Source organism: Rhipicephalus sanguineus, chromosome 4, assembly GCF_013339695.2.
Source record: "Rhipicephalus sanguineus isolate Rsan-2018 chromosome 4, BIME_Rsan_1.4, whole genome shotgun sequence".
Lineage (NCBI taxonomy): Eukaryota > Metazoa > Arthropoda > Arachnida > Ixodida > Ixodidae > Rhipicephalus > Rhipicephalus sanguineus.
This window is the reverse complement of record NC_051179.1, coordinates 170347309-170419082: the sequence shown is the minus strand read 5'-3', so window position 1 is coordinate 170419082 and position 71774 is coordinate 170347309. Positions and strand designations below refer to the sequence as shown.

General features: G+C 48.3%; 3 protein-coding genes across 4 annotated transcripts; all 3 read left to right on the top strand.

Annotated features, from left to right (window-relative positions):
* Nucleotides 1–19446: 19446 nt before the first annotated feature.
* LOC119391835 (ubiquitin-conjugating enzyme E2 Z) lies at nt 19447–26584 on the top strand. Its single transcript, XM_037659483.1, has 3 exons — nt 19447–19511; nt 22217–23015; nt 26564–26584. The coding sequence occupies exons 1-3, from the start codon at nt 19447–19449 to the stop codon at nt 26582–26584; spliced, it is 885 nt and encodes a 294-aa protein (XP_037515411.1).
* Nucleotides 26585–26628: 44 nt separating this feature from the next.
* On the top strand, nt 26629–33216 carry LOC119391833 (dnaJ homolog subfamily B member 8). Its single transcript, XM_049415416.1, has 3 exons — nt 26629–26855; nt 32005–32178; nt 33205–33216. Exons 1-3 carry the CDS (start codon nt 26676–26678, stop codon nt 33214–33216), a joined length of 366 nt encoding a protein of 121 aa, XP_049271373.1. The 5' UTR covers nt 26629–26675.
* Nucleotides 33217–34215: 999 nt separating this feature from the next.
* LOC125758417 (uncharacterized) lies at nt 34216–35590 on the top strand. 2 transcript variants are annotated; one of them, XM_049415504.1, is made up of 2 exons: nt 34216–34433; nt 35155–35590. In XM_049415504.1, the coding sequence occupies exons 1-2, from the start codon at nt 34220–34222 to the stop codon at nt 35460–35462; spliced, it is 522 nt and encodes a 173-aa protein (XP_049271461.1). In that variant the 5' UTR covers nt 34216–34219; the 3' UTR covers nt 35463–35590. The 2 variants fall into 2 exon arrangements, with proteins under 2 accessions (XP_049271461.1, XP_049271460.1); XM_049415503.1 differs by having other exon boundaries at nt 35112–35590.
* Nucleotides 35591–71774: the final 36184 nt, after the last annotated feature.

The following is a 71774-nucleotide window of genomic DNA, read 5'->3' as shown; positions in this document are numbered from 1 at the left end:
ATAGATAGATAGATAGATACGTAGATAGAAACGGCCAAAGTGCCTGAGGTTCGCTAAGAAATGCTTCGCATTTAAAACAAGTGAGCGGCATCTTAAGTTTGTGCTTTTGTGAACGTTGTGGGATCAAGCATTGAGGGCGTGGCACATAATGGTTGGCTCCGTTGACATGCACGGTGCCGCTCAATCCTCGAAGCGACAGGATTCAGTCTTTTAAAGTAGAATCCACAGTACATAATCGAGGGTTTTTACAATGCCTTATAAAGGAAAGAAGAAAGAAGGTTAACCGTTGCGACACCGGAGTTAACATTGCAAGAGGTGCTTGACCCATAGTGTTTCATACAATAACCTAGAGAGGAAAAAAATGTCGCCCGCATCTTCCCACTGGGGGAACTCGAGTAAATGCGTCGCAGAGTGGTGGGGGTATCGCGTGAATGTTGCGTAATTGGGTATGGTTTGGGAATGCTTAATTGTTACACGATGCGCGCACAAAGTACGAATTGAACGGCTCCAGCGTGCACGAAGTTCCGGCCGGGTCCGCAGCTCGCTTCAAACGCTTGCGTTCAGCGTCGTATGCTCGTCTCTTCGCAGCCTTGTCCTCTGCGTTGCTTGCTGTTGTTGGCGCCGACGACGGTGAGGGTGGGGTAACGTTGCCTTCAATGAGTGGTGGGACGCTGATTGAAGGTACTGTTGCTTCCATCGCATCTACTCGAGTCAAGCAAAGCGTCAAGTCAAGCGAAAGCCAAGTAAAGACGCCCTTGACTGAGTTCCGCACGCGCGCTCCGCCGCTTATATTCACACCGCCCGCGTTCGAGGGAGAGGAGGGAGGGAGGGGGGAGCGAGGGAGGAAGAGGAGCGGCTTGCTGCCGGCACGAGACGAGGCGAGCATGCACAGGGGGGGTGTGGACGGCGCCGACGACGCCGCAGGTGCGACTAAGAAATGCTCCGCATTTAAAAGGCGCTGCGATCGTTCAACCACCATGGTAATGATGGGAAGTACAGGCCTCGGATTGGATGGTGTTAGCTAGCGAACTGTCGACGGATCTTCTCCTACAGTTTCAGTTTCAGTTTCGAGTCGTGGGTAGCGGGCTTCATTGCAAAGCACTCAAGCCGTGCCTTTGTTGTTCAGAGAGACTGAAGACCGCTAGATCTCTGGGTTTGCTGCGACGTTGCAGCTTTACAGGCTGTATTTGACAGTTTTAGAAAAACGTCGTGCACTCACCGCTGCGGATAGATGTAGCGTCCCATGTCAGTGCAGCAAATTGCATCAGTTCACATATGTTTGATAAGCTCGTCTTGACAAAACTCGTTCAAATTGGCTGCAAAACGACGGCGAAGCTAAGTAGACGCACTGTCACGCTCCTCTGACTCGACTTCACAACAAAACGAGATATGTGTTGCGGGCAGGCCGCTTGGACAGACGCACCTGGCATCGCAGCAGACGATACGTTGTTTCTAACTCAATACAATGCTGTTATTTCCATAAATTGATAATCCGTACTTTCGAAGGAAAAACAAGCGTGTTTGTTTCACGTGTTGCAAAAAATATTTCATTATATAGCGATGCCAAATCTGGAACACAATTGCAGAGCAGTGCATACCTTGGTGGTTGAATATGCCCAGGTTTCACTTCCATTTTACGGTCACGCAAACTTTCTGCAATAAATTTACGTACAAAATAATGAAGCAAGTTTTAATTGGAAATAACTTCATATCACTTTGTTTTACACTCGCAAACGAGCGCCGCGAATTTCAGGAACGAAAGCCATCCGAAGCAGATCCGAAGCCTGTACTTCCCATCATTCCTGTGGTGGCACAAGCGCCGCTGAAGGAGCCCGCGTAGACGCTAGCGCCACATTCCCCTCTAGGTATTATAGTAAGAAACTCTATGGCTTGACCTTTTGCATAGTTGAACAATTCGTTTTGCTGTAATGTATGTTTGCCAAGTAACGCCAGACTCCCTTAATACTTTGGAAGGTTGTCAAATTACTCTGACTCAGGTCTTCATCGATAACATCGATAAAGAATTTCGCGAACTGGGACAAGTTTCTGGCGCAACTAGACTACAGGGATGATTACTTAGTTAAGTTTTCCATGCCTCTATTAGATTGCGAAACGCGTGTGTTCGATTATATTTTCCACACAATCTAGAATCATGCCCGGGCATTTCGGTTTCTTCATTGCGAGTCTTCTTTTCTTCGAGCGATTGTAAATAAAGAATTCGACCAGCCACGCAATAGTGGTGCGAATACTGAGGAAAGATCGGAAGTGCTGTCCTTCCCGTCCTCCTTTTCCTCCTCGTCACCCTCACTTCCTTTTCCCATCTCTTGCTATAGTATACGATACATGACTATGCTATACTGTACCATATTTCTCTCCTGCCTTCTTTGCTCCTCGCTTTCACATCACGCCTTCTGACCAGCGCTTCCCTTTTCCACCCCTTGCTATACTATACTATACGCGATTATGCTATGCTTTACCACCTGCCTCTCCTCGCTTCTTTCCTCCTCCTCTTCACATTGTTCACCCTCACTTCTTTTTCTTACCCCCTTGCTATACTATAATATGCTTCTTTCTTGGCTTTGCGTGCCCTGGCCAAGCTAGGCTGGGGTCTCCCCGTCTTAAAGGGGTCATGAAGCACCCTTTGGGTTTGTTGAAAAAGCACATCCTGCGGAAAGCTGACACGGCTATGAACTGCTTTGCCAAATATTACAGTCGTGCGCGCCGCGTAAAGGCCACAAGCGGAGCGCGAAGTTGCCGTTTCCCCAGGCACCCTCTTATCAAACAGAGGCCGGTTCTCACTCTCGTCGGTGGGCGGGGCGTCTGCACGTTGACGTCGCGGATCTGCCAGTTTACGTCGCAAGAGACACAGCATGCCTATTGGCCAATAGCCGACATAAATCAAGAGCGGTGTTTCGATCAGATGCGCTTGTGCCCGTTGACACTGTGTATAATACTTGGTGTGGTTAAATAAACAGGCTGAAATATGGAAAAACTTCGTTGCGAGTTTTCGAAAAGATGACTCACTTCCGGTAGAAGCCAACTGTCGTCTACTGAACTCGGTGCGCTCGCGCTCGTTCAAGCTTAACTTAACTTTGGCCGCACGACCTTTTCGGTATCGCAGTTTCTTGTGCCTCGCTTGTTTCGATTAGTCTTGTACGTCATAACTGGCCTCAAACCTTACAAAACTTGTGTGTGGCATTGAGTTCTAACGACACGCATCTCTTGCTGACTTGATCAGTGCGTGCACAGATCGAGTTGCAAGCAGGTTCTTTAATTAACAGACTGGAGAGCGGCCCCTCGTGAACCATGAGGTTTGGATTATATAGCTGAGGGTTTTAACACTATTATTTTGTTGACAGAGAATTCACACGATCCTTTGACCATTGGATAATACACTTCACGTCGAAGATATCCCGAATATAGCTGAGGGTTTTAACACTATTATTTTGTTGACAGAGAATTCACACGATCCTTTGACCATTGGATAATACACTTCACGTCGAAGATATCCCGAAGATGGATTCAGCGGTAAGGTACGAAATAATACAACCTGAATTCCACTGTCAACTCACTGAGAATACTTTTGCTTCCAGTCGTCTTCAAAGAACAACCATCGGCCTGTGTTTAAGCTACATAATTTGTGGGGCGTCATGCAGACCGAAGTGAACACCTTCGGCTCCGAATTCTTCGGTTCGTCGTGTCGTGCCGTTATAAAAATGATAAAGGTGTGCCCTCTTCAGTGCTTCTCCATATATCGACAATGCTTCGCTCGCCCGAAATTCGTGGATACCAGCGTGACAAAGGTATCTTTAGTTGGCCGAACGTATCTGCATTTCATGGGCATATGCTCTGGGGCAATTTTAGTCATTTCTGCCGCGAGCTGCACACGTCCAGTGGCAGCAGCGTGTTCTGAGCTGTTGTAAGACTGCCTGTATTTGCATTGTAGGGGTCTGGGCCAGCCGCCGCGCTGAACCCCTCAGGGACGAGGACGAGGCGCTGAGCACGGCCGCTCGACCTCCCCGTGCACTAAGCAACACGTCTTTATCATTCCAAGACTCGGCCGCGACTCACTGTCAACGGCCACTGAGCGCGAGCTGCGAGCGTGTCCGTGTTCATCGTTCTCTTCTACTGTCGGCGCGCTCACGGCTGCCGTTCCCATAGCATATAAAAGTTTCACATGCAGACGCCACAATTACAAGGATATTGTAACGCGACTACATTAGGTGCATTTAAAGCGCGCCTACTGTCGCGAGCTCCACGCCGGTGCAACAGCGCCTTCTGAGCAGCTGAACGATAATCTATTTCCGGAATGAGCACTTATTTGCAATTCGCGCTTTAGCGTGGCATACAGTGGTTCTCTATAACTGATATTTTGTATTTAGTTGCTTTCGTATACTCGTAGACTACCTACTATCTTACTAATTAACCGTTATTGTTAAGCATCACACCACCGCGTTAAAGCGAATGCCAAAAAGCGTGCCCCGATGTCAAGCTAATCTATACGAAAACTAATAAACTCTCCAGTCACTTGGCTAAAGTTAAACTTTAAAAGCTATAAAACTGACCCGACGTTTCGGGACCGATTCGGTCCCTTCCTCAGGGGTGACTCAGAGAGTTTAATATTTTTCGTATGAATTTTTCACCCAGCCAGACATATCTCTGTCGCATATGTTCACAAGCTAATCTAGTAACGTTGGTCAAGCACAACATCCATAAATTTACCAGTGACATTTCTCCCGCCAAATAAAAAAGTTAATGCACTTGCACTTCACCCTTGTGAACGTCCATGTGTACTTGGCATTCCCCGTGCACAGATGACGCAGAACGAATTAAAAAAAATATGTATTACAGTCCTCCTCAATGAAACAGCTGTTCTCAGAAAATATTGGTTCGCTTGAATTGCTGGTATACTATGTTCACAGCAGTAGAAAGGTTGACTTGTTCACGATTCAGAATGTTACATACATAACACAGAAACATGAGGACTATAGCAAATAGGTACAAAACTGGAAAAACTCGATCATATGTGCACTCCCTCGTCCACCTGCACATTATGTTGAAGTTCACTTATGCAACAGGCACCTTCAATTATGCTACGATTAATGAAATATCACCCAACCAACGTTACAACACAGTGATGACTTGTTGCCTAACTGCCTGTCGCCTATTTCTCTTCCACAATGTGTTCTAATGTGTATATCATCTGTTCTACTTGTTTGTAATAAAACACAGACCATTACATTGAGCGAGCAGTGTTTCACCAATTTGTATTGCATGCAGAAGTTCATTTCTTCCATTTGCAGGCACGACAAATAGTCATACCTCAACTGATATAAGAAACAGTGTTTGTACTATTTTATTGGAATCAAAACAGAAGCAGTCCTCATACGTCAGTGTAAGCATATGTATATTTCCATTTTTGTGCACAGAGCCTGCACCCAATACTGAACACATGGAACAGCATATAAGTACAGCCCAAGCACTACAGTAGAACCCCGCTGATACGTTTTTGAAGGGACCGTAGGAAATAAACGTAAGAGACGGGAAACGTAAGAGCCGAAAAACAGGAAAAACGCCAAAATATTTAGTGGTACAGAATTTTATTTCAGTGCTTACGAGCAGCACGAAAATTGGCGCGCTCAGCCGCGATCTAGTCGATGGATAGAAACGCGGAGCTGGGGACGGCCTCATCCACAGAAATGTAATCAACGTATGTGATTTTTTTAACACCAGCAGCTGTAGGCATGAAAGAACTAAGCACACGCAATCGCGACCAGCGCGGCGAGTCCGACCGCGAACCGCGCGCACGACCATGCGAGCTCCAACCAGCTCGAACTCCTCCCGTCCTCCGACAAATAACGATCATGATCAGTCTACGCCTACGCGATGGCAGACGTGAATGCCAATCTCGAAGGCCTTGCTTTCGCAAGCAATTACGTCATAGACGCCATGTTTGTGCAATATATATCTCAAAGGCTATGCTTTTGTCAATAGTAAATGCCAATCTCGAAGGCCTTGCTTTCGCGAGCATCTACGTCATAGACGCCATCTTTGCAATATGAATCTCGAAGGCCACGCTTTTGTGTGCATCAATTGAAGGATCTTGTTGCTTGCGCCTCTCTCTCATGCGGCTAATATTACGGTCAAACCAGGCCAAGCTGCGTGAAAATGCACCATGGCCGCTCTCTTCGGTAGTCACTCGGTCGGCTCCGAGAGCACTTCGCGACGTATCATACGGGAACGGTCCGACAGTTACGACGTAACAGCGGGGTTCCCAATACATTGTATCCTATGGGAGCTATGCCGGGACCGGCGCAAAACGACGTAACAGACGGGAAAACGCAGCAGTGAGGAACGTAACAGCGGGGTTCTACTGTATATATAATTTACAGCAGTAATGCAACATAAAAGTAGTGTGTAAAACCTCCTCATGATGCATATTGATCATGTGCACTTCACAGTGCCAGTATCTAAGCACAATCCAAATAAATGGGATGCACAAGGAACTTGGTGTCAGCCTACACATGAAGGCAACTAAATTAGTAGAAAAAGGCTAGCTTTACTCTTCAGAAATATGCAGCCATGCAGATAGTCATGTTCTAGTATTTTTATTGCATTAGTTTGCACTATGGCATCAAAACATGTCGCACATGATCATACAGTTGAGTTTCCTGCAGAAAAGTGTAAAATTGATTGTAGATCCACTTACCACGATTTATAAAACCATTCAGCAATGCCCACAAAATGACAACATGGCCTTCATATATTGAAGCACATATTTGCTCACAGATATATGAAAACTAACGTAAATTTCTGGAATTATGCTTGGGAACTTGTCGGCGTTATCACATGACTACAATGTACCAATACTTCTATTATGCATAATTAGTACATCTATGTTTACAATATATTCATGCCAGCTAGTGCCACCTGCAACTTAATGTTCTTCATATTTAATTGCTCACTTCATGGCTGATGCATAATTACCATATTGAAAATTAAGCCCAGCCTTATGGCTTCAAGGTGAACATGAAATTAGACAATAATGCGCCCAAAATTAAAAATTTCCTATAAATAGTGGCTGATCGCTTGGCACATTCGATCCTAGGACTTGATATGCCATGAGGTTGAATAAAATTTGACCACACACTTATAGAGACTGTAAAGCAGTCAGGACTTAAGTTCATAGTAAAAGAATGCGGGAAAACAAAACCACAACACACGTAGAAATGAAGGGGACAGGACGACGCAGTACTAACAACTGAAGTTTAACACATGCTTGACTTTTTTACACGAAAGTGTTTTATGCCAGGGTTCACCAAGGCTTCAGTGGCGTATTTCCGTTACGGAAATGACGTCGAAAAAATTTACACGATCAGATGTCAAAGAGGGGTGTGTCAACGGGCATCGAACCCACGACCGCTCGGTCCACAACAACAGATGCCGGGCACGCTATCCACTGCGCCACGATCTTTTTTTTTCTTTATTTCCGGTTTTACATCACACAAACGGGGACAACACAATTATGTTACAAGACACCACAAACATGTAGGCACACATCTACCGTCAACCACTGGATAACCAACATTATGATTTAAAATTTATTGAAAATACCTCAAGGACCCTGTATACAGGGTTTTACATGAGGGGTCCTTCATAGTAAGCAGGGGTTCTACCCTAGCCAACCATGAAGGAACACATCCTTTTGTTTTTTCCACCCACTGCGCCACGGTCACAGACTCTAGAGTCTTTACCAACGCGCCTTTTATATCTACCGCTCTCCCGGTCGGCGGGGCAGCGTTGCCCTCTGGGAGCGGTAAAGTAATTCGTCATTACTGTGGCCTCCGCGATTAACATCTGCAACGCTTTACACATCCGTCCCGTTCGGCGCGTTTTCAGTAGAAGTTCAATTTTGTCAATGCCTTAACACATCGCGAGGTGGCGACCTTAGCGCAAGCGTTGTAAGAGCGTCGGCCTCGCTCATAGTATCACGCTAATCGAAACCAAAAATAGCTCTGCGACGCGCGCCTGCCTCACCTGGCTGTAACACCCACTGGTAACACCGCGTTCCCCGCTCACGCGCTCGCCCCGAGAAAAATCGCGGCCGGGCTACCGTAGGCGGCACGACGCGCATTGCGTTTCCCTCTAGTCCAGCCGTGGTGTTCAATCACATTTTAACATGCCGCGGGATCGCGACCAAGTTCTGCGTCCAATATGCGACGCTCTTCTGGGTATCACACCTCGTTCTCTGATTAGGTTTTCACCGTTAACTACTACAGATACCACAAGGGTTTGTTTAATCATTTAACATGGACGTTAGTCGTCGGGATGGAGATGTACCACCAAACATCAAAGTGGGTGCATACACGTTAAACGGTGCCATTAGCTGCCAGACATCAATATAGATTGTGCAAACTCTCTTATATCAATGTACAGTAAACATTCAGTTACATCTGTAAGGGCACGCTTTACTTTCGTGTTATTCTGATTCCTATGACGGAACGATCAACCATGTTTTTTTTAGACACGTTTTTACTCTTTCTGCGACTGCGTGATTCTTTAATTTTGTAGTTTTTTCATACTGTGTGTGTATATCTTTCGGCGGTTTGCATTAAACTTCAGTTGCTAGTAGCGCATCATCCTGTGCCTTTCATTTTCATTTCTCTGTGCTGTGGGGGTTTTTTCCGCACTTTCTTTAAATAAGAATAGACGTCAACTCGTCCGACTGTCCATTTTAGGATAAAGTTTGCTGAATAAAGCCGGTTCCACTAAGTGTCGTTTTGAACAATGCGAAATTTTCAAATGCACATGCCACTAAAAAGGTTGCACGCAGTATCATGCATAACACTCTGCATCAATCCCAGTATTTGCCCAAATGCTGTAAGATGTAAGAAATGTTCGAGATAGTGTACAATGAGGCACAGTGGAATGTTCCCACAATACACTGTCTCGAACACCAAGCAGTGGGCGACCAACTCTTGCTGCTTTGCCAAAAATGTCTTCCTGAAAATGATACAAAAAAGAAGCTCATTAAGCATTCTGTGTCCATAAAAATGAATTTCTCGCCAAAGACTCGTACTTCAGTATACTTATTGCAGGCCTTTTAACAAAACATGAAACAAATGCAAAATTGTGAGGCTGCTAAGTAGTTCCTTGTCAACTTTTCAAGTACACAGGGCGAAAAAAGCGTTACTCTTATCCTGTGTACCACCATTCGGGTAGATTTCGATGTCAGTCAGGTTAGCATTATAGTGTAAAGGGATGTGAATGTTAGTGAGGTTCACTTCGTATTTAAACACGTTGGACACTAGATTCTTGATCAACCACAGCTGCTCTGTTTAGGACTGAATATTGGGCAACTTGGCATTGATTCATGGCAAAAATTAACAGCATACTTGTAATCTGGACAAAAGAAGACCTAGACACAATGCCAGCGTTTTCACCTTGTCAGAAATTGTGTCACCAGTGAGAATACTGTGCACAGATAATAAACACTATGGCAACATAATTCAAAACGAAATAACGAGAGGGAAGAAACAAGGTGATTCAACAAGGTGGTTCAACAGGTAATCAATGTGATTAAAATAGCCTTGCATAACTAATACATCTTCTAAAGGCTATAAATATGCATATGTAACCTTGGCAAGTACCAGTGCTGATATGTAACTAATGAAGTGACAATACCATAAAATGCATGTTCTTCACAATGCACACTATCACTTAGCGGATGTCTGTCACATCATGTGGCCATAATTATGTTTCATCATATGGTCATAATTATGTGGCGACTATGCCACATGTCAACGCGCACAAATGGACATCGAGACGGAGGATCAAGACAAGCAAATCAAGCATGAAAACAGCATAAACAGAAAACAAATTTGGCCTCAATGCACATTTTATTACATAACAGCGTGATAATAGCGGCGTTTTTTGCTTTCGTGTATATTCCTTGAAAACACTCTGCTTTATTTACGCTTTATCGCAAGGAAGGAAATTATGCTGTACAAACATTTTTTTTCAAGGCGCACTCGCGCATCGATTAGCTGGCCGTGCGAAGCATGTTCACAGCAGTTTCTAAACGCGCATTACACATCGTCGCTATGTGAGCTTAATGACTGTTCTTTCATTGCACTTTTCACTCTACGCAATGTACAAGAGGATACCTTCATCTGCCCGAGCGACGATAAGGACGCGCGAACAGAGGAAACATTAGTATTACTTACCATTGTGTTCCCGATGGTACCGCGAACGCAGCGTGCCCATCATCTGCTTGGTAATATACACAGCGGCAGGCTCGCTTGAGTCGCCGGGACAGTGTCACACCATACCCCACCCGCAGTAAGGCATATTGCACTGTCGTCAAACCTCGCATTTCACGTCCAGCAACAAAGAGCAGGCGCAAAACGCGCACACACGGCCGACACAACTGGGCAGTTCAGAAGCGGCGTTCACAAGGCCAAGGTTCTCGCGTTTCTTTCTATTTTGCTTTTCTTCCCCTTCGCGCGCGCATACGTCGCGACGCTTTTTCAAACTTCGCTTGTATTCCGACGCGTCTGATTGTCTGATTTCCTCGCTCTCGCCCACGGGCAGGCGGGCTGCAGCCGTCCGAAGGTCGAAGGGCATTTTATCTCGTTTCCTCCCGTTCACACCGGCCGCTTAAAAAGAATCGCGTTTTAGATGCGAAGCAGCTCTTTGACTAGCCTGTGTAACGCTGTCCCTCCGTCCGCACAGACGCGAGGCAACGCGCTTCCCTCGGCGCAGGTGTTGGAGCGGTGCCAAGTAGGTCACGCCGCAGCTGGGCGTTGACGTCACGCATCCCTCGCACGCTTCCCTCGCAGGTGCGCGCGTACGTCACTCTCTCCCTCACCCGCCGGAGCGCCGCAGCTGCCGGCTGCAACGCCCGCTCGCCTCCCGTGTCTTCGTTTCGAACAAACGTTTACACCAGTAAACGCTACACCGAGTTTCGCTTCAAACGAATCTTCCAGCGCTCACCGCAACACCCGCGTTAGCGCCGTTCAACCCGTGACGCCACCCGTGCGCAACGCTGGTGCTTCGCATCCCATCAGCGTTGCCTTCGGGGAGATGGTTGTGGACGACGAAGTGATTCTTTCATAGAACGCTTGTAACTGTATCTCGATTTTTTCGATTTGTTTTCCTACCAATCCTGGGAGCTGCCGCTCCCTTCATGCAAGAATGGATGAAGAAGCCTCCAAGGACCTTCCTGGCGCGCAACCGTCACGTCCGGCAGCGTCAAGAAAACGGGGGAATGCCTCAAGCGGCACAGACAGCGAGGCAACGCAGTTCTACTCAGACAGCTTCGACTCATCAGACGACGACTTCACGGTTGTCATAAGCCGAAATGCAAAAAGAAGACTGCTGCGGACATCATCGTCGGCAAGTGTATCCACCGTGAAGACTACACCACAGCGCTGGCCGCACACTATGCTCTTCATGGCCATAGACCCTGCGGCCAATTTACGACTGCTAAACAGGCAAGTGCTCTCTGCATTTCTCGAGGGGCTTGTGCCAAATGAGGTTAAAGATGTGAGGATCAACCCACGGAAGAATGTCCTGGCAGTAGATGTTCTGCACCGTAGCGCGCTGCAAAGCCTACGGAACGTGACGGAGATTGACAATGTCAAAGTGAGATCAGTGATCCCCACAGGCTGTAACGGCAGTGGGGATCACTGATCTCACTTTGTCTCACTTTGATGATGTCGACGTTTCCATCCCAACTGACGACTTTCCAATTTTGATAAAGCCAACTACAGAAGGTGCCCTCATCACGCACATCGCAAGGCTCGGCCACTCACGTTGCTTGAAGCTTGTGTTTGAGGGCGACAGCCTTCCGTCACACGTCAAAGTTGGCATCGTTCGCCACAAAGTCCGTCCATACATACCGAAGCCCCTTCAATGCTACAAATGTTACAAGATAGGACATGTAAAAGGTGTCTGTACCAACAATGTTGTGTGCCCGCGGTGTGCTGAACCCCATTCAGAAGACGTCTGCCAGGCAACTGTGTTAAAGTGCCCCAACTGCCCTGGTGCTCACGAAGCGTCATCTAAGGATTGCCCGCGAGTGCGGAACGAGCGTGCGGTACTCAAACGTATGGTGCGCGACAATTCAACACACAGAGAGGCTGCTGCTAATGTCAGGCGACGACGGCGTCGTCACAGATCACGAAACGTCGCGTCTGCCGATGGAGACTCGCCATCTACCGTCAAAGCAACTGGCCACCGATCGCCAAACTTTGCAAAGACGGATACAATGAAAACAAAGGCAGGGTCAACACTCGCACCTGGTGAAGAGTGGCCCTCACTTTCACGAGCGCAACCTGATTCAGAGTCACATCGGATCCCGCCACCCTCGATGTCTTCACGAGCCAATGATGCAAAGACGACTGAAGATCGACAAGTCATAGTCATGTTGCAGTCACTTATGAGCGCTATGCGCCTTCTTTTGAGCAACATCAAGACCCCGTCTGCGCAGAGCGCGCTGCAGGTGCTGGACACTTTGAGTCCGGTGCTTGCAGCTCTAGGGTAAAACCATGGCCCGCGAGATGCTATCGTTCCGTGCGGAGGTCAAGAATTCATCCGTCTTTCAGTGGAACGCAAGAGGGCTTAAGCCTCGCATGTCCGACTTTAGACAGTATGTATTCACCAACAAGTTCCCCATCGTTGTGATTTGCGAGCCCAACCTGTCAGCTCCTATAAGACTATCCGGATATGAATGCTTTATGTCCTCCACCCACGGCGAGTGCAGCAAGGTTATTATGTTTATATGCCGCGATTTGACTTACGTTCATCACCCAGTACCACCTGACGAAGAAAACCAATACGTTTGTCTAACAGTGAAGAAGAACAAGATCACGTTCACAATTCTGAGAGCCTACATATCTCCATCAGCTCGTCTAAATTACGAGCGCTTATGCGGAATTTTGAGATCGACTCCCCAGCCGTGGGTGATAACTGGCGACTTCAATGCCCACCATTACCTATGGGGAAGCACCAAGGTGAACACTAGAGGGAGACAATTGGTGTCCCTTGCCTCTGAATACGAACTTTGCCTCTCGAATGATGGAAGTCCTACTTATCTGCGCGGACCAGCGTACAGTAGTTGCCTGGACCTTACTTTCGTTTCACGTTCGTTCGCCAGAAGAGTTCACTGGTTTTCGGATTTGGAAACGCGGGGTAGCGACCACATCCCAACATATCTGAAGATTGAAGGCCTGACTAGCTCCAAGTGCTCTAGAGCCATCAAGTGCACCGACTGGCCGAAGTACAAGTCAATCTTGGATGACTGTTGTGACGGCTCACCCTACAACCTAGTGGACGCAATGAAGAGTGCCCTACAGACTACCACGCGCTCGCTTTCGATGACTTCAGCGCGCACCGATTTTGACATTGAACTCGAGAAGCTTCGAGCAATTCGCCGTCGTGCGGAACGAAGATATAGACGCACAAAGTCAAATTATGATTTGAGATTGGCTAGACGCACACAAAAGAAAATACAGCGTCACATGAACAAGCTGGCTTCGCGCCGATGGGTATCTTTTTGTGAGTCCCTGGATCCACGAAAGCCTTTGTCGCTTATATGGCGAACTGTTCGTGGTCTGCATACAACCCTTGGTCAGCGCCACCCGTTTAAATCTGTGGCACTACATCTACAGTGTACGGAATTGGACGTCGCAGAATCCTTCTGTAGAAGGATTGCCGGCGAGGCAAATCCCGCAGAAACGGAGATGGGAATGCCCGACTGCCCACTAGCTTCACGTGATCCCCGCATGGAGTGTCCGTTTTCTATGGAAGAACTAAACGCTGCGCTGGCTTTGTGCAGGCGTTCTTCAGCATCGGGACCTGACGGCATAACCTACCGTGCTCTTTGTCACCTAGGGCATCAAGCTCGGAAGGTACTATTGCTGACATACGACTCCTGGCAGACTGGTATGGTTCCACAGGAATGGAAATCAAGTCGCCTGATTCCACTCCTCAAAGCTGGCAAGTCGCCTTTGGACATTACCTCCTACCGCCCGATTGCGCTAGCTAGTTGTGTGGGAAAGGTAATGGAAAGGATGATCCTGACGCGACTAGAATGGTACTTAGAATACTACGATATCTACCCAGATGCCATGGCTGGGTTTACACGCGGTCGCTCGTCAATAGACAATGTGGTTGACTTGGTGACATACGTCCAACACCAGAAGGCCTGCAAACGATTAGCTGCTGCTGTTTCTAGACGTTAAAGGGGCTTACGACAATGTCACCCACGAAGCCATCCTAAGCGCGTTAGAAGCAGTAGGACTTGGTGGCAAGATCTATATGTGGGTGCACAGCTACTTGCAAAAGCGATCATTTCACGTGCAGACAGAGAATGGACCGACACCCGATTATTATGGCAGCCGTGGTGTCCCTCAAGGAGGAGTGCTAAGCCCGACCTTGTTCAACCTGACGCTCATTAAACTAGTCGACAACCAGCCAAGCAGCGTACGACTTTCCATTTATGCTGACGACATCTGTATATGGACGTCAGCTGTGACGCGGCTTCAAGTTCGCGCTCGACTTCAGAAGGCAGCTACAGTGACATCTCGCTACCTGCGTAATCAAGGACTCGAAATCGCAAGTGAAAAGTGTGCAGTCGTGGCATTCACCAGAAAGCCAATGTCCGCTTACGGCATATCAATTAACGGCCAATGTGTGTCATCCAGCAGGAGCCACAGATTCTTGGGAGTCATAATCGACAGAGACCTGTCTTGGACTCCTGACGTAAACTATGTGAAAAAGCGGCTGAACGCTATCTGTCACTTGTTCAGGTTCCTCGCAGGAAAAACTTGGGGAGTATCCATACATTCTATGTTACAGCTGTACCGGGTATTATTTATCGGGTTCCTGCGATACAGCCTACCTGCAATAGCCAATACCTGCAAAACTAACCTTCGTACGATACAAGGCATTCAAGCTCAGGCTCTTAGGATATGCATTGGTTTACCACGCTGCACTTCAGCGGCTGAAACCATTGCCATTGCTCAGGACTACTCGATCACGACGCACATCACCGTTGAGACCATGCGCACTTACCTCAGGCAATATGCCAGGAATCCTTCCCACCACCTGGCAAGCCTCGCTGCGGAAAGGCCCCGTACGACATTTAGTGCAACTGTCTACGCCCATCGCGCATCGTTCACATCGGGGTATGCGCCTGCGGAGAAGCCGGTGTTTCCTCCGTGGTGCATGTACCTTCCACAAGTACGCCTAACAATTCCAGGGCTGCAGAAGAAATCAGCTTTATCCACCCCAGCACTAAAACAACTGAGCCTACTTTTCCTGCACGAAACCTACAGTAACCACGTACACATCTACACCGATGGGTCGTCCACGGCGTCCAGTTCCGGCGGTGCGGTGGTACGGCGTCCAGTTCCGGCGGTGCGGCGGTACGACTCAAAATATCCCATGTAACTACATCTACGGCGGCAGAACTTACGGCTCTGCGTTGTGCCCTAGAGTACATCGATTCGGAGAAATCGAGCAAATGGGCTGTTTTCTCCGACTCGAAACCGGCGTTACAGTGCCTGCGGTCACCTCTCCGACGCGGATGCCATGAACAGCTTACGTACGAAACTCTCAAGATTCATCACCGCCTCAAAGAAAAAGGCCACGAGGTTGACTTTCAGTGGCTACCTGGTCATTGCGGGATCAGTGGCAATGTTTCCGCAGACAATGCTGCTCGCACATCCCATCAAGAAGAGACCTCCATTCCGATTCCTCTTTCCAGGACAGACGCTGCGAGGCAGCTTCGTCACCTGGCACGTAGTCTCTGTTTGGCGGAATGGAACATGCCAAGTGTACGACGTACGAGACTCCACCATATAAACCCTACGCTGGAACTCCGACCTCCATCCGGACTTCGTCGACGTGAAGCTTCACTTCTTTGTCGGCTTTGGTTGGGAGTTGCCTTCACGAAGGCATACACAACGTTAATTGGAGTCACCGACAGTGCGGCATGCGAGGTCTGCAGTACTGAGGAAGACATTGATCATCTGCTATGCCGCTGCCCTCGATTTACCTCCAAAAGACGAACTCTTTCTGATGCGATGCGACGATTGGACGATCGGCCGCTCTCCGTGCAGATGCTTCTGGAGCACCGTCCCCATCGCTCGTCGGCCCACAAGGCAGTTAAAGCACTTTTGTGCTTTTTAAGGACTACGGGCCTGTGTGAACGCTTGTGAGCGCTTGTGACTATTTTTAGAGTGCCACCGCCACATACGTGTCAGTGCATTTATTGATCATTTCCTTTTTTCTTTTTTTCGCTCCCCCCTCTCTCTCTGTCTCTCCCATCTTTCCACTCCCCTTCCCTTTCCCCCAGCGTAGGGTAGCCAACCGGACTGCTGTCTGGTTAACCTCCTTGCCTTCTCCTTTTCGTATTCCTTCCTTCCTTCGTTCGGGGAGATGGTCCAATTTTTCTTTGCCATCTGAGTTGAGTGGGTAAATATTGCGAGCGCTATATCTTCGGTCCTTGTTTAGCTTTTCGAAAAAATCTTTCGGCTATACATTTCTCGGAAGAGGCCGACTCATTCCAGGGTGTTTTTCACGCCAAGCCCGAGGAGTGGTTCATGACCCCTTTAATGCCGCGTTTTCAGCTTGTGCACTATCACAGTGACGTCACGTCTTCGGTAAGGGAAATGACGAGCGACGAGCTTTGGAAAGTGAAAACACAAGAAAGGCAGGTAACGATAATTGCTGGGGGACAAAATAAAAAGAAACAGCTTCCCCGAAGGGCACCATTGTTTTTGGAGAGGGGAGTCAACTGTCATACTTATCTTCTTTGTGGCCCCTCCCCGTCTTATCCCTCTCCCACCACAGAAAACGAGAAACAGCGCGACCAACAAGGCAACAGTAGAGATACGAAATACGCCCCAGTCCCAGCGCTCAGTCCGTCTCTGTCCTGTTCTACTGTTGTTCACGCTGATTCTCGTTTTGTACGACATGCTCCAACCGGACCAAATAAGCACTCTAGTGCAGTTCATTCCCTCTCCTCCTGCCGCATAAACGCGCTTATTCAGAACCAGAATGTTGGACATGCATTGATGAAATCTGTTTAGTGGAACGGCGCACCAACGTCTGTCACTGCAATTAAAAGCTCGTTCAGAGCTGTGGCTAGAAAAGCTGGTGCGACTACTTGCGGTCGGCGTCAAAACGGCTACTCAAGGCCGCCGATGTTCATACCTGTGTGCATAGGTCGGCAAAAAAGTTGGAGCACACTCAGACTCACCCAACAAATATATTCTGCTCTGAGGGCTCACTCGGACTCAGGCACACCAAAATTTTTTTCAACTGGACTCACTCGGACTCAGACTCACTAAACATTTTCTCAGCAGGACTCACTCGGACTCAATCTCACCAACATTGTACTCAGCCGGACTCACTCAGACTCAGACTCACTAAGAGTTTCCTCACCAGACTCACTCAACTCACGAAAATATTCCTTACCCCGACTCACTCACTCAGACTCACGAGTCGATCTGAATCTGAGTGAGTCTGAGTGAGTCGACTCGTGAGTGAGTTTGCCGACCTATGCCTGTGTGCGACCTATACCAAGTCGCCACACAGGTTTCACGTCTTCTCACGTTGTCGTTGCGCGGTAAAAATAAGCTGCCGTCCTGGTACTGCGCGTCCGATTCGTTCGGAGGAGTTGTGACTGCAGTCGCACGAATGAAAAAATTGCGGCAGCTTCTCTCATCTGGGGCCAAGCCTGAAGGAAGAACTGAGCTGGGCGGCCTGCCTTGTTTCTCTTTATTTTGCTCCTGCTTTCAGTCCTCTCTTTCTTTCTTTCTACTTCTCGCTGTTATTTCTACGTTTCTCTCTGTCTCTGTTCGTTTCTATTTCATTCTTTCTCTTCAGTCTATTTCAGTTCTATCTCTTTCTCGCTCTTTCTCTCTTTTCTCACTTTCTTTCCTTTATTTCGCCCTCACACTCTATTTCTCACCTCCTCTTCCTATATTGTTCTCTCTCCCTCTTCCCATTTGCGACTAGTCTCCTTGCGACTATAGTGGTTGCTAGTGTGAACGAGCCTAACGTTACGCGTGTTGCGAAGGCGCATGCAACAGCTTTCACTGCAGATACTGGGGATCTGGGGATACACGGTAAGACCCAATAATTAACTGAATATTTGGTGCGCTAGGGTGAGTGCCCCCAGGGCACGCATCCTTGAATCCTTGAGTTGAAAATTAAACGCGCAAGGAGACGGGGCTTTTACATACAGCTGGTGGGAATGATGCGTCCGTGGGCAGACTGTACTTAAAGTTTTGTATAACTGGTTGTGTGAAGCCAGTAATCTAAAACGTTGAATATGCATTCCCCTGATTTCCGGAAAATTTTTTCAATGTTGCCAAATTGGAAGACGACAAGCGTTGCGCTGCGGTATGCATAGATTGCACGCGATAAGTTCGTAAGGTTTTTGGAATCTGGCATCCATGGCGTAGAGTATATGAATTTCCCTGCTAGAAGGGCGCTGGGATTCTCGGGTAGCTAAAAAGCTAAAGTTTTATTGCGATAGCAATTATATGGACATTATCGTCGCCGTCGCCCTCTTGTTCCGTATAATGTCCAAATTGACAACACCCCGCGCATCCTATGTTCACCGCGCAGGTAAAAGCGCGCGTGCGCAGGCGACTGAACGCGGCGTAAGCAGCGATCAGACGAGCCGGCCTAGCTCCGTCGCTCGGACGGCGCATGCAGACGCTTCCAAACATTCGCTTTATTTTTGGTTTTCTTTTGTTTTTAGTTGCTTAATTTCTGGTTCTTAGTTATGTTTATTTGTAGACACATTATGGTAGGTTATTTCTGTATATTCCTTATGTTCCATATCACGGGAGCCTGTTATGGCGGACGGACAAACGACGCGCGTACCCCCCCCCCCCCTACCCAATCTCCGTTGCTAATGGCGTACCTTCTAATGTTCAGGCAATGAAAGAGGCTCCTATTGCAATGATTAGCGTACTACATATGTACCGTGACAGGAGAAGACCGTTACTTATGATGAATGACAAAGAATAACACAGGAATTACATAAGAATGCTCATTTCTTGCTTGAGTGACTGACTACTGCACATGTTCATTAGACTGCATACAATTATAATTTGAGACACCACAACCCGGCTCTCGAAGTAGCCTCAACCTCATACTTCTCCCTCTTTCCCTCTCAGAAGTACTTCGTAATGTGAACGAGTCGCTGAAGGCCGTCGCAGATTCTTTCCTACCAATGGATCTATGTCGTTTTGGGCATGTCACTTTTCTCATTGCGGATAGCTTTTTTTGGAAGCCTTGCACCTTGTTCAATACAGTATTTATACAATTGTTCGCCGTTTTCCACGGTTGGAGCGCATGTAAAAAGAAACAAGCCGCAAGTGAACCGTCGCACTCTTGCGCATGTTGTGCGACAAGGCGTAGATGGCGAAGGTGGTATTTGTCGGCTCCATGGACAGTCACGGTCTCGACAGCACCCTAGCGTTTGTGTAAGTTACATTGACGCAATTTATGAGTATTTAGGTTATAAACGTCTCATGCGCTTGCGTGTACAGGTTCAATAAACTTTCCTTTGTGACAAACCAGTTACGATGAGCGGCAACATCTTCTCAACCGAAGCAATGCATGTGATAATTGAGGATGTGTGCAATTGCATCTTCCAAATGAAAAGTTGATGCGTTCTGAACTTCCGATACCGCACTTCATGTCGTTGGCACGAGAACCTTGGCCTTTTGCTTCGCTAAGTGTAATTAATATACGTTATTTAGGTAAGGGTGAATATTCATAAATCCAACGGCTTAAGTAATGCGCATGCGTCGTACGCTATCCTCTTGCAGGCCCCCGTTAAGTGACGGAAATAGCTGGCGACCGCAAGGAAGGCTATTTTAATGTACACTATTCTAAAACTGCCAAAGACAACGATCAAAAAGTTCATGAACTGGCACAATCTTCTCGCATTGCTAAGGTATACAGGATAGTGATTCATCTCACCCTTCCATGTGTCTGTTAAGATTACGAAACATCTGTGATCAATGTCATTTCCACACAACCTAGAATCATGACCGCCCACTTAGCTTCTGCGAAACTTTTCTTTTCGAGCGTTTGTTAAGATGGCGCACGGTCCTTTATGGACTTGACTAAGAGGACTCGAAAGCGAGAGCCACCTTCTAATTTTCTTCTGAGACGATTGTTCTGATCCCCGCCACCCCACGAAAGCGTTCTACGCCCAACGTGGTTTCGGAGTGCCTCCATGATCGGCTTATCTTCGACCCGCGACGATATCATGCGATGACGTCGTTATGTGACGTCATGATCACGCCACAAGTTTTGGTGGCCTGTGACTTCATCAATTGACGATGATTTCTTGTGTCACTCGCGTTGACGTCAATGCCACCGACGGTCACCTTTCGCATTTTATGAGGCACCTGAGGCTTTCGCCTTAGTGATAAACGTGAGTTAGACGGCGCTTGTTTGATGTCCCTCTTTTAGTTTTGGATCCGTTGTTTGTGAGCTCTGACTGGAGAGTATGCACCTGTTACTACAACCGAAACCCTCGACCTTACTCCGAAGCGTCATCAGGTTTCTCCCAGGGTCGGCGGGCATTCGATAGTGACATGCGTTATTGATGAATAAGCTGAAATGGTACGGCCTGTAACAATTCGTCGTAAAAAAAAATAAACAATAGAAAGAATCGGCATGATCAAATACTGTCAGGCATTCGACCGCAATCCAATGGGCAGCCGAAAATGCCCCCTTTATGAAGTATACTCGAAGAATAGTATCCCCATTTGGGGCATCTGTTTGTCACATAATTAACAGTCATCGCTCTTAATCTCGCGTGCATTTTCTTTCCTTAACGCCCTGCTCCTAGATTGAGCTCTATAAGCGTGACGTAACATGCTTGATTAAGGAAAGTGGCGAGCGAAGAGTTTTCAAGAAGGCAAGCACGAAAAAGTCCGATGACGATATTGGGGGACAAAAAAAAATGCAGGTGAAACAGACCGTTGGAAGGTTAAGACTGTTTTCCAGTGGGGGGTCAAATGTCATACTGATATTCCTTTTCAATCTCCCCTCCTACACGCCCTACACATCTCCTCCCGCCCGTTCAACACGCTTATTCAGAAGCGCAAACTCACACCTGCCCTGAGGAGATCAGATTAGCTAAACTTTGTACCGAAGGCTATCACCGCAACTAAACCAACCATCCATTCACGCCTGCGACTTGGACCGGTCGCGCGACCCTTTGCGACTGGCGACTAAAAAGCGACTAAAGGCTGTCGATGTCCATACCTGAGGGCGACCTAGAGGCACCTTGAAGGGGAGTTTTCCAGTGTGACTGCAGTGCTACACCGCACAGCCTAGAGGATAAACAAAGCAATATAGAGCCGGGCCCAGACAAGATGTGAACGCAATGCGCGCGTCTCCCCATGGCATGAATGGCCGCACAGTGGCTGGACCTGGCGAAAAGGGGGAAGGGGGGGGAGGGGTTTGTGCCCCTAGCGGCCAATGTCATCGACCTTGGGACGTCCACTGAATGCTACGTAGCTCCCTCTGGTCTGTGAACGCGATGCCTATATACCCGTCGTGACACAGAATTGACGGTGTCTCGCATTGCCATTGCCCGGTAATATAAGCTGGCGTCCTGTTACTGCGCATATGATGGCTTCACAGGTTTGCGGCGGAAGTCGCCCGACAGAAAAATCGAGCCGTGGGCAACTGCTTTGCGACCAAAGCGGCCGTTTGCGACAACATGCAACCAGTCGCTTTGCGCCTAGCTTTGTCGCGCGACCGTTGCTAGTCGCAGGTGGGAACGAGCCTTAACTCTATGCGCGTTTTGCGCTTTGAGAAGACGCATGATGATTGTCTGTTAGTGCTCATTGTTTCTCCCATGTGAATCGACCGCCTGTATCCGCTAAACAATAATTAATTTAGTTTCCTTAATTACTGCTGTAATTTTTCCATATTTTCCATATTCGTTTTCAATTTCACTAATTTTTCTCTTTACCGCACAATTCGTGGCTTATCCCGCGTAGTGGGCTGAGCCAAAACAGCACGCGCCACCCGACCAGCTAGGCTCAAGGGCGTTCTGGGCGCTCCGCCTTCGGACGGAGACAGCGGGCTGAAGCCATTGGCGGGGGCTTCTGAAGATTTGCCATTCTCCTTAAATTTGCCGGTCTCCTTCGCCCATCCCCAGAAATCCCTCGAAGAAAAAGATGATGACTACCAACTGGGACCCGATGAATTTCGTTCACGACGAGCCGACCTCGCAGTGCCTACTCAGGGTCAAGAAGGACATCGCGGAATTCAACGCGGAGCCACCGGCGAGGCTCTTCATCTCGCCCGTGGAAGCCGACGTCACCCAAGTGCACGTTCTCATGCTCGGAGCGCCCGATTCGCCGTACGAAGGTGGGTTCTTCCAGTTCTTCCTCAAGTTTCCGTCGAACTACCCGCTGAGCCCACCCCGCGCACGATTCATGAACACGGACGAAGGCAGGGTCCGGTTCCACATACACCTCTACAACTGCGGCAAGGTGTGCGTGACCACCCTGGGCACGGCGGGAGCAGTGTGCGATTGGAGTCCCGCCCAGTCGCTGTCGAGCACGCTCGTCTCCATCCAGTCGCTGCTGAGCAACAAGCCGTTCTTCGACGCGTTCAGGAAGGAAACGAAAGAAGGCGACAGCGACCGGTACAACCTCTACCTCGTGCACGAGACGATCCGGGTGGCCGTGTGCGACCAAGTGGACGCTGCCCTCAGGGAGGACGCCAAGTGCCCGCCGTCCTTCAGGAAGATCATACTCGAGTCGTTCCTCGAGTCTTACAGCAAGTACGAAGAACTCGTCAAGGCCCGGCTCCATCAGACGGGCACGCAACTCTGGGAGGCGTTCTGCAACGTGTACAGAACTGCGGAGTACGAGACACTCCTGACACGACTGCAGAGTCTCAAGGACAAGGTGGAAAAGAAGAACGAGGCCGACGCTGCTGCTGCCGCTGCGGCTGCCGCTGCGGCTGCTGCTGCTGCTGCTGCTGCTGAGGCTACTGCTGAGGCTACTGCTGCTGCCGAAAACCAAGCCCAGAAGTGATCCAGGCCAGTCAACAATCCTCGAACAGACCGGCACTGCGTTGATAACCGAAAAGAAAGAAATCTTATGAAAGATAGGCTGGCAGTAACGTATTCTAAATAACAAAATTCTAGCACGGCCGACGCAGTCTTGTGTAATGCCTCGATTTCATATTGTACGCTTACGGTCTGAGCACGCGATATGTGTTAGTATTAATACTCACTGGAGTTTTACGTACCAAAAGCACGATACCATTCATGACTATGGGCCACGGGGTATCGGGGAACTCCTGATGGGTTTTGACCCACCTGGTGTTCTGCAACGTGCACCTAAATCTGAGTACACGGGTGTTATTTCATATCGCCCCCATCGAAATGCGGCCGCTGTAGCGGGGAATCGAACCCGCGACCTTGAGCTCAGCAGCGCAACACAGCCTAAGCTTCCACGACGGGTTGCAAAATGCTTTGCGTATTTCGTTGGTTGCTCCTCATTCACTCGGCGCAACCCACCCCGGCCAAGAATCGGACGGTGCCTTATTTAGGAGACGTTAAATCGTTGCATGGGTCCGTAAATTATTCCTCGACGTTTTGCAACGAAGCTTGCTTTGCGAATCGTTGCCGAGCGTTGTTTTGATGAAAGTGGCAGCGGTGATGCTTGACCGAACAGATCAAACCTGCATATATGGAGCTCACACACAAAAAAAGAAAACAACTGAAGTTAGTTCGATATATCGTATGATTCGATAGATAACTTTTAAGAAATTTACCTTATTTTTGATGAGCAAGTTGCCTTCAAGGCACTGCTTCAGGATAATGCAAGGAAGGCGGCTTCACGTCAATACGGGGAGATAATGTTTTTTAGCTTTTTTTTATTCGCGGTTTGTAGTAGGTGATGCACTTTATATGAAGGGACATCTTTCGCGTGAGAAAATACACTATAGATTTAATCAGCATACTTCATAAAAGGCCTTCACAGCGGGCATATATCAGAGCGGACAATAGTTTGGGATGTTCTTTTGTTCCTTCGCGAAGCGAACTGTGGCCACGAACGATGGGCCGAAGAGCGTGCGCGACGACAAAGAATCATGGGACAAAGCACGTCACGGCAAGCGGTGGTTCTCTTCGCGCTGCGCCCTCCTCATAATACTGCCCTCTCTCCCAAAAGCTTGAAGATAAGCCAGCTTCTTGGGGCATTTAGTACTGCCCGATGTTCGATATATGGAGTGTTCTGGCTATTTTTGTTCGATGTAGCCGTAGGTTTTTCTATGCATTAACGTTAAAGCATTCTCGTGTTCTAAAATAGTTCCGTATAATGGATAATTCGATTTAACCGAGCTCGATAGAGTTGGGTTCGACTGCATAAGATAGATGCTTAGAACTTTCTAAGAATGTGAAAGCCCACTTGGGCATTCTGTTAACCCGCTGTTGAACGTTCCACTGATGTGCTGTAGTTTTTGACGAACGTCAAGTCAGCAACTGCTAATAGAGACACGTGTATTGATTCGGCATTCACAACCGGGATTGTGCAAAAGCGATACATGCTACTTCACCGATCATAAGGTAATGAGTGTGTGAGTGTGGATACCGAGCGCCCGTTTAATGTTGCTGGGGATGGTGTGTGCACTTGTGCTGTGAATCAAGTGGACATTGCTATGTCGTTGGTAGTGGATGAGGAAGAGATGTACAGTGGCGATTGAAGTGCGCACTGAGAGAGTTGGATCACATGGAGTGTCAATAAAAGACGCAATTAAGTGCTACAGTTGGCGTGGTCTGAGTTGACTGCAACTTAATAAAGAGAAAGTAGTTTGAGAGCTTACACACTGTAATGTACAGTCGCGCTCAATATGACTTGCAACACGGGAGCGTGTGGCCTCACGAGTTTAAAGATTTCGCATTCCTTCCACTAGCCCTTATTTTTACAACTAAACGCTCTTCTCTCACTGGGGGATGTTCCCAAATAAGAAAATAATATTAATTACAGAAATGGAGCAATTTGAAGCCGTGCGCAATCATTAAACTCGTGAGGCCACGCGCTCCCGTGTTGCAAGTCATATTGAGCGCGACTGTACGTGATCTGAGTACAGCATCATTTCCACACGACTCGGCACAAGGTAACGTAAACGATACTTGAATGTTCTACAAACATCAATATAACAGTTCATAAATGTCAGCAGAATGTACATGATCGTCCATGCGAAGTTCTTCGAAAGTCCAACATAAAGTTTAACTAAACTTAAATGTAAGGTCTGACAGAATACTGCCACAAAGTTGCAGAGGACATCAGCACTAAGTTGCACGTAAACTTCAACAGCCCGTCATCCGAGCGTTCATCGTTAAATTAAGCACATCGGCAGAAAGTTCAACAAACGGTCAACAGGAGGTCCAAGTTGCCTTTCGCCTTCACATTCTTATGAAGTGTTCAGCATCGCCCGATATTTTTGTTTTTTTTTTACACACGTGAACGCCGAAATGACGAAGCTGACAAAGCAGACGCGCAGATCTCGCGCTCACATGTTTTTCTTTAAAATTTTTTTTCGAAAGCCCAAGGACGAAGTGAACAAAATACGCGCGTAGATGATGATGATGATGATGATGATGTGCCTCTACACATGGCTCATACCCACACTGGAGGATTGGCCAAGAATTGTAGATATGAAGATTTAAAGTTATAACTACTGAGTTAACACAAAAGACAAGCAATCATAAAAAAGAACTAGTGCAACAATTATTTCTACATTCAGCCCAGACTTCTCATCCTAGACGGCGCGCTCGCTTCTTTTTCTGGACCATTTGTTTTGTATCTCTCATGGGCCTTGAAACATTGACGTTTGATGATTTCGCCTTGAAATTTCTGTCTACGCCACTGGCTAGATATTTCAAATGAGTTCTGGGGAATCCCGCAAGGTGGCGGAAGAGTTACAAAAGAGACAATTGACTACCACCTGATTGTTCCGAAGCCACAAGGATATTCATGCGGAAACGATGGTAACCACAGGAAAATTCGTATGGATTTCGTATGGATCTGTAACTACAGTGGCTTCGGTTACGATCAGGGGGTTGCCATTTAGCCCTTTCATGTCACCGGCTCAAGGCGGAGTGTGCGCTGCGGACGCGGACGCCTTTGATGCATACGCGGAGACAAAGGAACGGGTGCACGCCGGGACAACGGCCCCGAGGCAGACAAGGGACGCAACTGAGTCCGAGCCAAGGATGGGCCAGAGACTGGCGTTTATTTGTGATAATGGGTTTTATGCAATGGTGATGCGCCTCCTGAGGGCGAGGAAGCTGATTTAGAAAGCGAACCCAAGAACCACAACACAGTTGCGTCTAGCTGTTCATTTTAGGGGCGTATCGTACGCTGTGCATAAATTTTCACAGTGAACGTGAGGATGGGGATCCGTTTTATATATGTAAATTTAATTGAAGGGACCTCATGCTTTTCTTTTTATCACGGCGCTCCATTCTTGGACTCATTCCCTACAGTGGACATGTGGCAGTTTCTGAGATCATCATCACCGTCATCCGCGGCGCGGCGGTGTGATCAAGCGGAGGTCGGCGTAGGCGGGCGGGCGATGCAACACTGATCACCGGCGGCATGGCTTCGTCGTCGGCGCCGGCAGACTACTACGAGCTTCTGGGCGTGAGCCGCAGCGCGGGTCCCGAGGACATCCGGCAGGCGTACCGGAGACGGGCTCTGCGCTGGCACCCGGACAAGAATCCTGGTCGCAGCGAGGTCGCCGAGAGACGCTTCAAACGCCTACACGAGGCGTACACGGTGAGCACAGTGAAACCGCTCGCCGCTAAGATACGATCATGAATGACGTCCTCCTTCTGTCGGGAGTGTCGACAAATAATTACGAAGCATGCGCGAGCCACTTCCACGGGCTCGCATAACTCTTGCGGGTTCATGAGAAAGCGAAACATAACAGCTGAAGCAAAAAAAAATCGTTCTGGTTCGGGATCTGAACCCAGTACCAACGCATTTCCGGGACATTCGCTCTGCTATCTGAGCTAAACAATTAAAGGCTAGTAGATCGCTACGCGAAGAATAATTAATGGACAACTGGAAGTACAACGACGCAAATTATGGCAAATTCAGTTTTGCGGATTCCGCGACTTGGAGCGAAGTTTAAATAATTGAAGAGGGAAGGAAACCTTTCTTCAATTATGAAGCGTTATTTCCGAGAAACCAGAATTCTTGTTGAGTTGTGCTGCAAAATTTGTGGGCAAGAACGTTTTCCGTTTTCTACATACATATATGCTTTATCTAAAGCGACCCTTTCAAATCTCGTAACGATTAAAGTTTCTTCTGTTCCCCGAGTTCTTTTTTTCTCTATTATTTTTCATTATAATGCAGCCGTCACTTACTGACAGCCTCCTGCGACCATAATTAAAACTCTCGTCAGTTTTGAACCGCTTCGTTTCTGTAAGAATAAACTCTATAGCATATGTAACCAATTTCTGTATCATGAAGTGGTATTAACAAACCTCAAACTTTAAACTTTGTGCTGGACTGTCTTGCACCGACACAAACGGTGGAGGTTGAATTGAATTTTAAATCTATTTGATCTAAAGTTTATGTATCAATTAGAAGCGGGGACTAGAGCCACGGGGTGCATGACAAAGGTCAGTGCACCTGGAAGTACACAAGGTGTGAATAGGGCCGCATAAGTTTTCGTCAATATTTTTTAAGGCAGTAGAATTCCCGTTACCCTTTCTTTAATGCAGTGGACCCCGTCTATCCTTGTGAATTAGAAATCTCGTACCGTATGCTCTTTCATCTGGAAGACCTGTAGCAGAGGACGTGTCCATTTTGTCAGGAATATGTGCCACACCATTTCTTGTAACCTCAACATGCGAGATGAGATTCATTTACAACTGGAACTGGCAACGTAGAACACGCGAGCACACCAGAGCGGAGCAAGCTTAGTAGTATACTGTCTGATGAACTCTCAACCATTGACTGGCTTAATATTGCTCTAATGAGTTGTTCCCGGCAAGAATTTCCGAGCCAGTCTTTAAAGATCAGCAGGAGTATTTCGTAAAGTGCATGTATCTGCGAGAGCCTGAGGTTTCAGAAAACAGGACTCTCCGAGCACATAAGACGAAATGACCTCCACCAGCGCCTCCTCTATTTTTCTGTGCCTGGGCGAAGGAGCGGAGCGCAATGGGAACCGACCGTCGGCGTTAGTGCGGCTTTTAGCCGCCGGGCGCCGCCACCGAAGTAGAGCTGCCGACGCGTCGTCGCTCGCGGAAACGAATGCCGTGGCTGCATTCTAAGCTGCTACATGGTTCAATTTTCGGCTGTATTCGCGTTGTTCAAAGTATAATGAAAACTTGTAAACTTAAATCATGAAACGCTTGTCGTTCTGGACAACCAGCCCATTGCGAAGGCATGTGTCTTTCGCGGCTATTTGATCGAGACGCTCGCGCGTCGTCTGCTAGCCCGATAGCGCGCGCATGCCAGTGATGCGCGGAAAATTGTTTTGTCACCGTTACGTTCGCTTGACTGAGAGTCGGTTTTTGACTGTCTGACAGTCGATTTTCGAAAGCAGCATTTGCTAAGAGCTAATACTGAAAGCATGGGCGCTTAAAGTTCCCCGATGGCTGCTACCGTGTGCTGGTGTAGTACACTATACGCAAGCCTGGAGTTCCTGTACTAAATAGCATGAAATATCACTAGAATGCTTCCAGGGATATACGTGATCGCCCGTTCCCTTCGTAAAGCGTTTGAGAATTACATTTGTTGGCACCGGGAGAAAGCAACAGCTGGTGCCATAAAAAGAGGAACTATGCCAAGTGATTCCACATTTTCAGAGCTTCAACCCGTTAAATCATGGTGGTACAAAAAACAAACAAAAACAGCTACATATGCCGCGCGCTTCCTGCAACACTGACCGATGTGTGTGAACAGACGCTGTCGTTCAAGTATAAAGTCGTAGTGCCGACTCTCAACTTGAGCGAATGTGAAAGGCGTGAAAAATGGCGCGGCCTGTTGTCAGTTGCTTGAGCAAGTCGTTTGTATTTGTCGACGGATTGTTATAGCCTCAGTGTCTGGCTCCTCAGGTATCTTTCTTTTTTCTTCAATTTGCCCTTTTCGGAAGTGAGCAAAGTATATAGAAGCCGAATGGCTGTCGACCTGGACGCTTTTGTCGCATGGGGCAGCCTGCTCAGCCTTGTGCACTCATCTATTGTGACACTGTACATAATGATTGTCGGTTATTTCGCCGGTAGCGCATGTGGTGTCCATGGGCTCCGATTCTTCAGCTTTTGGACCTAATGTTAGCGCTGCATACACATGGCGGCGATCGCGAGGCAGCGTTGCTACTGGTCTGGTACTACATCCATTGGTTGACTGTTCGGACGCAACACGGTCACGTGTAGGGATACTTGGCATGCTTGGTTCAGTTGTTACCTTGGGCTGTAAACGTGAAGGGTAGTCTGCAAAAGTGACGCTACTGCATCATTCTTAAGCCGCCGCTTCTTATATTATATGAAATCTTCGCGTCGTAAACGACGGCTGCATAATCTAGTGTAGTTTGAAGATGTATTAGGAGACCAATTATCCCGCCTAAAACTGTGAGCCACCTCTACCGAACACCAGCGGCAGCTGGAATTTCATGGAACGACAGCCGAACAATGTATTAAGGCGAAAGCCTTAGATGCCTCGTCAAACGCGAAAATTGACCGTCGGCGGCATCAGCACGAGTGATTCCAAAAGTAATTACGTGATGACGTCATCACATGACGTCATAGGTAATAAAATTGTGTGACATTATCGTGACGTCACATCACGTGACGTCGTCATATTACATCTTCGCTTGGTCAAAATGGGCCGATCATAGAGGCAGTGCATGCCTCCGCTGATGTGCAGAACGCTTGCACTGCCTCCGATCCTTGAGGCTGTAAGAAAACAACGTTAGGCGCAGAAATACCTTGGAGGAAGGCAGGGAATGTTCAATACATTGACTGGAAGAAGAAGAAGATGGCTTTCGCCTTTCAGTCGTCTTAGATGAATGCATAAGGGACCCTGTGAGGTTTTTTTTCTTTATCAATAGATGGAAATAAAAAGACAATCGTGATTTCTTCCATTCCATTTGCAGAGTGGAACACAACAGTATGACATACTAAGGCATTGGGGCGGTTGCAGTAGCCCGAAATAGAAAATAAAACGCGAATACTATCAAACTCGAGTGCAAGTATCGAACCGGCAGCACGGCCGGACAATCTGCCTGCGGAATACATACAGAAGAGATGGAAAGACGCGAACATTCGGAATCTGCATTCTTTGCTGTTTCGCATCAATTTTCAAGTGGTTATAGCCTCGATGACGGATGAGAACACGACGTCATCCATGACACAATAAAATACCACCTAGCATATTTTTATTGCCACGACGGTTAGAGCGTAATGAAAACAGCGCGCCGCTATGTTCGCGTCTCTTTCCATCCCCCTGTGGCTGTGAAAGCCTGCAAAAAGCACAAATGCAATTTAACTCGTACGCAAACACGAATTCGTGAGCTTCGTGATACGCGAGCGCGTTCAGCGCCAGCTTCCCGTAGTCTACTTGCACAGCGCCACCACGCGGCAGCGACGAGCGGACGCAGAGCGCGCGCTCGACGGCCCGAGGAGAGCGTTCGCCCAGGCACTGAAAAATAGAGGAGGCGCTGCCTCCACCTAACGAGGATTACATTTCCCTTCTTCAACAAGAAACTAAACGGACCACAAGCTCTTACTTTAAGACCGCTTTTGTTACGCACACTGCACCCAGTCACGCACAACAACACGTGCACTCTCTGCAAAGGCAGAGCAGATTTAGAACACTTACTCCGGCGGTGCCAATCGTTACGGGACAGACAGAGGGGAGATGGGACTCGGCTCTACGCAGTCCCGACTTGAACCATCAGCTCTGGGCCGTCCGGAGAGCCCACGACGTGGCGGTCTGGCTAGGCCTGTCCGTCCCGACGTTGGAGCGGCCCGCGGCGCGAAAGTCGTGCTTCTCAGTACCTCAATAAAGTGTTGCATCCATCCATCCATTGCACTTTTTCTTACGGCGAAACCACGCATGTCTTTTTTGCAGCTTTCTCGCTGCACTCGGGTATATATTACACTGTTTTTCCGTTTTCACTAACCTATCACTTCTTCACTGCCCCATTAACATGCGTTGTCTGTCGTTTGTATGACAGACGATTCCGGACGCATTCGCATGATGAGACAAGTGGGGCCGTCGCCACAATATTAAGGTGCGGAGCCCTAAGCGCCTCCTCAGGCCATGACCTTGAAAAACGCGGCGTGCGGTGCAAAAACCCACGTGACCTTAACAAATATCAGAAAAAGATCAGGGTTCGAGAATAGAAGCATGGCATTGTGCGTGGCAGTCTTACCACAGGGCCACGCCAGTGCTTGAAACCGCTTTGGAAAAATACCCCACACAGTCGTTATGTCGAGTGAGGAGCGACGTCAGCAGACGTGCTATTGCGAGGCAGAAGCGTGGAATAGCACCGGGCGTCGCGCTACGGGAATCGCGTAACGAGTGAGTAGTTCAAAACTGTCCACCCATTACAAAGGGCTCAGCAACAATTCACCATCATCATCAGGTACACCATCAACCAAGTGTGCAGCTACGTGGGCACGCGTATCGTCTTGTAGACGCTTAGCGGGTATTTCGATAAAGTCCGCACACATTTGAAAAAGACGTATAAATACAAAAGTGCTCACATGAAGCGTTCAAAGGGTCGAGTACATGCGAAAGAGATGTACGTACTTGCTCGTCACGGTTCAATTGTCTCACGTGAGTGCAGCCAGGTTTTCGCCTTTTGTGCTAGTGTTAGACCTGCCGAATTTTCAGCGAGTGTCACGCCATTTCATCTCCTCCCGCGTACCTATCGCACATGTTTCTCTAGCAAACAATTGGCCGGGTGCAGGTTCTGAGCAGCACCGTGGATCGCGCGGCGTACGACCGCGCGCACCCAGCCAGGCTGCCAACCGTGCGCCAGAGGCTGGCGCAGCGATTCAGGGCCAATGGCTCGAGGCAGCTGTTCACCCTGTCTCTGCGACACGCCGAGGAAGTGCTCCAGGAACTGATAGACAAAATCAGGGTGAGCCGTCGGCTATTACAGCAGCTCGCTTGCCGAAAGCATCGAAAGTGCCCTATCGGCCGACAGCTTCCCGACTCTTGGTCATCGTCGCTGTACATCTATGTTCTAGTCGCTTAAACACCAGCAAAAAAAAAAAAAGTGAACCTTGCACTACTGGCGCAAGGCTAGAACCAACTATGGAGCTGGGCGGCCTTGCTCGTTTCTCTTTATTTTTCTCTTTCTTTATCCTCCTTCGCGTGAGAAAAATTTTGTTTTGTTTTTTTCAAAGCGGTGTTCGTGTAAGGTAAAGTGTCCGGTAAAATAGCCACACCGGATGGATTTCGCCTTTGAGTCGTCTTAGCCGAGTGCAGAAGGGACCCTGTGAATTTTTCATTACGTTTCAGGACGGTGGCACTTACTGGATATGCTGCACACTTCCAAGTTCGTTCGGCATAGTTTTACATAGTCTCTGCGTATTTGACATTTACACGTAACGCGTTTTGACGTAGCGTTGTCGTCATTATGGCGTAGCGGGTTCCGGTGGTCGCTTGAGTGACAGGCAACGTGGATGCGGCGCGGAAGCCCTCGGCCGATTCGACCAGTCGGAGAAAAATAATAATGCCTAGTGTTTTACGTCCCAAAAAGCGCGATATGATTATGAGGCACGCCGTGGTGGAGGGCCTCGGAAATTTTGACCATCTGGGGTTCTTTAACGTGCACCTAAATTCAAGTCCACAGGCCTCTCGCATTTCACCTCCACCGAAACGCGACCGCCGCTGCCGGGATCGAACCCGCGACTTTTGGGTCAAACCTAAGACTCAGATTTTTTTACTCTGTATACCATTCTAAAACCGGCATTGATCGACAAAGATATATAAAGTTGCCTACCTACAGTGTCGTCGAGACGCAACCATGCACTGAAAGTCCGCGAGTATTCTTTCAGAGTTGACGTTTTCAGGTATTCTTTTTTTTTGCACGAACCAGAAGAGAATGGAATGCTCTAGCGCCTGACATTGTGAACATTTTGGACAATGATGTCTTCTACAGCGCTTTGTGTGATCAATTTGTACATAATTTGTACTGTAACCCCCCTGCTGTAATGCCCACTGGGGCGATGCAGGTATGTAATAAGTAATAAATAAATAATAGCAGCCGAGCACCGTAAACTACAGTACCATGGCGGCGGCAAGAGAACGCTGTGAGTAGGGTGGCTTGAGCGGACATTACGTTACATCGATGCGAGGGCGCGTTTCACATCACCACCACAGGCAGACTTACGCTCATGCGCCACTTTGTTTCTTCAGTGATGGTGCTGCCAGACGCGCTCACCGCACACCTTACCGATCAAGTCATAAGGTGACGGAGCGTTACACTAGCGCCACCTCTTAGCCGCGGCCAACAAACAGGCGTCGATGCTGCGCTATTTCCCCGGTCTCTACCCTCCTCCTCCGCCTTTCTCCTAGCGCTTCTGTTGAACCTTCCTCCGCATTCCTCATCTCCCACTCTTCTCTGTCACTGTCATAGGCGTCCGCTCTCTTTCGTCTTCTATAATGCATTCAGGTTGTTTGCTCGGTTACGCTGCTAACGCCGACGACAACGCAAACGACGCCAAGAAACAGGTAGAGCGAGCGCTCGAGAGCTGCACACTAAAACAAAGTGGCCCATAATTACGTTATAACGCTCCTTTGTTCCACACACAGCCGGTAATCAGATGTAGCTGCCGTTTTTTCTTCAACAGGGCTCGTTGCTGAGCTAGTTCGTTCACTTCTTGAGGAAAATAGGTATGGCGCTGAAGGCACGAACGACAAACACAGGCGCCATACCTATTTTCGCTCTACTTCCTTTGAAATTGCGTTTGTTCCACTGCAACCGGGACATATCTATCGCGCCTTCTCTTCTATTTCATGCAACGTCATCGCAGAGACCACCGAGCGACGACTTGGGCGCACAGGCGTCCAAGGAAAAGTCTGTGGTGGGCGAAGATTTGTCCGCTGACCAAATTCCCGCCGGCCGCGCTCGTGGCAGGGACTTCCAGGAGCAGGGCATGGAAGACGGCGGCGTCATGTCTCGTAGTGAGGACAGGCGGACGGCCTGGCTGCGGTCCTCGGCTACCAGCAGCCGGGAAGCTCCGGTGCAAGCTTCTTTGCCGCAAAGCTCCAGCTCATCGTCCAGCAAGGACAACGTCCTTCTGTGGGAGAGTGTCTCCTCGTCTCTGGACAGCCTAGCTGGCTCCCGGAAGACTTTGCGGAGATTTAGGAGCATCGCACCAGTCCACGGTGAGCGAATGAAAAACAACAACAAATTAATGCTATAGTATATGCGCAGGGGCAAATAGTTGGAAACCTCATTAGGAACTTTGGCCGTGATAACTAGAGCTACCGCACGTGCTTGCCAGTAGCAGCACACGGCCCTTGTCACGCAGGACATTCAATATTAGGCAGTTTTAGAATAGCGTACGCAAAGCTTTGTGTGAGCTTTTTGTGCAACTACGCATGCGCCGTACGCTAACCGCTTGCAGGCTCCCGTTAGGTGACGGAAGTAGCGGGCCGCAAACGCAAACTTAGCGTACGCTATTCTAAAACTGCCTATTAAACGTACTGGGGCTTCACGACTCCATGTAAACGCACGGTGGAGTCTTCCACGATGCGTTGACCAGCGTATCGTGGAAAATGCACTGGTAGGTGTAACTGTAGAGAAAGCAGCGCAATAAGACAAGGACAAATATGAAGCTCAGTACACCGGGTACCGCTCGTCCAGCGGAGTGTCTTTCTTCCTTGCCCCTGTCTTTTTGCACCCCGCTGTCCACGGTAAACTGCGAACAAACTTCCCAAATCGTAGCCTTGCTCAGTGGCAAATATAACTTTCACACATTTGCGAGCTGCAAATACATTTCCTGCAGCCAGGGTGATCGCACAATCACTTTTATTTTCAAACTGACGTTTTAACGCTTCCAGTGGCCGGCCATCACATTGATTTGACCACGTTGGCATCCGGCAGCGAATCTCGACTCAGGCCGCAGGCGACCCGCCAGCGCAGGGAGGCCTGCTCAGCCGTTGTCCGAGGTCCGTGTTCCGCGCAGCCGAAGCTGTCTCGGAGCCAGCCGAGGCCGCGGCCCCAGAAGGAGCCGAAGCCGAAGGCGGCCGATGGCGAAGCCTCGGGAGGCCGACGGCCCGTGCCGCAGGGTTGCCACAGAGAGAAGCCGGCCGCCGTCTCACGGGGCGACTGCTCGTCGACCGACAAATGTCAGCGAGAGTGCGCAGGCGCGCCCAGCGCGTCCACGAGCTCCGGATTCATGGTGTCCGTGAAGACCGCAATGGCGAGGACAGGCGTGGGCGTGGCCAAGCTGTGCCGGTTCCTGTGAGGCAATATGCACGCACCGCCCGCTGACATTTTTCGTTTCATTTTCAAATTGCCCCGCAGCCATTACATTCGCTTAAATAAATCTCACGTTTGCAATAGTCTCTGCATAGATCCGACCCGAAAGCTCTTAGTTGCTGGTGCGGTAGCTTGCCGTCAATCGCAGTGCTCGGATTATTGGGGTTAGAAAATCAGATAACGATTATTCGTTATCGTTATCAGCAACGCAACTATTGGCCGTGAGATCGAGCAGAGTCGGCACCTAGCGGCGAGTGGACGAAACCCCGTGATGTGGATGGCCCCTTGCGTCGTCTGCTAGCCACACCGTGTTAGCATGTGTGTCTACGTCATGCACGTCCTCCGATTACAGCTTATTCGCTGTGCTAGCACGGTATCAAATGCTTGTACGTGTGCCTACACGATATACATAAGCATTTCGCCTGACGAGACTTTCATGCGCTCTAATAAGTGAGTGCATGCACGTGGCGGTATGGCGCTAAACCTAACCGTCGTACCGTTCATTCGCCAAAATCATTTCAATGTGGGTACCACTTTGTCGTTCAAGCACGTCACATAGTGCACTTGGCGTCGTCCTAGACAAAAAAGGTACTAAATGTCGAGGTGTGAATTAAGAATTTTAGCGACACGATCACGTGAAGTGTTGGCGATTTGGAAATCTTTGCGATACCGCAGAGCATGAACTAGCGTCTGCAGAGGATGGTTAGCGGTACAAAAGACCCGAAGCCACGCATTTTTACAGCAGTGCGCGTTTATACATGCAAACAGAAAAGCAGAGTGCACAAAGTTATACTTAACCTGATTACGCATAAATACAGGCTCTCTTTTTTGTAGCCGCTAGATCAAAAATAAATACTTCATTGGCTCAGTCACGCAACACCATTTATATTGTCGTATCGGGAAAACACAATTGAAGCACGTGCAAATAAAGCAAGAAAGAACATCGCGCACAGTGCAAAACACGAGTGTGACCGAAGGTTAGCACCCCATTGAATGGCAGATTGCGCTTCTCTCACACGTAATAGGAACGTTAGGCCGGTTTCGTGCATTCATGTGGCAATGGAGGGCGTATACATCACGATTAGGCTGCAGTTAACACGCTTTATTCGCCGAAAATTGACTCAAACCACCTACGGCGAAGCGCCGCTGTGTACATTTGTATACGCGCCGCCGACCGCCTATCCACACAAACGTGGCGACGGTGCTACCACCTGTAGCCCGATCTCGCGGCGAATACTGCAAAACAACGGGCACTACCCCGATGTTCTGTCACCTCAGCCCTGCAACAGCCGATGCTGTCACACGCGCTTGCACAGTTAGAGGTCGTATCACATCACCTAGTTATTTGCCGTTCTCCACGCCCCTTCGTTTAGCGCCCGTTGTGTTACATTTATTTCGTCATTGCTTTCTTCGTCTACGCACTGCTTACCTTGCCTTTAAAAGCCAGTCCTTCATCGTCACCGTCTTGCTTTACTCACTTCTGGTGTTTCAGGCATCATTAGCTTATTTAGAACCTTTAGAACTTCTGCACACTCTTTGGTTTAGTGTGTTAAACGCTGTATTCATCACGTGCTTTGTTTACCAATGTTTGGGGGGAGGGAGTGCAGACCCTGTGAAGCTCGGTAGATTGTTCTTTGTTTGCACCCACCAAACGTCATTGATACTGGAAAGAACTTATGGTGGTGTCGTGTAGAGCACCACCGGGGTTCGAGCACTGGGAGCTTCATGCAGGCTGCCGCGTCCTCACTCGTCCCGCGCCCGTGTACTGTTCGCACTGCTGCGCGCGAGAACTCGGCCCGTCACCGCGAAGGGACCGCGAGCCGTCGCGCGCAGCGAGGGAGACCCTAGGCGACACTCTCCAAATTAGTGATTTATTACGGGGGATTTTAATACAAGAGAACAATATTACGTTACAACCAATCGCACGTAAGATAGTTACACAGGACACCAATCAGCTAATACAATTGTTACCAAATGTGGCCGCTAATGGCACACCCACAAAACGAACAAAGAAAGAAAGAACCAGGTTTGGAGAGCCGACCTACCCTTCGGCCAGCGCTCCCGCGATCTCGCACCCCAGAGCAGAAGAAAACAGAACAGACATAGCAACACTTAGAAGGAACATACGGTGCACGATCGCGAGGCGCTGCCTCGGGACTTCGAGACCGCGGAGGGTAGCGCGCGCCCGCTGAGGCCGGAGCCCCGACAAAACGACGTAACCGCCGGCCGGCGGCGAAGAACAAAGAACAAAGGATCGCCGCCGGCCGGAGCGGCCGAAACGCGTACGCACTCTTCGAGGTCCCCAAGTGGTCTCTCCCGAACCTGGTCGTGCGCCCGCCGCTTCTAGGCGAGCGCGAGCAAGGTCCAAATCCCGCCAAAATTGGGCCAATCGGCCACCGTGTTTAACCTTCGAGGGCGGGGTGGCAGCAAAGTGACGGCGATTTATGGCCAGCTGCCTCCCGTCCGGTCGAGAGGGAGAGACACGAGAATTCTCCAAGGGAAGATGGCTTCGAGCCACTGGCGCGGACGCCTGAATTCCCACAAACTATGGGTTCATTGATTCACTGTACTAAGAAACTTGCTGCCTCGATGTCTTCAGCAGTTCAAATAAAATATGTGTGCGCTACTCGTTTGTTTATGTGATATATTACACCGTAGTTATAGCCCAGCACCTAGGCTAGCAAATGAGGCTACCAACCAGGCTATAGTCTTTAGCATATCTAATTTAAAGTCTGCTCTCTCTCGCTCTATTTCATGGATTGAAACCGTTGTAGTAGGTCAGTGGATGTGACATTTTAGTATCCAGCACTAAGTCACGGTTTCAATCAATCCCTCTGCTGCCGCATCTCTGTAAAAACGGACTGTAAAAAAGTAAATAAAAAAGAAAAACTCCTGTGCTATGCTTTGGGTGCAGGTCAATGAACCCTGGATAGAGAAAATTAATACGCAGACATCCACTACGGCTTCCATCACCTAGCACAGTGCTATTTCTGGCCATTAAACTCACAAAATTTATCTTATTTTTATTGCAGAAGCACGGGACTGCCCTGGTCACGCTGTGATCGTATTCTCGGAGGGCCACTTTCGGGCATACTTTCCGCGAGATTTCACGTGACTAGGAGCGGACGCGTCGCTGTCTGTGGGGAACATATCGTTCCTGGCGCGTCCTGCGCCTAGATTACTGTCGATCACAGAAGCCGATGAATCCGGCGCTAGTCACACAGAACCTTCCAGAAGTATGCCCGAAAGTGATGATCGAACAAAATACGGGCCCTCGATTATCCGTCGCGCGCGAATGAACGGAAGCCGAGAAGCGTGCTTCTCCTCAATAAGATGCGTACTGCAAAAAAGCGATCTTTACATTGGACTTAAGTTTCACCTAGAATGAACAGGCCAGTTGTTATTATTAAAGTGTACGTGATTGGTTGTTATTTATGGGAGATAACTTATCGCGGTAGGCGATTAAATCAGGTTGAAATAAAAAGATTGCACGATGAAAGGAGAATCCGGACATTGCGGTGTACATCCATAGCGCAAGTGTTCTCTTTCTGATCTCAAAGGAAAATACATTTTTCAGCGAAGCTTGCATTTACTGACCTGTGAAGCTGGTGTAGGCGGCGGTGTTCCAAAAAACCCACCGCAGCAGAAAAAACACCTTACGCGCTACCTCAAAAAACCCTCCTCACCCACAGCTGGTGCGCGCCAAATAAATAACTAAATAACCTATCTTTCCGGAGCTAGAGTTTGAACCCCGGTAGTCCTGGTCCGAAAGCGAGTGCCTTGACCACTAGACCACGCGCCCATGCTTGCCCAATGTGAACTGAACAGAAGCTTACGAATGTGTTTTACCGATGTTGCAAGAAACAATTAGGAAGCAGTAGACTTGCTGTGGGCGTTTAACTGAAATATTTTGTATTGGCGGATGAAATGTAATCTGAAGCAAAACGGAAAGGCGAGCTAGTTGGTACTGATTCATAATGGTGTAATAGTAGCGCAAAAAAAAGACGAGGACAAGAAAGTGAACACCACAGGCGCTTGTGGTGTTCACTTTCTTGTCCTCGTCTTTTTTTGCGCTACTATTACACCATTATGAAATGTAATCTGCCGGACAACGTGTAAGGTAGATATTAGGAATTGCACGTTCCAGGAAAATCGAATTCTTAAACCGTGTTTCCATGATGGCGTGATGGTCCTTTCGTTGAGCCGTTCTACAGGCTGACGAACGCTGGCAAGAACATGAAAGACGCCACGCCAATTGCGCCCGAAAACAGCTTTCCGGGGACGGCCACTACCTATTTTCTTTGCTGTGACCGCGGCACACAGAGAGGTGGCGGCGTAGTTCTACGCTATTTCCAACGATATCCCATCATCATCTGTACACGTTCAGACTAATCTAGAAATGGTATGGGCTGTGATAACGCTTAATCACCAGAAAGTCGTAATTGGACTATGCTACCGCCCACCCTCGCCCTCGCCTACATTCAGTAGCGAACTTCAATATGCTATTAACATTGTTACTTCACGTTTTGCTACACCTACGCAGCTCTTAAAAGGCGATTTCAATTTTCCCAGCATAACTTGGAACTACTCCCATTCCCATTTAATATTTGCACTGTCATCTCAAGCTAGCGAATTCTTAAATATTTGCTCGTTATTTTCTTTACGGCAAATGTGTACACAAGCAATCAGAATAGCAGCTCACGCTGCAAAGACATTAGACTTAATCCTAACAAATAGCCCCGATACATTGCCGCCCATAACGTACCTTTCGGGCCTTCGCGATCATTTGCTTGTCCATTTTTCCATTAATTTTTTAGCCCACCTGAAAACAAAGAAAAGGAAAAAAAATGATTCGTGACTACAAGAGGGGTAATCTTCAGGCGATCAACAATGAACTTTCTGCCTTCACCGATCTTTCTCTCGACGGTTTCGACGATAGCAGTGTCCAACCTAATTGGAATATGTTTTCAGATAAATCACTCGACCACTGAACATTTGAGCTGAACATCTTGCATCGTATCGTAACCAACAACTAAAATGTTCTCTGGTAGAACAATCATATCAGGCGTTTATCAAACAGAAAAAAAATGTTTGTTTCGCACCGCAAAGCTTTCGGGCGTTGTACACAATGGCGTCTGCGTTATACATTCAAATCCTTCGAGAAAAAAAACAATTCATTTACACGTGCTACCCTCTATGTTAACCACAAATGTTAAAAAAGTTCTGGCGCACTATTTATCCCTCAACCGATGACACTATCATCCTGATCGATTCTTCTGGTGACCCTATTTCTTCAGATATTTCCGCCACAGTTTTAACCGCACATTTGCTGAGAGCTTAGTCACATCTGTTGTTCATACGCTTACCGCCATACTTTTGCAACTATGCCGCTGTGTTCTTATGCTAATTGATGAACTCGGCCTTCATTCAGCTCCCGGTTGCGATAATATTAGTACAAAGTTTCTAAAAAACCACTTCAACCTATGCTGCGTCAATCCTAACCAAACTTTTCCAACAATCTCCTGACCAGTTCGTTCTTCCAAATGACTGGAAAATTGGGAAGGTTATTCCACTTCACAAGTCTGGAAGCAAAACATCTCCTCTTAACTATCGTCTTATTTCTTTATTCAGTACATGTCGCAAAACGTTTGAGCATATTATATTTACAAACCTTATTAGTTTTCTTGAATTTAACTTTCTTCTCTTCAGCACAACACGGTTTTACAAAATATTACTCATGTGAAACTCAGCTAATATCCTTTACTCATGCACTACATCAAGTTGTGGACGGATCTTCAATAATCGATTGCATGTTCTGAGATTTTTCTAAGGCTTACGACAGGGTGTGTTATAAACTGCTACTGCTTAGACTAAACAGGCTTAATACTGACAGCAATTTACTGAAATGAATTTAGTGTTTTCTTCTAAACCGCTCACGATTTGTTTCCTGTAATATGGCTTTAACTTTTGCTTTACGGAAGTGTATTCAGGCGTTCCTGAAGGCTCAGTCCTTCGGCTTTAGTATTCTTAATCTACATTAATGATCTTCATTCCGTTGTAAACTCTAATATTCTCCGATTTGCGGACGACAGCGTTATTTTTAGAGAGACAACCAATGCTTATGATACTTCCTCACTTTAGTCTGATCTTGGCGCAATCGCAAATTGGTGTAATGAATGGTTGATGCAACTAAATACTACTAAGAAGTGCAAAGTCATGCGTGTTTCCGGAAAATCTACCTGCCTACCGCCATACCGCATAGATAACATTTATTTAGAATCATTAACGTCATATAAATATCTAGGCGTTTACATTACTGCAAACCTAAACTGGTCTACTCATATCGAACACTTAATTAACAAAGCTGATCGCATGTTACGTTATCTACGTCGAATGTTTTATCACGTTCCTTCTGAGATAACTGATATTTATTCTCCAACCAAAGTTACGAAAACACGTAAAAGCCCGACGTTTCGGAACCAGCTTGGTTCCTTCCTCAGGGGGGACTGCGGCGGCTTGGCAGCGGCCTCTTTAAGGCACTCTTGCGGCGGTTAACGACCCCACGCATTACCGCGGAGCGTAGCCCATGCGCATACACTGGGGGCAGAGTTCCGAGGGAACGGTTGATATTTTGAGTGGTCCTCTGTATGTGCCACGACTCCAGTAGCAACCTCCTCCTCCACTTGGTTTCACTTTCCAGGATGGCCGTTCCGTCGAAGTCTATTTTGTGGTCAAACGTCTCGGCGTGCTCGGCGACGGCGCTGCGTTCTTTGTTGAGTTTACGGACGTCGTTGACGTGTTGCCTAATTCGCATAACTAGGGACGTTCAGCGCAATAAGGCTCCCATTGCGGTTCCACTGTTTTGCCTAGAACGATTTTCAGGCAAAACCATGGAACCGCAATGGGAGCCTCCATCTCTGTCACAATGGCAAACCTGACCATGGAACATATAGAAGGGAAAGCACTTGACTCCTTCTCGCCGCGACCCAAGCTCTTTCTTCGCTACGTGGACGATTGCTTTTGTGTCGTGAAGACATCTGAAATTGAAAACTTCAGGCTGCACCTGAATTCCATTCACCCAGCCATACAGTTCACGGTCGAGTGTGAACGCGACCGCACCCTCCCCTTTCTCGACGTCCAGGTGGCAAGAAGGGGCAGTGACTTGGAGTTCTCCGTTTACAGGAAGTCGACGCACACTGGCCGATACCTTCAATACGATTCGTCCCATCCCTCCACATACAAGGCCTCCGTTGTGTCCTCATTACTTCAGAGAGCCAAAAAGATATGTTCCACTGACACGGAACGCCGGAAAGAAGAGGCCCGCGTAATTGCGGACCTCAGAAAGAACGGTTATCCGAGAAATTTCATTCGGTCCGTCGCCCGCCGCGCAGAGCAAAAGAGGTTACGCGACTCCCAGCCAGCATTGACGAACAGCTCTCCAAAACGCGTCTCGGTCCCATACGTCCAGGGAGCCAGCGAGGCGTTGGCCCGGATTTTTAGAAAAGAAGGTGTACACATCGCGCACGTGCCTTCATGCACGCTGGGCCGCTTCCTTCCCCGCCCGAAAGACCGACCAACAAAGGACAGGGCTCCCGGCGTCGTTTACAAAATACCGTGCGCCGATTGCCCCTCGTCGTACATCGGCGAGACCAAAAACTTCCCCGAGCGAATTAGGCAACACGTCAACGACGTCCGTAAACTCAACAAAGAACGCAGCGCCGTCGCCGAGCACGCCGAGACGTTTGACCACAAAATAGACTTCGACGGAACGGCCATCCTAGAAAGTGAAACCAAGTGGAGGAGGAGGTTGCTACTGGAGTCGTGGCACATACAGAGGACCACTCAAAATATCAACCGTTCCCTCGGAACTCTCCCCCCAGTGTATGCGCATGGGCTACGCTCCGCGGTAATGCGTGGGGTCGTTAACCGCCGCAAGAGTGCCTTAAAGAGGCCGCTGCCAAGCCGCCGCAGTCCCCCCTGAGGAAGGAACCAAGCTGGTTCCGAAACGTCGGGCTTTTACGTGTTTTCGTAACTTTGGTTGGAGAATAAATATCAGTTATCTCAGTTTACTCACCCAACCAGAGAGACTTCTGTCTAATGTTTACCTTCAACACGTTCCTTCTTGCCTGAAACTCCTGCTGTACAAAACACTAATTCGATCTAAATTGGAATATGCTACACCGGTGCGGGACCCTACCCATGAAAACCTAATTACTGCTCTGGAGATGGTCCAGAACAACTCCGCGCGTTTCGTTCACGCTAATTACAGCCGCACTGCTAGTATAACTTCAATGAAATCAGACCTTTCCCTGTCATCATTGTCAATGCGCAGAAAAGTGTCCGACTATCAACGGCAATAGTTCGTAGCGCGCACTGCGGCGGCAACTTGCACGCTTGGACGAAACCAACGGGTTCAAATCGCAGAGCTCGTGCTCAACAACATGGCAGCGGATACGATGCATCGCCTCTGGCGGGCTCGCGCAGTTCGTGCGCATATACACTCACCAATAACTTGATTGTTGACAAGCAAATAGCGCGCCACCGAATGATTACCACGAGACAGCGCTGTAGGCATCTCTACAAGGTTGAGCTTTTCTTCCTATGCCTGCCTCGGAGCACTGTCTTCATCGCTGGTCTTTCAACGTATAGGCGTATGCCAGCAGATCCAGGGTTCTGCGTCGACTTCTACAAAAGCCATACGAGCTGCGTGGTGGACGAATGGAGACTAGTGGGCTGCGACTAGAGCACTGCACGGGCCGGATTTTACGGCCCGGGCCCGGCCCGGGCCCGCTTTTTGAAGCCCGAGCCCAGCCCGGGCCCGTGGTTCCAAGCGCGGGCCCGGCCCGGGCCCGGGCGTACATGACCGAACCCAGCCCGAGCCCGGCCCGGGCCCGTGGCCCGGGCGTTCATTGCTAAACTAATCCAGGGCGCGCTTGTTCATGACCAGGTCCGACCCGGGCCCGCTAGAGGATATTAGTTGTTGATGATGATTATTAATGATGCCGTGCGCTTTGTAGCGGGCGATCGGACGGAAAATTCGGTGTGTACATGGACCGAAATGTTGCTTTGCCCGCGGTGGTAGCTCAGCGGTTAAGCTGTTTCGCTGTTAAGTCCTATGACACGGGTGCGATTCTCGCGGCCACGGCGGCCGCAATTTGATGGGGGCGAAATGCAAGAACACCCGTGTATATACTTACCTTAAGGTGCACCTTTGAGAACTCGAAGTGGTCGAAATTGATCCGGTGCAACTGCGGCGTGCCTCACAATCATATCGTAGTTTTGGCACGTAATACCAAGTGTTGGACCTCTAAGCCTTCCAACTGCGGCGTGGTTAACATCGAGCCAAAAACACGTCTTGCAAGATGAACCGCTTTAATGGAACTAGAAAAAAAAAGAAAAGAAGAGGGCAAGCCAGCGCTGCCACGTGAGCACGCGTCAGCTCGTGAGGAGCATCCATATTGATGATGTTTGGTCTTCTGTAGACGAATGACGAAGAAAAGGAAGTCACGACAGTCTCCCGCGCCGATAGATGACGTTAATTGGCTTCCAACGGGTAAAGTAGCTGTACGGGCCGCTTCACAACAGAGCCGTCGGGCAAGCATAAAGAGCAGGTCCTGACAATGCTGTCGCGTCCGCTGATCAGTTCCTCTATGCGGGCCAAACTCCACAGTTGCCTTGGAAGCTGTTTATCCCCGAGTAGAACTACGTTGCCTTTCTTCAAAGAGTCATTTCTTTTGGCTTGGTTGGATGTAAAGTTCCTGAGTTCATTAAGGTACTCTTTATACCAACGAGACCAAAATTCTTGCAAATCATCTTCTAGGTTGCTCCAAAGTTTCTTCAGTGCATCGTTGGTAGACTCGGTGTTGATTTTCAGTTCGTAATGTGGTAGCGTTGTCAGTCTCCTTCCAACGAGAAAATCTGCTGCAGATAGGGGGTACGGTTCATCCACGTCGTTGAACACGTAAGTCAAAGGTCGAGAATTCACCACGGCCTCCACTTCTGTTAGTAGAGTAACTAACTCTGTCCGACTGACAAGCCTTCGCCCAAGCATCTTCTTTCGTAGAACGAGTCTTTCGTAGAACCCGCCCCACCAAGGAGCGCTCGGGCAAATGAATTTCCATTGGATCTTCGAGGAGGAAAAGAAGGCGAGTACGTCGGGGTGTCTTATCGTTCGCCAAAGCTTCTGTAGGTCCTTGGACGCTTTGACGAATGTTCGTGCGTTGTCGCTGTAGATAGTGTGACAGAGACCCCGCCGTGATACGAATCTCCGCAGGGCGCAAAGAAAATTCACTGTGGTCAAGTCTTCAACCAGTTCCAAGTGAACAGCTCTTGTCACCGCGCACGTGAAGAGAGCGATGTAGGAGCGCTCGTGGGGATGCCCTTTGATGTATAGTGGCCCTGCAAAGTCAACTCCACTCACGAGATACGGAGGGGCTTGAGTAGCACGATCCTGAGGCATACAAGGTGAAGATTGCTCAACAGGTTTACTCTGTAGGCGTTGGCAGATGACGCACCGTCTTATCGTTTTCTTCACAGACTGTCGTGCTTGAAGAATCCAAAATCGTTCTCGAACTTGAGTCAGAGTGTCTCGAACTCCCCCGTGGAAGACCTTTGCGTGAGCATGATTGATTATCAGCATACTGAGGTGTGAGTCTTTTGGTAGGAGGATGGGATGGCGAGAACTGTACGAGTCGTCAGCCCTGGGAGCTTTTCCTTGTATCCGAAGAAGCCCGTTTTCATCTATAAACAGTCTCAAATGCCCAAGTGGACTTTGTAAAGGGAGCGGTTTCTTGCTCGCGATACAGTCTGCTTCTTTACCAAAGTTAGCTCTTTGTTCCTCTCGAAGCAAATAGCACTCCGCTTGCTGAATTTCCTCAGCAGACAGCTCCTGAGACTTATCATTTTCCTTCCTCAACCTTTTGGCATAACGGAAGACCCATGCCGTTACTCTTAAAGGTTTGGTGAGGCTGCTGAATCGTTCTATTTCAATCAGCGATGGCAGCAATGGTCTCGTATTAACAGCATGGGTACTGACCTTTAGTTCTGTCTCAGCTGCCTCGAGCTTTCCGTTTTCGATGTCAATTCTTCCCCCGTACACAGGCCAGCACGTATCAGACATTGCAAGCCATCTAGGTCCAAACCACCACAACTGCGACTGGCTCAGTTTGAGTGCAGACAAGCCTCGAGTGAGCAAATCGGCGGGGTTTTCTTTCCCAGGACAAAATCGCCATCTGGTATACTCAGTCGAAGTTCTGATTTCTTGCGTCCGGTTCCGCACAAACTCCTTCCAGGTAACGGGATCCTTGTTAATCCAGCAAAGTGTAATCTGGGAATCGGACCAAAAAGTTGCTTCACCAATACCAAGGTCACAATTCTTCACGACGTAGGCGTACATTCGGGCTGCAAGCAATGCTGCCATCAATTCCAGCCTCGCTAGAGTAACCGTCTTTAACGGCGCAACTCTGGTCTTTGCCATCAGTAGCATAGTCCGGACGGTGCCACTGTAGTCGGCCGTACGAAGGTAGGCTGCAGCCCCGTATGCCGACTCGCTTGCATCAGAAAAGATGTGGAGTGCTGCCTTTTGGTACGGGCCTTCTCCGCCGGCTGCTAGGAACCTTGGAATACTGAGGTCACTAAGCATGGTTACCTCCTTGCTCCATTTCAGCCAGACAGCAGACAACTTGGGTGGCAATGTCTCATCCCAGTCGAGGTTTTCCTTCCATAGATCTTGTAAGAAGATTTTCGCCCGTACTAAGGATGGTGAAAGAAACCCCAAAGGGTCGTAGATCCTTGCAACAACCTGAAGCACAAAGCGTTTTGTAATCTGATGCTCCTGTATGAACTGTAGGATATCCTGGGGCTTGAACGAAAAGGTATCCGTCTTCTTGTTCCAATGAAGTCCCAGTACTTTCAGATGTCCAGAAGGTGAGCAAAGAGATTTTTCCTGTGAAGTGATTCCTTGTTCGAAGGCGGCAGATACTACAGGATCGTTGCTGGCCCACTTGCGAATGTTCATGGAAGCTTGCCTGAAGATCTCAATTATTTCTTTGTGCATCTGGATAGCTTCTTCAGCTGTGTCGGCTCCAATCAGAAGATCGTCCATATATATGGAGCTTTGCAATCGTCGAGCTGTCACAGGATAGAGGGTTTCTACGGACCTGAAGTGGTGTTTCAATGTAGCAGTCAGTAAGAAAGGACTTGAAGTAGCTCCGAAGGGCACTCTAGTCATTCTCTAAACTTCTATTTCCGGCATTCGGCTGTTCACTTGTGGGGAAGTTTTGAACCACAAAAAGCGGAGCGCATCTCTGTCTGGTTCTCTCAGGCCAATCTGTAAGAACGCCTTCTCGACATCGGCATTCATCGCTACCTTGTAGCGTCGGAAACGAAGCAGTAGGGTCACTACGTCAGGATTTAGATTTGGGCCAGCTTCCAGGTTATCATTCAAGGACTTTGAACCAGATTCGTGAGAGGATGCGTCGAATACGATGCGTACCTTCGTAGTAGATCGGTCCTCTCGTATTACAGCTCGATGTGGCATATAATACAGGGGTCCAAGTGGATGCTCTTCTGTTTCAGGTACTCTTTCAACAGATCCTTCATCGAGGTACAGTCTAATAGTCTCATCGTATCTTTTCAAGAGCTCGCTGTCCTTGTTAAGTTTCTTCATCAAACTATGCAGACGTTTGGTTGCAACTGGATAGTTCTCTGCCAGGTCGACCTTTTCCTTCCACGGTAGCGCGACTTCGTACCGATTGTCTTTCTTCTTGATGTTGTTCTCGAAGTTTTCCAGCACTGAATCGGCGACCTTCGTTTCTTCGTGTTCGGCCTTGATCCCGATACTTTCAAGATCCCAAAACCGAGTCAGAAGTTTCGAGATGTCTTGCTCTGTCACCGTGGCTCGAAGGACTACGACACTGGCACTCTGTATTACGTTGGTTGTAGCAGACAACGGCCCTTGAACAGTCCATCCCAGTCTTGTCTCGACAGCTTTCAGCTTTTCGTGCACAGGCTTCACCGTACCAGTTACTAGATCCCAATAATAGTCTGAACCAATTAGGACCGCAATCTGTTTGTCTTCAACTCCTTGCAGAGAGAGAGCTTGCGTATCCAATTGCATCTTGTACATTTCTCTCAAAACGTTTTCTTCTGGTACTGGAATGCATTCACTGCATATTGTGTCCACCACCAGCGCATCGATTGAAATCGGAATTTCCTCTTTCGCAGGGAGAATCGATACTCGCACCCTCTGCATGGCTTTCCGCGCGTTTTCACCACCGAACACGCCTACGGTCAACGTCTCCTCTTCTATTACTTCGCAGCCAAGTCTTTGCGAAGCTTTCGCCGTAATGAAGCTCCGCTGACTTCCGCCATCGAAAAGGACTTGGTAGCGACCGGATGTTTCGGTTCCTGATATGGTGGCCGTCAGAGTCTGCAGCATTACGACTGAGCTTGGCTGCTTGGAGATTAGATTTACCGATGCAGATAGCACCTTCTCCTTGTCGCTTCTGATCTCTTCCGATGCGCAAACGGATGTTGCGTGCCTTCTCGCGCACTTTCCACATTTCAGCCGGCTTCTGCAATCTTTCGCCAAATGGCCCTGCTTTAGACAACGGAAGCATCTTCCGGCTTTGGCAAGCATCTCCTTTTTGAGCGAGAGGCTGATCTCCTTTTTATCACAAACTTCAGCAGAATGCTTTTCGGAACGGCAAAACAGGCACATCTGCGGACTACTAGCTGTGCTTTGTAGAGCAGCTGTCGTGGAAACGTCTCGTGGATGGCTGGGCTTTAATCCTCCTTTCTCTGGTGTGCGACGACTTCTGTGTATCTCTTGTTAGGCCACAGCTTCCCGACAAGTCAGTTGAAGGTCGAAGAATTCCAAAAGCATTTGAAGCTCGTTATCTTCCGTATTCGAAGAAGCTGCAGCTGACGATGATGCCTTGCGCGCCTCATGAAACCGAAGTACCATGTCAGTCGGGAGAACTCTTAACAGGATTTCTCGCAGCGTGGTGCAATAAGTTGTCGAGTTCGTGCCAAGCGCCTTGAGGCTTCGAATATGAACCTGTACTTTGTCGTACAGTTTCCTCAGCTGATGGACGTCTGCTGATGATGACACCGGTTTGAGGTCCAGCAAACCTTGTAGATGATCTTGAACGATGATCTGTTCATCTCCAAAACGCTTGTTTAGAATTTCAATGGCGTCTGCATAGCACTCTTCCGTAGCTTGCAATCCCGATATAGCTGAGGCGGCTGCTCCGGTCACCAGACTGCTCAAGTAGTTGAACTTGTCAGCTGTGCTCAGCTCGCTGTTGTCGTGAACTGCTGATGTAAACTGGGTCCAAAATCGCGGCCACTGTCTGCGGTTCCCGTCAAATTTTAGGAGTTCTAGCTGCGGAAGCTTGCTCTTGCCGGAAGGTAACGGGTGAACGTTAGTAGTGCGTGGGGTTGGAGGCGACAGACATTCATTCAGTTTGACGCGTAGGTTCGCTGTCAGGGTAACAACCTTGTCACGGTATTTTCCAGCGTCTAACGTCTCGCTGTCTAACAGGTCGTCTGGCGTCTCTTCAAAAATCGCCTCATCAACTTTCTCTATCTGTCCGTAAAAGGAGCTGATTCGATCGAGGAGTACACTTACAGTAGCTTTCGTGACCTCTCGATTCTCTCGCAAGTTTCCTTCCGCCTCGGCCAACAGGACATCGAGTTGAGACCGCAGGCTGTTGCGTCGTCTAAGCTGTCGTTCCATTCTGTCGCACGTAGTCGGGGAATCTCGCCGAGGTCGCAGGCGCCGTGTCTTCTTAGCTGTCGCGGCTCCGTGCGTCGATGATGTCAGCGGTGTCTAAAGGTCCCGGGTTTTCGGCACCATGTGTTGGACCTCTAAGCCTTCCAACTGCGGCGTGGTTAACATCGAGCCAAAAACACGTCTTGCAAGATGAACCGCTTTAATGGAACTAGAAAGAAAAGAAAAGAAGAGGGCGAGCCAGCGCTGCCACGTGAGCACGCGTCAGCTCGTGAGGAGCATCCATATTGATGATGTTTGGTCTTCTGTAGACGAATGACGAAGAAAAGGAAGTCACAACACCAAGGAATATAAATGAAATGTACCGTATGTGTGAACCTCGAATAAAAGGCCGAAATCTTTATTCGTCCCATGGGACCAACCGTGATCTGGCCCATGGTTAGTGCTGTTAATATATATATATATATATATATATATATATATATATATATATATATATTGCCGCGAGTGTTGTATTTCATGAGTGTAAGCTTCACCCACAAAGACGCGCTGCGCAGGCCTCGCCGTGATGTGTAGGAAGCTTCGCGATTGTTTTGGAACAATCTGTTAAGACTGCGCGCCGCACGAGAATGTTCCAGCTTTGTCGAGAGATAACGCCGCCACCAGCGATATCACTGGAAAGTTCGATAGCGCCTGTATAAAGCCGACGCGCTTGACTGCTTGTCAGTTGACCGACGGACGACGCCCTGTTCGCCGCTATCATTGTACAGCGTGTATTGCTGTAGTTCTAGTTCTCATTTTCCGGCCACAAGTTCGGCCAAATAAACAGTTTCATTCTGCAAACGCCGACTGCTGTCTTCGTCGACGTCACGACCACGTGACATCTGGTGGAGGTGCTGCTTCATGATCCAGACGCCACCGCGGAGCGCTGACCCAAGCCCAAGCCGCGAAGAAGACGACTCTAAGGACAAACCAGATCCTCGAACCAGCCGCCGGCAGAAGGGACTACAACCAGAGTACGGGCTCCTTCCCGAAAACGCCAGGCAGCCGAAGACCGTCACATCGACCGCTGAGACGATGACTGACGCAGTGCCCCCTACGGCGATCGTGATGCAGCCACCCAGGGAGCCGCCGACGTTCCGTGGTTCGCCAGGTGAAGACCCCGAGACTTGGCTCGAGACCTTCGAAAGGGTCTCAACATTTAATAATTGGAACTGCGAGGACAAGCTGCGCCACGTATACTTCTACCTAGAAGACGCCGCGAGGATGTGGTTCGAGAACCGAGAATCCGCCCTACAAACATGGGATCTCTTTCGGACGACGTTCCTAAGCACGTTCACGAGCGTGGTCCGCAAGGAACGGGCCGCGGCTATGCTGGAGACCCGTGTGCAGCTACCCAACGAAAATATTGCCATCTACACGAAAGAGATGAATCGCCTGTTTCGACACGCCGACCCAAGTATGCCCGAAGAGAAGAAAGTGAGGTTCCTCATGCGGGGTGTCAAACAGGAACTCTTCGCTGGATTGATAAGGAACCCGCCGAAGACGGTCGCTGAATTTGCATCTGAGGCTTCCACGATCGAGAAAACGCTTGAGATGCGGACGCGGCAATACAACCGCAGCTTCTTGGCTACAAGCTACGCCGACGTTCAAGCCCTAGGACCCGCCGAACTGCGTGAGACGATTCGAGCAATCATGCAAGAGGAGTTGCGAAAAGTTCTACCTCCGTCGCAACCTCAAGTAGAGTCCATCGCCGACGTCGTGCGCCAGGAGATCCAGTATTCACTCGGCGCGCCTCAGCTAGCAGAGCCGCAGCCGTAAGCTATTAGCTATGCTGCTGCAGCCCGCCGTCATGCTCCTCCTCCACGCCCCCGCCAAGACGCCACACCGCCGCAGTACCGTCGCCAGACGCCGCCGCCGCCACCGACGCCCTACCGACCACCTGTCGGCCAACGCAACACCCCGAGGAAGACCGATGTCTGGCGTGCCCCCGACAACCGCCCGCTCTGCTACCACTGCGGAGAGGCCGGCCACACGTACCGCCGCTGCCAGTACCGACAGAGCGGCTTGAGGCAGTACTTCAAGCAATCAAGGCCTCTGGACTGACCCTGAAGCCAGAAAAGTGCCGATTCGCGTACGAAGAGCTCTTGTTTCTGGGTCATGTGATCAGCAAGTCTGGAGTGCGCCCAGACCCGCGGAAAACAGCTGCCATCGCCGACTTCGCGCCACCCACCGACAAGAAGGCCGTGCGCCGATTTCTCGGCTTATGCGCCTATTACAGACGCTTCGTCAAAAACTTTTGACGTATCGCCGAACAACTGACGCTTCTCACGAAGAATAACGTGGAATTCAGGTGGGAAACGGCGCAAGTGCAAGCCTTTCAAGAACTTAAACGACGCCTGCAGACGCCACCCATACTTGCGCATTTCGACGATTGCGCCGATACGGAAATACACACCGACGCAAGCAGCGTAGGACTCGGTGCCGTCCTTGTACAAAAGACTGACGGGCTTGAAAGGGTTATCAGTTATGCTAGCCGGTCACTATCCAAGGCAGAAGCAAACTATTCCACAACAGAAAAGGAATGCCTTGCCATCCTCTGGGCTACATCAAAGTTTCGCCCCTACCTCTATGGCAGGCCCTTCAAAGTTGTCAGTGACCATCACGCCTTATGTTGGCTAGCTAACTTGAAGGACCCTTCAGGTCGTCTCGCACGATGGAGTCTGAGGCTTCAAGAATTCGACATTACCGTCGTGTACAAGTCCTGACGAAAACACTCTGACGCCGACTGCCTGTCTCGTGCCCCCGTCGACGCGCCGCCGCAAGACGACGACGATGACTGCTTCCTCGGAAGTATAAGTGCCGACGACTTCGCCGAAAGGCAACGGGCCGACGCGGAACTGGGGGGCCTTATTGAGTACCTCGAGTGCAAGACCGCCGTTGTTCCGAGGATATTCAAGCGAGGACTGCCGTCCTTTTTCTTACGGAACGGCGTTCTCCTGAAAAAGAACTTCTCGCCACTGCGAACGGACTACCTTCTTGTCGTGCCCTCATCACTGCGACCAGAAGTCCTCCAGGCCCTACACGACGACCCGACGGCTGGACACCTCGGTGTTTCCCGCACGCTCGCCAGAATACAGGAAAAATACTACTGGTCACGCCTTTCTGCCGACGTCGCCCACTACGTCAAGACTTGCCGAGACTGCCAGCGACGGAAGACACCGCCGACTAAGCCAGCGGGACTTCTGCAGCCAATCGAACCACCCCACCGGCCGTTCCAGCAAATCGGGATGGACCTACTGGGGCCGTTCCCGACGTCGACTTCCGGTAACAAGTGGATCGTCGTAGCGACTGACTACCTCACCCGCTACGCCGAGACAAAGGCCTTGCCCAAAGGCAGTGCCGTCGAGGTAGCCAAGTTCTTCGTGGAGAACATCGTCTTGCGTCATGGCGCCCCAGAGGTCCTTATCACAGACAGAGGTACCGCCTTTACTGCGGACCTAACTCAGGCGATCTTGAAGTACAGCGAGACGAGCCACCGCCGCACCACCGCCGCAGACCGATGGCCTCACCGAGCGTCTAAATAAGACCATCGCCGACATGCTCGCCATGTACGTCGACGTTGAGCACAAGACGTGGGACGCCGTCCTTCCGTACGTGACCTTCGCTTACAACACGGCCGTCCAAGAAACGACGCAGATGACGCCGTACAAGTTGGTATACGGAAGGAGCCTGGCGACGACGCTCGACGCCATGTTACCCAACGTCACCGACGAAGAAAATGTCGACGCCGCCGCTTACTTACAACGTGCCGAAGAAGCTCGACAGCTGGCCCGCCTGCGCATCAAGACCCAGCAGCACACCGACAGCCGTCGCTACAATCTTGGACGACGCTTCGTCGAGTACCAGCCCGGCGACCGTGTCTGGGTCTGGACGCCAATACGACGACACGGACTGAGCGAGAAGCTTCTTCGACGATACTTTGGACCGTACAGGGTACTTCGACGTCTCGGCGCACTCGACTACGAGGTTGTCCCCGACGGCATCACGAACTCCCAGAGGCGCCGAGCTCGACCCGAGGTCGTGCATGTGGTGCGCCTTAAACCGTACTATGCTCGTTAGCGCACCTGAGGACTCAAATGTTTGCTTTCTTTATTAGTTTTCTTTAGTATTGCATGTATTCATGTTCTGTTTTTAAGCATCGGGACGATGCTTTTTCAGAGGGGGGCATTGCCGCGAGTGTTGTATTTCATGAGTGTAAGCTTCACCCACAAAGACTGTGGGCAACGCGCTGCGCAGGCCTCGCCGTGATGTGTAGGAAGCTTCGCGATTGTTTTGGAACAATCTGTTAAGATTGCGCGCCGCACGAGAATGTTCCAGCTTTGTCGAGAGATAACGCCGCCACCAGCGATATCGCTGGAAAGTTCGATAGCGCCTGTATAAAAGCCGACGCGCTTGACTGCTTGTCAGTTGATCGACGGACGACGCCCTGTTCGCCGCTATCATTGTACAGCGTGTATTGCTGTAGTTCTAGTTCTCATTTTCCGGCCACAAGTTCGGCCAAATAAACAGTTTCATTCTGCAAACGCCGACTGCTGTCTTCGTCGACGTCACGACCACGTGACAAGATATATATATATATATATATATATATATATATATATATATATATACACGTCATCTGGCGAGTTTTTAAGGAAACTCACCACGATGCACTTGTTTACTTTGACAAAGCCTGGTCCCGCAGACGAAACGTTAGTGAAAATATACAGTGCTAATCTATATCTATACTGGTGAAAAAAAATAGCGCTTCAACTGTTTTTCTATTTTGTTGCTAAGCTTTACTAAGAGCCAGCTCTTTGCACGTGTCACTTCAGCTTGCCACTTATACCTTAGACAATGCAATGCATAACGTTCTCGTGTGCTCGAAGGCGCGACTTACGCCTTTTAATGACCGGGTCCGAGTCCGGCCCGGCCCGCAGCCTCAAGCCCGGGCCCGGCCCATGCCCGCAGCTTCAAGCCCGGGTCCGGCCCGGGCCCGCACTTTCAAGCCCGAGCCCAGCCCGGGCCAGCCGAAAAACGCTTCGGACGGCCCGGCCCGGCCCGGCCCGCGGGCCGGGCCGGGCCCGGGCTTTCGGGCCGGCCCGGGCCCGTGCAGTGCTCTAGCTGCGACGGTGTGCGCCATTTATGGAAGGCACGGGCGGTGCCAAGGTGCCCGCTCTGCTACAGAGGGTAATTCGCGAAGTGCGTCCGAAGTTCTTTTAAACTAGGGAAGGAAAGATAATCAATAGGGGCGCGCAAAAAGTGAATTGTAGAACCGAATAGAATACGAATCGAATAATATTCGAATAGTGTTCGTATAGTAAGGTAACTAATTAAAAAAATCTCTAGAATTCCATATCTTATTTCAGAAATATTCAAAACTTTAGCAAAGGAATGTTACTATTACATTTAACCGACAAAAGATACCACAGACATGTAAACTGCGGTAAGCTAGAGCTTACCTCCATTACAAAATTTCTCGAAGCCGTAGAGGTATTTAGTAATCGTAGGTTAAAATGCTGCGTTGGCTACAGTATTAAAATGTAATACATTGTCGCCAGTTTTTAAGTTGTTGACAAGCTCACGATGATGATAGTACATTCACAGAAGTTTCGTTTCGGCGAAACCTGAGCAAAAATCCTGGGATAAATATAACATCGACAGTGCCGTAAAAGGTGGGGCTGCATGCATCTCGGTATTTCAATTATTAAAAAAGAAATGAGCCTCTCGCTGTTTGAACGTTTGGTTCCTGAGGGGTTTTCCCTACGGTGTTGATTGTTCAAAAAATATTAGAAAATTAATCGGCATTTTGAATATCCAGCGTTACATTCCAGTAACAAATCGAACAAAATGCTATTCGACTCGCTATTGAAAATCTCGAATATTCGCACGGCCCTAACAAATGAGGAATTTCTTGAGAATTGATTTCTTCAAACAGATAAGCATTTTTAAATGGCTCATGTTGATGTTCAGATAACTTAATGTGCAAAGTAGACTAAAATATTTTAAATCAAAAGAGATATACGACTGGTCCCGAAGGAGGAGTTGTAATTCGTCATCTGAAGAGCTCTTGATCATTTGATAATATGGGAAACGCTGACAATGAAATTTTCCAGTTCTTTTTTTCTTTTTATTATTTAAACGGCGTGATTATAATATCGCACAGAAAAGCGAAACGGAACTTCCGCACAGCGCAACTGTCGCCTTATTGACAGTTGACGCCTTAGCTGACACCCATGAGTGACGTGACTTGTAGCGCCTCGTAATCAGGCGAGCATCACACGAGCGTCCTTATGGAGACGACATTTCTCATATTTTCTTTCTTGCGCTGAGTACATCAACGACAGAAAAAAAGAGACGACAATAATTAGTGGAGCGTCCCTTTGTTCTTATCTTGTTAGGCACAATGCGCAACAAATAAAGTATGAACAGCCACCCACTAGCCATTATTACGTCGCTTTTTTAATGCCATCTCTCCAGGGAAAAGTCCTCACATTGTTGTGGGGCACACGCAAGCGAGGAGTCTTTGTTACAACGTGTGACATTATAACGAGAGGCTAAAGAAAAACACCATTTCCTGAATAAATTTCAAAAGTCAATTCTTCATTATTTTGTTTCGTAGATTGATATGTTTTCCAAAAATGTACTATAGCTTCCTGGTCTCACTCTTTTGTTTTGTTATTGATATTCCAAGCTTCATTTCTCTTTTTATTCTTATCAAAACCATTTGTAAAACCACCCTTCCTCGGTAAATTTATTTTAGTTTATAAGAGGCATTGCTGCAAAATTAATTAAGAATTACTAATCCCCTTATTATAAATATTTTGTATAATCACCCGATTCATGGGTGTCGAGCCACGTCTGTGCACGCAAACAGCGGAGAGAACACTCAATTCTTGGCCAATCCCCCACAGTGGGTGTGAGCCGCAAGTGAAGGTGAACAAGAACAACAAGAAGAGCGGCAAGAACAGCGGTGGTCCCGAGCATGGCCAAGAACTTCAGTGACGCCGCCCAGCCGGACGAAGCCGACGTCCTTCATGCCGGCTACGCGATGCGCGAGTCTGTCGACGTCGACGAGTTGCGTTCCACCTGTGCTTCGAGTCGAGCCCGCAGCGTGCCGTCCGAACGTCGCGCGAGACACGACGAAGTGGTCGCAGTCGCCATGGGGGCCGTCGCCGACCAGTCGCACGACGACGAGATCGGACGAATCAGCGAGACGCCTCTGGTCTCCCCTGACCATGGGGGAGTAGGTGCGTCCACCTTATTAATACATCCGTTACTCTAGTGAGCACACGCTAAAGCCCGCACAGGACAAAGAATAGTGAATGCTAGAATAATAGAAGACAGTACCAACTGTAGCCCAGCTGAACGCATTAACGGCCATCTTATAAGCAATACGGCAGGCGAGACGTGAAGAATATACAGCGATTAAATGTGGAACAAGCCATAAGAAAGGCTCTTGCTTCTGAGGCACCCGTTTGACTTCATTTGAATAGTTAGATGCAGCTGCTCTGAGTTTTGGCTTCCCCGACGGGAGAGTGAGATAGAAACAGCTATAATAAAAATTATGTTTCTTGGTTACTCTGGGTCAAGACCCTCGTCCAGGGCCCCACTGGCCCTGGACGAGGGCTCGCCGGGCCTGGTCAATGGTCGTCAATTGGCTCTTAAAGTCCAGTTCGGAAAGTCGCGCCTCCAACGACCGATATAGGAGTCTGTACTTAAAGGAGCCCTGCGACACTTTTTTGAGTTATCATGGAATAGTCTCACTATTAGCGCATGATGTTTCACTAATCACATGTCGCAAAAAGTTTTAGAATCCATCAAGTACGAGCGGAGTTACAGGAATCTGTCGCACGCCTCAAACGCTTTCTCTCTCCTCTCGTACCAGCGAGCGCACTGAAAGCTACGCAGGGGATGACAAGGGGACAAGATGTGCCCCTTCGTCGGCGCACGTTTTGACCTTGAGCACGTTCCTTTTTTTTTTCTTCGAACGCGCGCCTGACTTTCAGTGTGATCGCGAACGAGCGCTCGGGTACGTGGCGGTATCCCGCCGCGACCACGGTAACTATTCAACGCGGAAATTTGGGCTAGTTGGTGGGTGTGGAACTTGTGCATCTTATAACAGCGCAGTGGAACGAACACAACAGAAAGGCACACGTAGACAGGACGGGCGCTAGCGACCCGCCCGTCCTGGCGCTAGCGCCCGTCCTGTCTACGTGTGCCTTTCTATTGTGTTCGTTCCACTGCGCTGTTATAAGATGCACGGTAACTATTCCGCTCAAAATGCTCAAATCAGCCAATGTATGACGCAGTGATTTTGAGTATATAGCATCATTTGTCGAGATAAGAGGGAGTGATTTTTAGCTGAATTGGAGAATTTATTGCAACTTCCAGGCCGCGTGCGGCGCTATAACGTTTGGCTCGCGTGTTCTCGGGAGCCTCGACTACCGATCGGCAGCGTTTTCTCACCATGCTCAAAAGGTGTTGCAGGGCCCCTTTAATTAGCGGCGTCTGTCGGACGCTGTGAACACTGGTATAATCAACAAAATCGACAGTTGATGGGACACTAAAGCGCGCACAGTTAAAATTGCGTAAGTAAATTACTCTTTGGTGGCTACAACGAAACGGTAGCATTATACGCGAGAAAGACCCGGTCAATAGCAAAAGAAGTAACGACAAAAGCGAAGCAACTACGGCACCTTGCACTGCACAACCTCAGCACGACGTCATGAACTTGACGACCTCAACATCCACTCGAGTTTCGTTCATGACTTGCCAGTAAATAAAAGCTAGGTTGTGCTGTAAACAGCTCAAAATCTCCGCGTAGCGTGTTCTGAGAACCTTTCACCCTGAGAAATTATTTTGAAACTAGTGACGTCTCGCTGAAGCTTCGGCGTGAAGTTCAAAAAGGACAATTTCAAACGTTTTTTTTTTCACGCCTAATGAATCAATATGCAATCTCAAGAAAAAAGAGAGAGAGACTGCTCCCTCTGAGAAGCGATTGACACCACACTGATGCCAGTGAAATTATGTGTCTGCTATTGCAGCTGTGTAATGTTTTCTCAATTGTAAATATCAAAGGATGTTCAACATTGTTTGAATGTGAATGAAATGCTTTGTCTTGTTACAGTGATCCAGCTGACAAAGATAAGGAGTAATTCAGTGAAGACCACGAAACCTTGTCCTAACAACTTTGGCGTTTGAATGCCTATGCCTATTACAGCGTATCTGCATATGGCCCACCTCCTTGACTGCTTCGTGTCGCTATCCGTATGCAAAAACCTATAGTGCCCTGAAGGGAGCAGTGAAGGAATGAACTATAATGCATTAGTTCTTCCACCGCTCCACAAATGGCACCAGATTTTATCGGCTCAATGCTTCAAGTGTGTATTTCAGGCAATAAACTACTATACCGCGTGCCCTCTAGGAAGCAGTGGAATAACTAATGGATTGGATTGGATTGGAATAACTTTATTAACAAAGTCCGGAGGCGTGTGCCTTAGCACGCGGCGGGCCGCTCCCACGACGGGACAGTCAGGCCGAGACCTACCGCCGCATCGTGGGCCCTCTGGACAGCCCAAAGTTGTGACTGAATGTCCGGACTCCTCAGAGCGGAGCCCCACTTGCTGGCCGATGCTGTATCAGTGCCACGTACCGAGGGGCATTCCCAGAGCATGTGGTGTAAGGTGGCTAAACCGCCACATTTCGTACATGAGTTAAGTAAACATCGGGATAAAGCTTGTGCAGAAAGGCAGGGTTAGGATATGTTTCAGTTTGCAGCAATCTCAGTGTCAAAGCCTGCGCCCTGTTTAACTTCCGAGCTGGAGGCGGGAAGACTCTCCTACCCATAGCGAAATGTAAAGTAATTTCATTGTACGTGGTCGGTTGATCCCTATTTACCAATCCTCCAGGTTGACCCAGAAGTCCTCCATGGTCGCGGATAGTTAACCCTCGCGCCCTGGAGTGGGCCAGCTCATTGAGATTGATAATCCCCCCTACCATGGAGCCCATATGAGCAGGGAACCATGTAAGGGTATGAGTTCTAATTGACCTCTCACCGAGTATTGCCTTGGCCTCTTTACACACAGCACCAACAGTGAAAGCGCGAATGGCCGCCCTAGAATCACTATATATATTTTCGTGATTTTCATCGAGGAGAGCCATGGCGATGGCAACCTGCTCAGCTGCATTAGCAGTTTGGGCGTATACCGACGCCCAAACCCCCTGGTGGTTAATTGCAACTACCGTAAACCTGCCACTGTTGCCGTCATATTGTGCCGCGTCTACGAAGCAGCCACCCCCTTAGAGACCCTCAACGTCGCGGAGAAGGGCCAGAGCTCGCGCTCTCTTCCTGCCTACATTTCGCTGGGGATGCATGTTCCTCGGGACAGGCGAGACGATAATGTTCTCCTTCTGATCTCTCGTCAACCCTTGGTACAGAGCATCAACCTGAGCCGGTGGAGTACCTATATCCGCGAGAATTTTCCTGCCTGCTTTTGAGCCAGAGAGTCGAATTACCTGTGCTCTTTCTTGCGCTTCCGCGATTTCCTCCAATGTATTATGAATTCCCAACTGCAGGAGACGATCCGTGTGGGTATAATTGGGGAGCCCCAGGGCACTCTTTACCCCCTCCTAATCATCGCATTAAGCTTATCCCTTTCCACTCTCTTCCAAACGTGCATTGCCGCCACATATGTAAAATGGCACAACAGAAAGGCATGGATAAGCCTGACCAAGTTATCCTCTGATAACCCTGCCCGTCGATTAGCCACCCTCCTAATTAGCCTAATAACACTATCTGTCTTTTTCGCTAATCTTTGAATGGTGATGTTATTGGTGCCCGTCGCTTCCAGCGTCATACCTAGGATTCGAATGGAAGCGACCTTGGGGATTAACCCACCACTCTTTGTACGGAGGTGGATGTCGGTCTCTTGTGGTGGCACCCAGCCTCTCGGTCGGGGGCCCCTCCTGACCGGCTTATACAGGAGAAGTTCAGACTTCTCCGGGGAGCATAACTAATGGATGAATAATAATATTAATAACCCTTTCCCTCAGTCACGAGTGGCACACACCCGCATACCAGAGTTCATGCTATGTGGGTATGTGCCACAGGTGATAACAGAGTCTCAATCAACGCAGTAATCGGGAACATACACATTGACACGGAAGGAAAGTGATAATAACAGTAGTTTTTGGGGTATTACGTCCCAGAACCACGATATGATCATGAGAGACGCCATAGTGAAGAGCTCCGGAAATTTTAACCATCTGGTCTTAGTTAATCACTGACATCGCACAGTACACGGGCCTCTAGCATTTCGCCTCCATTGAAATGCGACCGCAGCGGTCGGGATCGAACCCGCGACCTTCGGGTCAGCAGCCGAGCACCGTAACCACTACACCCCAGCGGCCGACGCAAGGAAAGTTGGGCATCTGAGGATAGAACACCTCTGGAAGACGCTGGGCTACCGTCCACTCGTACACGTGGTCCGCAACGTCGACCATGTGGATTACGCAAAAACTGGGGTCAATGCTTCCTAGATTAACTCTGCCGAGAGGACCATGTCCCTCATGATTACCGGTGACTTCAGCATTGATTTATCAAAACCCAACAACGCCTAGTTCTTAGACGACATGAAAGACGGCTTGGATGTGGACAGGGCATCACAAGGCCTCGGTGCCACATCCAGGACAGAAGGCATGATGGATCATTTCTTCGTAAAAGCCATCCGCGGTCTCCGCCAGCTCTACTTTTCCTCGCACTTCACTACACTTAGACCGTTCGTAGTCGCGATCTCAAACGGATCCGATAACAAGTCCTGTCCAGCTGCTGGTGCTCACTGATCACGGTGATGATGACCTTATTCAAGAACTGCCAAGAACCCCTTCCACATATGCACACGGGTTCGTGAAACATGCGTGCGTTCTCCGTCATAACGGATAAGTGCAAGCATAACAACTGTAACGCAATACTCTAACAACTGCAACTGTGACTGTAACGTACGTGCAGTGCGCCTGCGCGTGCCACTCGGCTATGTATATATCTAGGCAAACTTTTCTGAATAAAGCTTAGTTGCGAGTAGCACCTCTCCTGTGAATCTGTGTTCCTTCATTGTCCTATTCGAATTCGCGCTATCCAGTATTGAAGAATATAAGCACTACATATCAGCCTACTGCGTTTGGTGTTGGTAACATCTATAGCATGTTGCTGTTGGCATCGTTAGGTAACTGTAAACAACTGGTTATATAACACATGTGCGACTGTTCAAAATATGCGTGTGCATATACCATTTGCACATTTCTCTAGCGTCATTCCGTAACGTTTCGCTCAATGTGAAAAATTGCGACACAGTCACCTTCCTGCGCATGCTTCGCATAACATCGATTCCCACAGTACGTGGGATCTGCCGACTTTTCTCCACCTTGGGGGCTTCCTCATAACTCGTTTGCCATATTCAGTGCCCCGTTTCTATAGTCGTCGATTAGCCATGTGCTAGCATCTTGGTTAACTCAGGCGGCAGAGAAAGTCGTTTGTCTCAGGTTCAAACCCCGTACCAGGGCGTATTTTTCGTCAACTAGTAAGTTTTCCTTTAAGAGAAATCCTAACGGATTTCCTTGTAGTTTCAGGCTTACAAGCTGCCATCGATATTTCTCTTGGCCCTTTAACAAGACACTAAAAAATTTCCTGGCCGTTACCTGAATGTCCAAGCATACTCATTCCCTAGTGGACGTCACTGGTAAGCTGGCACACCCTGGGTACAGTCAGAGTACTGCCTTCAACGTACGGGTATAATGTATACACGGGAACGTCCTCATCAGGAATGCGTCCCCCAGGTACTGAAATTAGGGGGGTGTCTAAATTTTTAGGGTGGAGGGGTGCGTGGACTGGGAGGTGTACGGAGTTAAATTCACGCATAGGTCTTGAACTGCTTGCAAGGAGAGAGAGAGAGAAATGTTTTAATGAAAAGCTGGAGATGTTAGCCTGGCTAAAGGAGCATTGTGTGTTATGTACATTTTTGTTGAGGAAGTTCACGAAATGACAGACAGGGACCTTTTAGCTCACGTGTGTGAGACAGGTCACCAGCGCGTTCTCCTTAGCTTGCGTAGGTTCTGACCGTGTTGAGTCCGTACTGCGTGATGCGTTCGTGCGTTTTTCTAGAGTTGAATCCTTAGAATGTGTCAAATTCGTCCAGTCTTCTGCATATGTGTTAATTCTATATTTCTCATACACGTCTTTCAACCTTTTAGTGTACACATCGCGTGAACACCGCGTTACACGTCGCGAACGCGCCAAGGCAGTGTTCGCGACAAATATTGAATATTTTGCCGAGGCTACTTCGCTAGTTACCACTTTGTTCCGTGAGCGCTGCATAAATACAAAACTACGATAACGTTTTCGTTGCGCGCTCGTACAGAAGCACTCACTTAATGCGACGCATACATGTACGTGAGTCGAAAATGTCAACACTATACCGCTGGTCTTGGAAGCACGGCCCTGTTGATAAACGGTACAATTTCATCTCTGGAGGGCACTTCGGCTAAGCATCTGAGCATCCAACGTTGTAGCAAATCATGCTAATCATAACAAAAAGTTTACGATTGCAGGCACATTACTCCATGCCGCCGCAAGACAACACGCCACGGGTTTCTGTTCGATGTCACCACGCGACAACTCCGCCTTGCAGCACGCTTCCCTTGCTGGCGCCCTGCGGCTTAAAAGCCCGAGCAGTCGTCGTATTCGCCGTATTATTAATATAAGCTGGTTCCATCCTCTGGCAGTCTTGGGGGAAAATGGCAATGAATGGGTGATTGTGTTACTCTTGGGCACCTGGACCTTCTGACGAGGCTCCTCATATGAAAGATGCGGCACGTGTCAACAGTGAAGACATATGGGGGTTATGATAATAAATCTTATGATAAAGGACATAGGCGAGAATGTTTCCTGCGAACAGCAAGTAAAGGAAGTTGGTCAATTACACAAAAGATAAAAAAAAAGTTGTATACTTGATGTTTCCGATTTTCCTGATAATTTTGTATGTTGTGCACGTATGACTGCATAGCTCGAAATCGCAATTCGTTTTCAAATAAAAATTTTTTTCAAACACAGGAAAATTCGACAAGCGTCGCCGCTTGATGACGACCATTTTACGAGGAGTGCGTTTTGGTAAATTCGCAACCATGCTGGCAGCTACTGAAGCTGTATATTACAAATATCTTTTTTTAGCGCAAATAGAAGTTAAGAGGAAATAGCTCTTATCGTTTCATGGAATTCTGAGCAAATTATGTATTTTTAAAAATTCACGAAAAACGCTGCGTTTTTTTAAAATAAGTCAAATTTGGGGCGCTATGGCTACTTCTGTTTTCATATTTCCAGTATGAATAGGCCTTTATGTAAATTTGCATGCTCGAAACATCAAAAAGACAAAAGTGCTCCTCGATTAAAAAAATCTATAATAAAAAAACCACCTCAATTTTGTTTCGAGTCCCCCAAAATGTCTTCAAAGCATTGCAGAATGATATTATGAAAAAAACATGTTGCATCATTTTTGTCAGAACAAATGCAGAAAATTTCAAACATTGTGTTTGCAGAGCGTGGTGGCTACTGCGTAAAGTAAATCTCTTTTGACAAGAAAATACAGTAACAGGTCTTTTTTCTTCTCTGAGCTTCGCTAAACAACAGTAATGATCTATTGTCGGAAAGTGGGAACCGTTTTGTAAAGAAAAATGCGTGAAGAAAACGCTCGAGGAATACACGACTCGAAGTTTCATTCACTCGACAACTCGAAGGGAGGTAGTTAGTCAAAATGTCCGTTTTCGCGAGCCGCACACGAGTAGGCCTATTTTTGAGCTCTCACGCGTATTGTCACAGTGAATAAGAGTTCACCTGCGATATCCATGGTGGAACTTGCACCACCATAGGTATCGCAGGTGTACGGCAATAAAACATAACATGACTCGTAGTAAGCATTTAGTTGAGAGTTAATATCATAGTGCTAATTTAGTGCAAACAAACAATGAGCAACAATAGGATCGAAGATGCAATGTCCTAATGCCAACTGGCAAATAAACGATGGTCGAAAGTGAACAGTGTTGTTAAATATAAAATAGGGGATATATTCCTACTAGCAGACCACACACACGTCAGCGTACCGCACAGTACCTTAAACAACTTGTTTAATAAGCTTCGTCGTTTGTCAAGATCTGCGAACTCAAAATCAACGTTGCGTTCCTCGTATAGAAAATTTTTTTTAGTCGGCTTATTTCGATGAGATGATCCATTATCCAGCAGGGTGTGTCCAGATAAGATCGAACACGAGGTCCCGGTCACCATTCCCGATTGTGATGAAATTTACTGCAGGTCTAGGCATTGCACCCAGAACAATGATTTCGCAGTTAGTTTTGCGAAAAAAAAATTTGTTCGCCTGAAAAAAAAATATACAAATTTTGGCCGCAAAAAACGCTTTTCCGCCAATTTCGCGATTTCTGAATTTTAAGCGCACCTAGGGAAAAAACGGTGCACTTCTTCGTCACAATATTTATTTCCCTTAAAGAACAAGTGAAACTTAATCTTATGAGGCTATTATTTTCCTTGCTTGTCGAAGCACTCTTGAAGGAAAAAATCACAAACTTGGCAAATCGCACAAAATACCTGTATTTCAAGAATTTATTGCTGCAAGCACGTTAAAGTGAGGATAATAAACATTGGTACATATTAACTTTGATACTTTTGCTCTCTTTTAAAATAATTTGCGTGGTTTTACCGCGCTCCGTTTTACTCGATAATTGGGCTGAAACGTAAGTGAGTTACCAAAAACACCGAACTTTGAAAATGATTTTCTCAAAAAGGCCATTTTTAATTTTTTTAAAATCTCTCTGATTGAAGTCAAAGGCGTCATCTACCATTGTGCAGAAAAAAACGTTGCATTATTTTGGTTGCTAAGAAGTTATAGTGCGTCACATGTGACCATGCCAGCCTAGCGGCCGCGTCGTTCGTTACTGGATGAAACTAGGATATAAGTTGCTAAAAATACTTGTACGTGACATAATCACAAATCAGCAGCTCCACACCAACAAATGCGCAGTCCGGTGTCATTGTTCAGCAAGCTTTGTCTTGCGATCAGCCGCTTGACAAACCCGCAGCAGCGGCCGCTCGATGCTGCGGGCACTCACATTACATGAGTGCCGCTTCGACGGCGGGTGAGTCCGCTTGCGCGTGAAAACTACGCTAAGAGGACGAATGAGATAAGGAATGCATCACTGTGAAAGTTAAAGGCCGTTAAGTGCCAACAAATGTCATAGTATGCAACGAAAACACTGCCGGCGATTTCCCAGTGAGCGCCTCCAGTAGTGCGCTCATGTGTTGCTTTCTCTCTTCTGATGGGCTAAAGATAATTAGGTTCACTCTATGAGCAACACGTGACACAAAAGAAAGTCATTGACATCTAAAGAAAGCTGTCATACGTGCTTCCGATGGTCGAGCAACTCAAACTGCAGTTGTTCATCTCGTGCCAGAACACTTGTGTCAGCTGGCTGTGAAAAGAAGTGTGTCCAAGTCCTTTGCTTTATTAAAGAACCGCTTTTACAATACTGTATTGTTGTGCGTCCGCAGATAGAATATTCAACGCAAGTCGAGCGTTTATCACAATATTATGCGGCTTCGGGCATAAGAGCAGGGGAAAAAAATACATCCGTGCTGTATTGAAGGCGCTCACTGGGAAATCGCCGGCAGTGTTTTCGTTACATACTATGAAATTTGTTGGCACTTAACGGCCTTTAAATTTCACAGTGATGCATTCCTTATCTCATTCGTCCTCTCAGCGTAGTTTTCACGCGCAAGCGGAGCTCATCCGCCGTCGAAGCGGCACTCATATAATGTGAGTGCCCGCAGCATCGAGCGGCCGCTGCTGCGGGTTTGTCAAGCGGCTGATCGCAAGACAAAGCTTGCTGAACAATGACACCGGACTGCGCATTTGTTGGTGTGGAGCTGCTTATTTGTGATTATGTCACGTACAAGTATTTTGAGCAACTTATATCCGAGTTTCATCCAGTAACGAACGACGCGGCCGCTAGGCTGGCATGGTCACATGTGACGCACTATAACTTCTTAGCAACCAAAATAATGCAACGTTTTTTTCTGCACAATGGTAGATGACGCCTTTGACTTCAATCAGAGATTTTTTAAAAAAATTAAAAATGGCCTTTTTGAGAAAATCATTTTCAAAATTCGGTGTTTTTGGTAACTCACTTACGTTTCAGCCCAATTATTGAGTAAAACGGAGCGCGGTAAAACCACGCAAATTATTTTAAAAGAGAGCGAAAGTATCAAAGGTAATATGTACCAATTTTTATTATCCTCACTTTAACGTGCTTGCAGCAATAAATTCCTGGAATACAGGTATTTTGTGCGATTTGCCAAGTTTGTGATTTTTTTCTTCAAAAGTGCTTCGACAAGCAAGGAAAATAATAACCTCATAAGATTGTGTTTCACTTGTTCTTTAAGGGGAATAAATATTGTGACGAAGAAGTGCACCGTTTTTTTCCTAGGTGCGCTCAAAATTCAGAAATCGCGAAATAGGCGGAAAAGCGTTTTTTACGGCCAAAATTTGTATTTTTTTTTCAGGCGAACAAATTTTTTTTTCGCGAAACTAACTGCGAAACCATTGTTCTGGGTGTAATGCCTAGACCTGCAGTCAATTTCATCACAATCGGGAATGGTGACCGGGACCTCGTGTTCGATCTTATCTGGACACACCCAGCAGCTTTTCCATCTTCTTGCATTTTTGGATATTGGACATTTCCTTTAGCCTTGGAATAGCCAGAGCTGTGGTTGGGGGTGCGAACTCCCCCCCCCCCCCATTGTAAAATTTTTGTACGTATATATATATATATATATATATATATATATATATATATATATATATATATATATATATATATATATATATATATACACCTGTATACACGCCTACGTAATAAAGCTTATAGTGGACGAAAATACACGGACAAAGAAAGACGTGACACACACAGGCGCTAAATTTCGAAATAAACATTGTTGCAAGTTAGCGCCTGTTTGTGTCACGTCGTTCTTATCCGTGTTTTTTCGTGCGCTATAAACTTCAGTATGACCAGAGTCCTTCAATGCTTTTCTGGTCACGAAACTCCGCCCGCAGTTTCATACAGGGACAGTGGCGGCCGCTAGGGTCGCCGCGGTCAACGCGCTCGGCTGAATGCTGTGCTGGTTCGAGACAATGCTTTAACCTGCACCAAGCCGCAACATTTCAACTACCACCCATAGTTCACCTGACATACGATTTATTAGTCGCATACGCGTGTAAAAAACTTACTTTCGCGTTTTTCTTTGTTTTTTTTTTTTAAATATCAAGTCTGCGATGAATACAGTCCTGCCGACGCAGCAATGTTAGCTGTATATGTTGTTCCAGCGAGGTTCCTTACCTTAGGCAGTGGAGCACGAGAGTATTTATTGAGGCACGGGATATTTACCTAGACTTGTCACGGTGCACAAGCTTTACAAACCCACCAACTCGCAAATAAAAGTCTCGTAGCGGTACTTGAGCCAGCGCCGATCGAGCTATTTACAATCAGTCCGTCTACGCCGCGGGAGTTTAACGCGGCCGCATTACAAAAAAGAAAAGCTCTACATTCCTGTGTTTACAGTTTATATAAGCTAACTTCACTTCGCTGCAGCCTACCTCACAGAGCTTCGGCAACATTTGAAATCGGGAGTGACGAAGCTTTCGCAAGGTATATAACGTCTGCGTTCCGCGTGAACACCAGCTGATCTCTAGGACCTAACCTATAGCCTTAACTCCGAGTTGGTAACCACGTTTTGTCTATTTTCTACGAGTAACTTTGACAATTTCATGTTACGTGGACATTGCACGAGCGAAAGTGTGTCGCACTTCACAATGTGCAGCGTCGCAAAGGCACTCGGGTATCTCCCATCTTCGCGCTCGTAATACGATCACAAATCACAACGTGCGTTACTTGATGTGCGCTTAGATGGACTACGTCTGCACCGTGTGATGCAGCGATTTTCTTAATGAAGACTGCACACGGGAGACTTGATTGACTGAAACGAAACCACGTTTCGCTAATCTAGAGAAAGTAAGCACATGTGTTCACAAGCAGAACTCTGTTGCGCTTTCGAATTATTCAGAACGTGGAAAACGTAACACGGGGCAAAATACCCAAAAACGTGTCAAGCTGAGGAAACGCTAACGCCCTTCATTTATACTTCATTATACTTCATATATACATCATTATACTTCAGTATAATTGCTTACTTCAATGCACATGTTTGAGAACATCCCACTGTCGAGCCACTAATGTACAGTAAATAAAGCAAGAATGCCACGACTGAAAGAGAAAGATAGAAAAGCTTTTATTGGAAAAATACCTCAGGAAACAGAAAGCTACGAGCGACAGTTTCCTAGTGTATTGAAATTCTCTGCACGGTCAGTACATGGAGGAAGCAAGCTAATGCAAAAAACAAGGAAAACTCTGAAGTGCAATATAAAAATTAAAAAAAAAAAACATTACCTTAGTTGCCCTTCAGTCAATAAAAATGAAAAAAAAAACGCTTTTTTTTAACAACGGCAAACAAGGAAACAATGCAAAGCATTTATTCAGCTGCAAATAACAAAAAAAAAACTATTCTAAAAAGACAGGGCATGCAAACACGGACACAATAATGAAGTGACGACACCACAAACGGCGTATGTGGTGTCGTGACTTCTTTCTTGTGTCAGTGTTTGCACGCGGTGTCTTTTTATAATGAACACTTACCAACTAGCTCAGCTCTCTGTAATTGTAAACAACTAGCAAGCTGCGAAAGAAACAGCGCCGGCCCGCAACTTTGCCTTCTCGCGTTGCAAAGACACATGTTTTCCATTCACTGTGAAGTCGTCCGTTCGAATAACGTCGGTGGCGTTAGAATGTTTCTCGCACATAATAACGCGTTCACAATCGAAGGTAAATCCGCCAGCTTCCTGTTGCGGTATTGCACGTTTCTATTCATCCCTCTCATCGCCGTCCCTCTGCAAACTAAACGGCACCTTTCCGCTCGTACTTCTGTAGCCGGAGCAACAACCCGGTACATAGCAAGTCTTCGGCATCGTCACTCACGTATGCCATCCGTGTCCTCGCACACATTTCTCATAGCCTTTAGTCGCACAAATTTAGAAAAACGAGGAAAAGTGAACGCCGATATGCCGCCGGATTTCTAGGGACCCCAGCTCTCCCTACTCAGCGAAGCTCTCCTCAATGCCCCCCGCGTGCTCCTAGCGCCGCCCCGCGGCACCTGCGGCGACATAGCAAGCATTACAGAGGAGTTTCGTGACCAGAAAAGCATTGAAGGACTCTGGTATGACATATCAACACGGTCAAAACACCACGTTTCTAATCTACATAAAGAGCTGTCGGACGCCCCCCCCCCCCCCTCCCCCTCCCCACTCCCGAAAAAAAGATTCTGGTTACGGTCCTGGCTTTTAGCTTCCTTAAGGATGGCGATTCGCTTTCTGGCGAGGATCCATCCCCTCACTAATATTTCTCCAGTTATATTCACACTGAAGCGTACATACGTCAGAGGAACTAGACCACCTTTCATTTACATTACTTGCAGGTTGCTGCCAGGGTGGCGTTCACGGCTATGGAAGCAGTACGGAGCCAGCAGGGGCCATATTTCGTACAAGGAACTACGGCAGCGGAACAAGGGAGTGCGATGACAAGGCAGATGTAGCGCCGTCAAGTGACGCCTCGCAGCCACTTCGAGCTCCCTCGCACTCTATGTCCGACAAGTCTTTGCCTACCCAGCAATCAAATCTGGACAGAACACATTCAAATCTGAATGGCAGTACGGCCGATGCTAATTGTGACGGTCAGCCCAGCCAGGCCTCACGCAGTAGATTGAGCCCCAGTAAAGGCACTGAGGCGTCGAGTCGCACCAACGCGTCTTCCCCCAGAGACAAAAAAAGCGCGCTTGAATTGCGAGACACCGCGATATCGCGGAACAGGAACAATGTCCTCAGGAATAGCACCAGCGAGAGCCGCTGCGAATGTCCTGCTCGGAAGAATTCGAGTTCGCCTAACCTGCGGTTGAACCAGGGTACCTTTCCTGCTTCGCACATGTGTACGGAAGCAGGAAGGCGACGACCGAAGCAAGTTCTTTCTGCAGAAGAATGCCGCAAGGCCAGGGGAATGGTTGAGAAAGACCCGACAAGCAGAAAGCGAAAACTTCCCCCCCAGGCCATTCCGCTGGACCTCAAAGACACTACGGTGGCTAGCTTAGCGCTGGAGACTCGCTGTCGCGTCACGAAAGACGCGCTTGTATTAAAGCCAAAGGGCGTACTGTCCGTCATCCTAGACACGGAAAATACGAAGAAGATAAGCGCATCGTTCGACGACGCCGATAAGACTTTACTAGCAGAAAATCCGCCGGACAAAAGTT

What these genes read in the sequence shown, in the direction of transcription:
- LOC119391835 (XM_037659483.1), top strand. Translation starts at nt 19,447, where the DNA reads ATGGCGAAGGTGGTATTTGTCGGCTCCATGGACAGTCACGGTCTCGAC. An exon ending in GACAGCACCCTAGCGTTTGT is followed by an intron (nt 19,512 to 22,216) that starts GTAAGTTACATT and finishes GCCCATCCCCAG; the next exon opens with AAATCCCTCGAAGAAAAAGA. An exon ending in ACGCTGCTGCTGCCGCTGCG is followed by an intron (nt 23,016 to 26,563) that starts GCTGCCGCTGCG and finishes CATTCCCTACAG; the next exon opens with TGGACATGTGGCAGTTTCTG.
- LOC119391833 (XM_049415416.1), top strand. Translation starts at nt 26,676, where the DNA reads ATGGCTTCGTCGTCGGCGCCGGCAGACTACTACGAGCTTCTGGGCGTG. An exon ending in GCCTACACGAGGCGTACACG is followed by an intron (nt 26,856 to 32,004) that starts GTGAGCACAGTG and finishes GGCCGGGTGCAG; the next exon opens with GTTCTGAGCAGCACCGTGGA.
- LOC125758417 (XM_049415503.1), top strand. Translation starts at nt 34,220, where the DNA reads ATGTCTCGTAGTGAGGACAGGCGGACGGCCTGGCTGCGGTCCTCGGCT. An exon ending in GAGCATCGCACCAGTCCACG is followed by an intron (nt 34,434 to 35,111) that starts GTGAGCGAATGA and finishes TAACGCTTCCAG; the next exon opens with TGGCCGGCCATCACATTGAT.